The 72,089-nt window shown below is 42.1% G+C and overlaps 2 protein-coding genes across 3 annotated transcripts in view; both read left to right on the top strand.

Annotated features, from left to right (window-relative positions):
* Positions 1-1,711: 1,711 nt before the first annotated feature.
* On the top strand, positions 1,712-37,442 carry UGT3A1 (UDP glycosyltransferase family 3 member A1). Its single transcript, XM_043887824.1, is given in 8 exon segments — positions 1,712-2,909; positions 5,407-5,508; positions 20,790-20,904; positions 23,158-23,666; positions 23,669-23,688; positions 28,968-29,199; positions 35,820-36,039; positions 36,399-37,442. Coding segments are annotated over 8 exon segments (1,569 nt in total). The 5' UTR covers positions 1,712-2,815; the 3' UTR covers positions 36,676-37,442.
* A 7,185-nt stretch (positions 37,443-44,627) lies between these two features.
* Positions 44,628-72,089, top strand: part of CAPSL (calcyphosine like) — a 31,485-nt gene continuing 4,023 nt past the window's right edge. Inside the window, exons 1-5 of one of the 2 annotated variants that reach the window (XM_043887616.1) lie at positions 44,628-44,700; positions 57,655-57,791; positions 61,139-61,316; positions 61,601-61,810; positions 66,568-66,595. In XM_043887616.1, the coding sequence (XP_043743551.1) occupies positions 57,655-57,791; positions 61,139-61,316; positions 61,601-61,810; positions 66,568-66,591 (549 nt within the window). In that variant the 5' untranslated portion in view covers positions 44,628-44,700 and the 3' untranslated portion in view covers positions 66,592-66,595. Of the gene's footprint in view, positions 44,701-57,654; positions 57,792-61,138; positions 61,317-61,600; positions 61,811-66,567; positions 66,596-66,647; positions 66,921-72,089 lie in introns of those variants that run through there. The other variant, XM_043887615.1, reaches the window with a different exon arrangement.

Genomic DNA, 72,089 nt, shown 5'->3' on the forward strand with positions numbered 1-72,089 from the left:
TGAACACAATACTTTAAAAACTGTGTTGTCAGTACAAAAAAAAGAGAACTGCAAAAAATTGTGTGGTCTATTAAGTAGGTTTGTTGTTCACAGTTGGTGGATTAGTATATTGGTAACTTCTTTCAGTGCTCAGTATGACTGAGCAAAGCAGTAAATATCAACACACCAAAGAAGCTGAGAGTCAGATTTTTTTAACTTTAAAAAGGAAATTACAAATGTGAAAGTGGGGAAGATTAGAATCATCACTGGTTTGTATTGAAATTGAAGGTATCAGGGTGAATGCATGCTTTTTTAATAAACTAGATATAAACCTGACTATATAGAGAGATACAGGAATGTAATATTTATATCTATATCTATATATTTCATGGGTTTCCCCAGTGGCTCAGCGGTAAATAATCCACCTGCGATGCAGAAGCTGCAGGAGACATGGATTCGATCCCTGGGCTGGGAAGAGTTCCTGGAGAAGGGAATGGCAACCCACTCCAGTATTCTTGCCTACAGATTCCCGTGGACAGAGGAGCCTGGTGGGCTACAGTTCGTAGGGTTGCAAAGAGTTGGACATGACTGAAGTGACTGAGCACTATATATTTCATAACTGTCCATTTGAGGGATATAAACAGTGGTGCTTCAATAGCAGTGAGCACTTCTAGTGCCATATCCAGGTTTCTAAATACCAATTCCTACTAAAAGGGTTCCTAAAGAAATGGATGATTGTTAAACAGAGGAAGGGAAAGTACAAGATGAGTCTAGAAATCATGTGCAAGAAAGAAAGAAAAACCTCTAAAATAATGATGGTAAGAGATTATATCCCATTGAAGAAATGTGGATCCAGGAGTAAAGACTGATAATAAATGAATAGAGACAGATAGTTAGACAGATAGATAGGTAGAGAGATAATTAAATAGATGGGGCAGAAGGCAAAACTTTTGTTAGCCACAGTATTTGTTGTTTATACACTAAGTCGTGTCTGACTTTTGGCGACCCCCTGGATTGAAGCACATCAGGCTTCCCTGTTCTTCCCTGTCTCCCAGAGTTTGCTCAAACTCATGTCCATTCAACAGAATGCTGTATGATAAATGAAAAAGAGTGGAGTTAAAATAATAATTTGCCACAAAAGGAATAACTGTCAGGCAATAAATAGAAAAGATAATAAAATGAGTGAGTGAAATTTGATGAAGAACAGAATTTACACAGTTTCAAAAGGTCTCCCCACAACTTATTTCCTAATTTGAGCTAAAAAACAGTAGTTTTACAGTTGGGAATCTCACTGGACACCACCTTCAGCAAGTGATCAAAGTTATTATCACTAGCATTAGGACAGACTGACATCACACGCTTCCTGCCATGATTCATGAGATGGAATCTCAGCTTTTGTAGTATTCCTGCTAAAACTCTAACATGAAGTAGAATGAGAAAACATCAGATAAACCCACATTGAGAGCCATTTTAAAAAATAAATCTCAGACATGAAAGAAAAACAGAAAGGCTGAGAAATCAATCCTTACTAAAGGAGATGAAACAGACATGATAGCTAAATGCAGTGTGCGATCCCAGACTGATTCCTGCACCAGAAATTAATATTGCAACACAGGATATCTATTAAGACAGTTGATGAAATTTGAAAAAGTTTGTAGATAAGGTAATGTGATTACACTAATGTCAAATGGTACCTTCATATTGCAGATCAATTTTTATTTTCCCACTGAGAAGACATAATATCTGAAAAGATGACAGTTGTCAATGTGTATGCTCGTAATCCGGCTTCCCTGGTGGCTCAGCAGTAAAGAATCCACCTGTAATGCAAGAGACGTGGCTTCAATCCTTGGATGTGGAAGCTCTCCTGCAGAAAGAAATGGCAACCCACTCCAGTATTCTTTTCTGGGAAATCCTGGCGGGCTACAGTCCATGGGCTGCAAGAGTTGGACATGACTGAGAGACTCAACCACAACAACAATGCATATAATCACATAGCCTCAAACAGTATAGCCCAAACACAGAGGGAGAGACTTGGAAGGAAAAAAAGTGAAATAATTATTAGGAGAGTTTATCATTTTTTCTAAAGAAAAATTTCATACTTTTTAAAAAATAGAACATCTTGGTGCTCACCAATCCTATTTTATGATTCTCATTCAGAATTATAGTTTCAGCTTTTAGAGGTTCAGTCTTCTGAACCTGGACTTCCAGAGGTGTTTAAACCACTACACCAGCAACTTTCATGAATGAGGTATTCAGTACTTTCCAAAGAAATTCTGAGCAATAAAGGTAAGTCACTTTCCTTTGGTAATCAACTTCTGAGATCCTGAGCGTGGGACAACCAGCAGAGATTTTAAGGCGGTACCAGGGAGATGGGGCATTCCGAAGGCCTTGGGAGATCTTTAGAGCAGTTCGAAAGGAGATGGCGTCCCATAACTTCTGGATGGATCCCTAAAAGGGAGTCGGGTCGGCACCATTTGGAGGTATAGCTTTCTTCGATGCGATTTCCTAAGGTCCCTACCATTACTGGTTCAGAGTGTTTTTCTATCCGGAAGGTGTGGTGATTACCTGGACTTCAGAGGGTTAAGGATCAGCACACTAATCCCTCCTTCCCGGCGCCCAGATTTGGGGAGGGTGAGGACAGAATATCCATTTGTGTACTTTCCCGGGGAGGAGAGGCCAAAGGGCGAGACGGACGTACAGAGCGAAGACCCACAGGATCTCTGTCCCCAGCTCCCGGCCCGCGTCTTTCCTTCACTGCCTGCGGGCTGCGCGTGCGGAGGGCGCGCAGGTTCCGGGGCGCCGTGCGCTCAGCCTAGGGCTCGGCTCCGGAGCGACGATGGGGTCGTAGCGGGTGCTTCTTCTAGTCCGATATTTACTGCCTGCGCTCCTGCTCTCAGAGGCAGCCAAAATCCTGACTATATCCTCACTGGGTGAGTGCTTGGCCGGAGAATCCGGCCAGGCCTGTCTCAGGCTCCCGGCCAGGAGTCATGCCAATAGCCCCCTTAGTCAGAGGGGCTTTTCATATGGTTTTCCAGGCTGGGCTTGTGTCCTAGGCTGGAGGAGGGAGAGGCTGGCGAGGGCTGTGGGGCAGAGAGAGGTCTCTACCACCAAGGTGAAATTATTGATAGCCCTGGAGAAGAGGAGCAGTTTCCTATCCTCTCTTTTTATTTGCTCTGGATGCGCTTCCCGGTGGGCGCCGCGGGAGCCAGAAGTTTTGGTCTATTTCTGAGCTTGAGACCCCAGGCCGTCTCCTCCACGGTACCTGTGGGATTTTGAGAGCGTCACTCTGAACTTCTGAGGGGTGTGCAGCAGATGCCAGTAGAAAGTAGAAGGTGGAGTCCATATCAGGCACTGGGGACAGGTGCTCCTGGGACAGCAGCACGAACTGGGAATGTTTCCTAACTGGAAAACTGAGCGGGCGGGCAGATGGGAGGACCCCAGGGCAGTGGCGCATTTGGGAGCCCCTCTCTCACCCGTGCTGATGGAAGCTTTTGAAGGAGAGTGGAGCCGTTGATTCTGCGCGTGGTGGACCCAGTTTTATTTCCATTACTTTTGCCCCAGAGAGAACAGAAGACAAAAGGGGAAATTTTATCAGAATAAGGAGTCCTCAGAGGATGGAGTTTCTCCAAGAGTTTTATTTGACCCATCCTGGAAAGATGGTGGGCTCCCTAGCTTGCTTTTAGATCCCAGAGAACCTGGGGATCCTAGAGCTGGAAGAAATCACAGAATTCCTGTCACTGGGCCTCCCCTTTTATTTCCTGAGAGGAAGACGGAGGGTCAGGGAAATGAGGTGCCTTTTACAAGAGCACAACAGACCTCTCCCCTGGCACACACTGGGAATTCACTTAGGATTTCTTACCTCAAAACCATCCTCTTCCACAGATTCCACTCCTTTCCTTTTTTATAGTAGGGATTTCTAAAAAGCCTATTATAAACCTATTTTTAAATGAAAGAGGTAATGGAGAAAAAGTTTTCTCTCTTGAAAGTACACTGTCCTCCAGCCTCAACTCCAAGGACAGAGCTGGGGCAGTTAACCAAGTGCCGGAAGCCCCACCTTTGCCCCTTATGAAGAGCCCGGTGAACGGCTGTGTCTGTGCCACCCTCTTCTCCCTTGCAACCATTTCTTCCAACAGTTAATGTGAACAAGAGCAGGAAGTCTAAGCAGGGATACTATGTTTTATGTAATTTGTGTTACCTCAGGCAACATGAGTATGGATATAAAATACTAGAGTAGCTCCCACAGATACACACTATGTAGTTCTGTACCACTCTCTGGGTTTCCCAGGTGTCTCAGTGGTAAAGAATCCACCTGCCCATTCAGGAGACCAGGGTTTCCATCCCTGGATCAGGAAGATCCCCAGAGAAGGAAATGGCAATCCACACCAGTATTCTTGGCTGGGAAATTCCTTGGACAGAGAAGCCTGGTGGGCTATATAGTCTATGGGGTCACACAGAGTCGGACATGACTTATCAACTGAGCCCTGCACGTACTACTCACCACTGACCTGATGATTGTGGGACTTTCCTCTCTCTAACGATCCCCACTTTCCAACTTTGGCAAGTCTGTCCCTTCTCTGGAGATCTGGCTTTCTCTGCTGCTGAGACTCACAGATGCAAGAAAAATGCCCCATGATAGTACATAATTTTAGATAGGATATTGGTGTAATGGAGCTCACATCTCTCCCAAGGATTAAGCCTCTCTTTCTTAAAGATCCCAGGATTGTCCTAGGATGGATGTCCAGTTTCTCATGCATATAAGATACTGCAAGCCCATCCTATGGAGCCCCCAGTTTTCCTGCTTGTCTTAATGGATGTGAGACATTCAACTGAGAAACTTCCTGGGAAATATATGTGAATCTCAAGCATTTTGACTCTAAAAGATGTGGTGGCTCCACATCTTTTCTTCCAATGGTTGTTTCTTAGAACCAAACTCATGCTTCTATATTTCTGGCTCCTACTCTAGCATTCATGTCCAAAGAGAAGAATTTCAGAAATAGCTTGGATTTACTGTCTATTAGGAACGCTCCACACTCACACGCGTGGCACTGGGCCAGAATATCTACCAGTGCAGTTATTTTTTTAGGCTATGGCATCTCCATAAGCCCCCAGCTAAAATGCAGTGTGTGCCTTAGGATTAGGAACTCCAAAGACTGAAACAACAAAATTATATTACATTGTTGCAAAGACCGCAAGTCATAAGAGGGAATCTTTAGTGGAGGATTGTGCTAGGTCAAAGATCTGGGCAGGCAGAATATAGGTATCCAGTTTGGGGCTTAACCAGAGTGAGAAAGAGGAACTGGAGAAACTCATCTTTCTCTACTCACGGTCAGCTTTCAGTTATCTTACCCTGGTTTGATAACCACACCTCCACATCAATTTCATACCCTCGGTTCTCATCTTCACAAAAATGATATATATTGTTCCTAGGTGGAAGCCATGTTCTACTAATGCACCGAGTGTCTCAGATTCTTCAGGATCATGGTCATAACGTCACTTTGCTTTCTAATAGAGGAAGAAGTCTAGCCTCAGGTATCTTTTATCATAATTACTGAATTCTTCAATCCAAGCCAAAAAGAGGCAATGCCCTTTGTATAGTACTGCTTAGCACAAAACAACTTTTTTGAATCTAGTATTGAAATAATGGACAAAATGTGTAGTGTGTGTGTGTGTGTGTGTGTGTGTGTGTGTGTTTATGTTAAGTGCTGGATATCTTTTTTTTTTTTTTTAAGTGTTCCCTCTTCATTTTTTGGAAGCATTTTACTTTTAGACCTATTTATTTTTAATTGAAGGATACGTGCTTTACTGTATTGCATCTTGATTTCTAACAAACATCAACATAAATCAGCCATAGGTCTACCCATGTCCCCTCCCACTTGAATATCCCTCCCACCTTCCTCCCCATTCCACCCCTCTAGGTTGTTCTCGAGCCCAGTTTGAGTTCCCTGAGTCATACAAGTGCTGGATATCTCAATAAATTCTACATTTTATTTGTCTATAGTTTACCCCCTTATCTGGATGTCACTTTATTTCAGGCAATCCTCTATACATTATTATTGAAAAATCAATCACCTCATGAATTGTATATAGCAATGTCAGAAGTTCTTGAGTCACTGAATCTCGTGACTGGTTGAAAGAGTTTCAGCTAAAGTGAAGCTTATCAATCCGGTCAGCTCTTCTCTGTTGACAGATAAGGATACAGAGGCTCAGGGAACTTGAATGATTTGTTTGAGTTCACACAGCCAGTTAACAGAGTTGGGTGAATCTGGGACTTTAACCTCTGGGTTTCTCCATCAGAGTTGCTAAAACTTAAATTAAAAAAAAAATCCAAAATTAAGCAGCTTTGTTGGAAAAATAAGTCTGATCAGTTATAAAATTCTGAAGATGAATTTCCAGCTTTGCTCTTGTTTAGACTGTTCTAAGAGAGTGACTTACTTTATCTTTTTGGGCTCCAAAATCACTGCAGATGGTGATTGCAGCCATGAAATTAAAAGATGCTTACTCCTTGGAAGGAAAGTTATGACCAACTTAGACAGCATATTAAAAAGCAGAGACATTACTTGGCCAACAAAGGTCCATCTAGTCAAGGCTATGATTTTTCTAGTGGTCATGTATGGATGTGAGAGTTGAACTATAAAGAAAGCTGAGCACCGAAGAATTGATGCTTTTGAACTATGGTATTGGAGAAGACTCTTGAGAGTCCCTTGGACTGCAAGGAGATCCTACCAGTCCATCCTAAAGGAGATCAGTCCTGGGTGTTCATTGGAGGGTCTGATGTTGAAGCTGAAACTCCAATACTTTGGCCACCTGATAGGAAGAGCTGACTCATTTGAAAAGACCCTGATGCTGGGAAAGATTGAGGGCAGGAGGAGAAGGGGATGACAGAGGATGAGATGGTTGGATGGCATCACCGACTCAATGGACATGAGTTTGGGTAAACTCTGGGAGTTGGTGATGGACAGGGAGGCCTGGTGTGCTGCAGTTCATGGGGTCACAAAGAGTCAGACACGACTGAGTGACTGAACTGAACTGAACTGAAAACAGTGTTAATCACCTTCTAGATTGGGTTCCATATTGTTCATCAAATATCCCTTCTATCCATACCCCTTTGTATCCACCTTGACTGTCAGTTGTAATGATTTCATACATGAACATTTCATTTTGGTGGTTCCCATGGCTTTGAGAAACTGCCAAAAGACCCTCTATTTCTTTAAAAAATTTACACAACACTCCAAAATCTGCAAATAGTTTGGGGGTTCTTCTTAGTTTTACCTGAGTTTTAATCGAAGTCCAGAGTTTCTTTCAGTATTCACATATCAATGAAAATTTCTGAGGTTTTGAAATAAAATATTCATTTTTCTCTTCCCTTGGTGATGACAGACTAAAATGTTGTAATCTTTATTCTCAGGGCTAAGGTGAGCACCACTTGATATAGGGCAGAGCCCATGAGTCTAGTTTAAGTACCTGTTTAGATAATTTCCCTATAGTGATTTTTATTTACAACTTAAATAAAGGACTTCAAAAAATTAAAGTAGCAGATATTTCTGATATTAGATGCACTATTGTTCCCATCAATAACTGAAATCACAAGTTGCAGGTTCCACCCTAAAAAGAACTTAATTGTCTGAAGTTTTGACTCTTTTCCTTTCCCCAAGACAGCTTTTCTGTATCTCTGTCTACTAGCTGGATGTTCCCCAAGTGACAGGCCCTCTTTGTTTTGGGGGGAACTGTATATTTACATCACTGATTGGCTGGCTTATCCACACTCAAGCCAATATCTGCTTGGAGTAACTTTCTCTTGACTGGACAATTCTCACTCTTTTCAGCAAGTTCTATTTTCTTTGGGTGTGTTGGTATGAGAGTACATCAAAGAAAGTCCATGTTGGAATTCAGGCTTTTAACTGGGCTCGTGGGCTCTTCCCTTTATCAGATGGTGTCTCACCTGAGAACAAAATATACAATATCTTAGTCTACTGTTATCAAGAGAAAGCAATTTGAGGAGCTTATATAGCTTAATAAAATACAACTGTATTTCCCTCTGAATTTTAGAACCAACTGAGAGAAAGTTACGGGAGTTAGACAGATGAATATCAAAATGTTACCTTTGTCAAGTTGGTTCAGGGACTTGTCCATAGATATTCATTAAATATCAAAGTTAGGTAACAGAGTGGAAAGAGACCTGTATAATCTCTGAGTGTTATTCTGCCTCATCATTGATGGTAGCCATTCCTAGCTTTGGGTCAGTTTAGTTCAGTTCAGTAGCTCAGTCATGTCCGACCCTTTGCGACCCTATGGACTGCAACACACCAGGCTTTCCTGTCCCTCACCAACTCCCAGAGCTTACCCAAACTCACGTCCATCGAGTTGGTGATGCCATCCAACCATCTTGTCCTCTGTGGTCCCCTTCTCCTCCTGCCTTCAATCTTTCCCAGAATCAGGGTCTTTTCCAAGGAGTCAGTCAGTTCTTTGCCTCAGGTGGCCAAAGTACTGGAGCTTCAGCTTCAGCATCAGTCCTTCCAATGAATATTCAGGACTGATTTCCTTTATGATTGACTGGTTTGATCTCCTTGTGGTCCAAGGGATTATCAAGAGTCTTCTCGAACACCACAGTTCAAAAGCATTAATTCTTCGGCACTCAGCTTTCTTTATAGTCCAACACTCACATCCACACATGACTACTGGAAAAACCATAGCCTTGACTAGATGGACCTTTGTTGGCCAAGCAATGTCTCTGCTTTTTAATATGCTGTCTAGGTTGGTCATAGCTTTTCTTCCAAGGAGCAAGCATCTTTTAATTTCATGGCTGCAGTCACCATCTGCAGTGATTTTGGAGCCCCCCCAAAAATAAAGTTTCTCATTGTTTCCATTATTTCCCCATCTATTTACCATGAAATGATGGGAGTGGATGCCATGATCTTTGTTTTTTGACTGTTGAGTTTTAAGCCAACTTTTTCACTCTCCTCTTTCACTTTCATCAAGAGGCTCTTTAGTTCTTCTTTGCTTTCTGCCATAAGGGTGGTGTGAGGCTGGCTTCGGGTGGTTTCATCATGTGTATGCATTGCAACGTACTCAGGAAGACTCTAACTCCAGAGCTTTTCCTCTATGTGGTGCTCTTTTGGTTTTCTGGCATTCTGCGTTGTGAATTCTAGCTGCTGTGGGAGACAGCCAGGCCAGATCTGGGAACCTGTTCCATGAGCTGTACCCTGGAAATTTTCTTCAGCCAGCCGTCAATGCCCTGAACTGCTGGGTGTCCAATGTCTAAAAGCCGTTTTATTGTATATTGTTCTTTTTTTTAGTTGTTTAAGAAGTAAATATAATCTTGTTACTTCCTCTGGGCCACAGAAATTCCTTATCTTCATTATTATAAAACATTTTTGAAGTAATATTGCATAAACTGCACATATTTAAAGTATATATATATATATAGATATATATAGATATATATATATACACAAGTATATATATAATTGTGAAACCAACATAATTAAGATATCAAAATACATTTCTTACCCCCAAAGATTTCTCATGTCCTTTTGCAGTTTCCCCTTCTGGGCCTCTCTTCTCACTTTCCAATTCTCATTGCCAGTCAATTGCTAATATGTCACCATATGTTTGTTTGCATCTTCTAGATTTTACATAAATTTGATCATAATTACTCTTATATTTTATTTTATTCAGCATAATCATTTTGAGATTCATTTACATCATGTGTCTGAATAGTTCATTCCCTTTTATGCTGAGTAATGTGCTATTGCATAGATCATCACATCATGTTTATTGAATTGCCTGTTGATGGACATTAGAGTTGTTTCCAGTTTTGTGCTATTAAAAATAAATGTGCTATTGACACTTGTGACCAAGGCTTTGTATGAACATCTGCTGTCTTTTCTCTCAAGTAATTGCTAAGAATGCAGTGACAATTAGGTGTATGTAGCATTAGGTGTATGTTTAATTTTTTAAGAAATGGTCAAACTATTTTCTAAAATGGTTCTAACATTCTACTTTCTCACAAAAAGTGAGAATGCAAGTTCCATGTGTACCAAATCCTTGTCAATACTTGACTTGGTGTAGTTAGTCTTTTCAACTTTAGCCATTCTTGTGTAGGTGTTTAGTTTTATTTAGTTGTGGTGATTTTTGCTTGCATTTCCTTCATGACTGTCACCCATATGTCTTCACTGGTGATATATGGGTGATACATGATTTATCAGGGCTTCCCTGGTGGCTCAGATGGTAAAGTATCTACCTGTAATGAGGGAGACCTGGGTTCGATCTGTGGGTTGGGGAGATCCCCTGGTGAAGGGAATGGCAACCCACTCCAGTATTCTTGCCAGGAAAATTCCATGGACAGAGGAGCCTGGTAGGCTACAGTCCATGAGGTCACAAAGAGTCAGATACTACTGAGTGACTTCACTTTCACTTTTCATGGTTTGTTACATTTTTCCCATTTTCTTTTTTTTTGGCCACTCCACCCATCTTGCAGGATCATAGTTTCCCAGCCAGGGATTGAACTCATACTCTGACAATGAAAGCACTGAATCCTAATCCATGGACCACCAGGGAATTCCAAAATTTTCCCCTTTTTTAAAGGTGAGTAGCTTGTTTTCCTGTTATTGAATTTTCAGAATCCTTTAAATATATATTTTGAATATAAATGTTTCATCAGATATAAGCTTTGCAAATATTCTCTCCCAGTTTATGGCTTATCTTTTTCATAGCAGTGTCTTTTGAAGAGCACAATTTCTAATTTTGATGAGACTGAATCTCATGCTTTTGCTATATGTATTGGTATGAATATATAATTTTTTGTTTATTCTACTAACATGAATTTCACTGATTGATATTCAAATGTTAAACTAACCTCATTTCATGGGAATGTTGATTGACTTGGTCAAGATATATATTCCATTTTATATATTTTTAGATTCAGTTGCCTTAAATTTTGGTTTAAAATTTTATATCTGTATTCATGTGGGATATGTTCTGTGATTTCTTTGAGATGTGTTTTTCTGGCATTGATATCAGTACAATGCTTGCCTTATAGGATGAACTTGAGAGTGCTGTCTCCTTAGTTTTCCAGAAGAGCTTGCGTCTATGGGGGCTAGTCTGGTGCTGTGGTAGGCTGAAAGCCTGGGTTTTTGGAAGCTTGTTGGCAGTCCATATTTGCAGGGGTTGGCCTGATACTATGGGCTTCCCCAGTGACTCAGGGGTAAAGGATCCCTCTGCAGTGCAGAAGACACAGGAGATGTGGGTTGGTGCCTGGGTCGGGGTCGGGAAGACCCCTGGAGGAGGAAATGGCAACCTGCTTCAGTATTCTTGTCTGGAAAAATCCCATGTAGCCTGGTGGGCTACACTCCTTCGGGTCACAAAAGAGTCAGACATGACTGAGCAACTGAGCTACTGAGCACACAATCTTGCTATGTTTTTCTTGTTCGAAGTGAGTCCTGAGGTCCAGCCCACACTCAAGGGGAGATGAGTTACATGAGAGCTTGAACACCAGGAGGAAGGAATGTGAAGGAGGAGGGGCAGCCTCAGAGGCTGTCTACTACACCTGTTTTTCCCAGGTGGCACTAGTGGTAAAGAATCTACCTGCCAATGCAGGAGACGTGAGAGATTCAGGTTTGATCTCTGGGTAGGGAAGATCCCTTGGAGAAGGAAATGGCAACCCACTCCAGTATTCTTGCCTGGAGAATTTCATGGACAGAGAAGCCTGGTGAGCTGCAGTCCTTGGGTTTGAAAAGAGTCAGACATGACTGAAGTGACTTCACGGCACATGCATGGCCTGATAATTGGGGTAAACCTGAGTTGTGAGAGTCTTTAGGAGTCTGGGACCATGGTAGCTGGCAGGCAACAGGGTGGGCCAGGGACCTGGGTTTGTGGGAGTGCCTGGGAAGCCTGGTGCCATGGAAGGCATCTCTGACCGTGGAAGTCAGTTCTGTGCTGGGGTGGGCCAGTATCAGGGTACATGGTAAAGTTGGATCTTACTTCACTTTCTTTCTCCCGTGGGAAAGGTAGCTGTCCCTATGCTGGGCTGCCTGGGCTTGCTGGAGAGGTAAGGTGGGTAATATGAATCTAGCATTCCTACTCTCTTCAATACATCTTTTCTCATTTCTGTGCTTTGCCCAGGTGCTGTGATCCCCTGCCTGGAATCCTTAGCTCCTGTGAAGTTATTTTCATGCACGAATAGTTGTTCAGATTGGTGTTTCTGGGAGGGGATGGGGCTAGAAATTCTTACACCATCATTTTACTGGTGTTACTTAAGGAGTTTGCTGTTTCCATGCTCAAGTGGTTGTGAGTTTCTCAAATTCTTTGTTTCTGATTTCTAATTTCACTCCACTATGTTGGAGAAAATAACCATGTATTTTTTTTTCTTTTATTGTGTTTTAGTAATGGCTTAAACATGGTGTGTTCTGGAGAATGTTCTGTGTGCACTTGAAAAAAATACATTTTGCTGTTGTTGGGTGGAGTGCTTTATAGATCCCTGTTATCCATAATTGGTTTATAGTTGTGTTCAAACATTTGGCTTCCTTGTTGATATCCTAATTCTGCATCCATTTTAGTTCCTGTCTTCTCCCTTTTTTATCTTCTTTACATTAAGTGGATATTTTCTATTTTGTATTTTAAATTCTTTAATAATTTCTTCACTGTTTTAAAAGTTTTTTTTTTTTCCTTAGCAGTTGGTTTCCATTTCAGTTCAGTCACTCAGTCATGTCTGACTCTTTGTGACCCCATGGACTGCGGCTCACCAGGCCTCCCTGTCCATCACCAGCTCCCAGAGTTTACCCAAATTTATGTCCACTGAGTTGGTGATGCCATCCAACCATCTCATCCTCTGTTGTCCCCTTCTCCTCCTGCCTTCAATCTTTCCCAGCATCAGGTTCTTTTCCAATGAGTCATTTCTTCGCATCAGGTGGCCAGAGTATTTGAGTTTCAGCTTCATCATCAGTCCTTCCAATGAACACCCAGGACTGATCTCCTTTAGGATGGACTGGTTGAATCTCCTTGCAGTCCAAGAGACTCTCAAGAGTCTTCTCCAACACCACAGTTCAAAAGCATCAATTCTTCGGTGCTCAGCTTTCTTTTTAGTCCAACTCTCACATCCATACATGACTACTAGAAAAACCATAGCCTTGACTAGATGGACCTTTGTTGGCCAAGTAATGTCTCTGCTTTTTAATATGCTGTCTAAGTTGGTCATAACTTTCCTTCCAAGGAGTAAGTCTCTTTTAATTTCATGGCTGCAATCACCATCTACAGTGATTTTGGAGCCCCTCACCCCAAAATAAAGTCTGCCAGTGTTTCCACTGCTTCCCCATCTATTTGACATGAAGTGATGGGACCAGATGCCATGGTCTTAGTTTTCTGAATGTTGAACTTTAAGCCAACTTTTTTACTCTCCTCTTTCACTTTCATCAAGAGGCTCTTCAGTTCTTTGATTTCTTCCATAAGGGTGGTGTCATCTGCATATCTGAAGTTATTGAAATTTCTCCTGGCAATCTTGATTCCAGCTTGTGCTTCATCCAGCCCAGCGTTTCTCATGATGTACTCTGCATATAAGTTAAACAAGCAGGGTGACAATATGCAGCCTTGATGTACTATTTGGAACCAATCTGTTATTCCATGTCCAGTTCTAACTATTGCTTCCTGACTTGCATACAGATTTCTCAAGAGGCAGGTCAGGTAGTCTGATACTCCCATCTCTTGAAGAATTTTCCACAGTTTGTTGTGATCCACACAGTCAAAGGCTTTGGCATAGTCAATAAAGCAGAAATAGATGTTTTTCTGGAACTTTCTTGCTTTTTTGATGATCCAGTGGATGTTGGCAATTTGATCTCTGGTTCCTCTGCCTTTTCTAAAACCAGCTTGAACATCTGGAAGTTCATGGTTCATGTATTGTTTAAGCCTGGCTTGGAGAATTTTCACCATTACTAGCATGTGAGATGAGTGCAATTGTGTGGTAGTTTGAGCATTCTTTGGCATTGCCTTTCTTTGGGATTGGAATGAAAACTGGCTTTTTCCAGTCCTGTGGCCACTGCTGAGTTTTCCAAATTTGCTGACATATTGAGTGCAGCACTTTCACAGCATTAACTTTTAGGATTTTAAATAGCTCAGCTGGAATTCCATCACCTCCACTAGCTTTGATCGTAGTGATGTTTCCTAAGGCCCACTTGACTTCACATTCCAAAATGTCTGGCTCTAGGTGAGTGATCACACCATCATGATTATCTGGGTCATGAAGATCTTTTTTGTACAGTTTTTATGTGTATTCTTGCTACCTGTTCTTAATATCTTCTGCTTCTGTTAGGTCCATACCATTTCTGTCCTTTATTGAGCCCATCTTTGCATGAAATATTCCCTTGGTGTCTCAAATTTTCTTGAAGAGATCTCTAGTCTTTCCCATTCTATTGTTTTTCACTATTTCTTTGCACTGATCACTGAGGAAGGCTTTCTTATCTCTCGTTGCTATTCTTTAGAACTCTGCCTTCAAATGGGTATATATTTCCTTTTCTCCTTTGCTTTTTGCTTCTCTTCTTTTCACAGTTATTTGTAAGGCTTCCTCAGACAGCCATTTTGCTTTTTGCATTTCTTTTTCTTGGGGATGGTCTTGATCCCTGTCTCCAGTACAATGTCATGAACCTCTGTCCATAGTTCATTAGGCACTCTGTCTATCAGATCTAGTCTCTTAAATTTATTTCTCACTTCCACTATATAATCATAAGGGATTTGATTTAGGTCATATCTGAATGGTCTAGTTGTTTTCCCTACTTTCTTCAATTTAAGTCTGAATTTGGCAATAAGGAGTTCATGATCTGAGCCACAGTCAGCTCCTGGTCTTGTTTTGCTGACTGTATAGAGCTTCTCAATCTTTGGCTGCAAAGAATATAATCAATCTGATTTCAGTGTTGATGGTGATGTCCATGTCTAGTCTTCTCTTGTGTTGTTGAAAGAGAGTGTTTGCTATATCCAGTAGATTCTCTTGGCAAAATTCTATTAGCCTGTGCCCTGATTCATTCTGTACTCCAAGGCCAAATTTGCCTGTTACTCCAGGTGTTTCTTGACTTTCTACTTCTGCATTCCAGTCCCCTATAATGAAAAGGACATCTTTTTGGGGTGTAAGTTCTAGAAGGTCTTATAGGTCTTCATAGCAGTTGTTCTAGGACTTACTGTATACATCTTATCTCATTAGAATCACCTGCTTGGAACTGCCCTGGAGGTCCAGTGGTTAGGACTCTGTGCTTCCACTAGAGGGGGTGAGGGTTTGATCCCTGGTCAAGGAACTAAGATCCCACATGCTGCCCTGTGCAGCCAAGAGATATGTATACATACATACATATATACAAAGTGAGCTTCCCAAGTGGCTAAAGTGGTAAAGAATCTGCCTGCCGATGCAGGAGATGCAGGAGACACAGGTTCCATCCCTCGGTTGGGAAGATCCCCTGGAGTAGGAAATGGCAAAACCCACTCCAGTATTCTTGCCTGGAAAATGCCATGGACAGAGCCTGGTGGGCTAAAGTCCATGGGTCCGGAAAGAGTCAGACACCACTAAGCCACTGGACACATGTATGTATATGTGTGTGTGTGTGTGTATGTATGTGTATGTATATATATTTATATATATATATACACATATATATAGTCACTTGCTTAATTAAATTTCTATTAACTTAATTCCAGTGAGATATAGAGCTCTTACTCATTTATAGTTCTCCATTGTCCTCTTTTCAATGGCATTTTTGTTATACACATTACATCTGTAAATGTTACAGACTGAACAATGCTTTGTTATAGTTATTACTTAAATTATTTTTATATCTTTTATGAAGGAGGGAAAGTATATATGTAAAACTTTTGTTCTATCAAACTTAGTATTTTTAATTTGTGTTTCTCATAATTTTATGTGTTAGTACCATCTAGATTCTTTTTCTTGGCCCAGTTTGGCTTTCCTCAGCCCCACTGCTCTTTTTGTTGTTGATAATATATTACATTTCCATGTGTTATAGACCCAATAATATATTATATAACATACTATATAATATATACATATTATTTTGTAGGATTTCTTTTAAAATCAGTTATGATAACTTTGAAGATAAGCAAGTAGATCTCTTTCATGGAAAGACTGAGGATTTGTTAGTCTGCTGCTCTCTGCTGGGTCCAGGAGGGTTAGCCATAGCGGATCCTCATGAGCAGGTGGAAACCTGTTACTTAGTTTGCTATATCCTTGTGTTTCTTGTGGAGGTGAATGCCATCTGCTCTGAAATCTAGAGGACTGGGGGGCTTGTCCGTCAAGTAGAGATTTTAAATGTTGGAGCTCCAGATGTGGGGGTTCAAATCCTTTGCTTCTCAGGAAGAAGCTGGGAGTTATGAGTTCCTTCCCAACTGTGGGTTGTTGTGTCCAGGCTGGGGTTTATGGTAAGATTGTGTCTCAGCCTCTCCTACCCATTTTGATGTGCTGTTTTCTTTTTTTGCTCAATAGATGCATAGTCACTCAGTTAGCTCCTGGATTTCTTACAGAGGGCATTGATCTGTATGCTACAAATATGATGGGTTCATGAAGCCATCAAATAGAAGTTCAAGAGCCTCCTACATCACCATCTTTTTTAAAAAACCTTTTTATTTTGTATTGGAGTATAGCCAGTTAACCATGTTGTGATAGCTTCAGGTGGACAGTGAAGGGACTCAGCCATACATATACATGTGTTCGTTCTCCCCCAAACTCCCCTCCCATCCAGGCTGCTGCTGCAGAGTTCCATGTGCTATACAGTAGGTCCTTGTTGGTTATTCATTTTGAATATAGCAGTGTGTACATGTCCATCCCGAACTTCCCAACTATCCCTTCCTTCCATTCTTCTCCCCCGCCCCTGGGGCAACCCTAAGTTCATTCTTTAAGTCTGTGAGTCTCTTTCTGTTTTGTAAATAAGTTCATTTGGATCGTTTCTTTTTCGATTCCACATATAAGGGATGCCATATGGTATTTCTCCTTCTGTGTCTGATTTACTTCATTCAACATGTATGTTACCATCTTGAATTGGAACTGACGATTTTATTCTTTTGTGTGTGGAGATCAAGTTTTCCCAGTATCACTTGTTGAAAAGACTTTGCTTTCTCATTGAATGGTCATGGTCCCTTGTTAAAAATGTTTTTGGGAGCTCTTTTTCTATTGGTCTGCATGTCTGTTTTATTCCAGTTCCATACTGTATTAATTATTGTAGCTTTCCAGTGAATTTTGAAATCAGGAAGTGTGATTCCTCCAGCTTTGTTCTTTTTCATGATTGCTTTGGCTGTGGGTGGTACAGTGGTAAAGAACCTGCCTACCAATGCAGGAGATGCAAGAGACTCAGGTTCAATCACTGGGTCGGGAAGATCCCCTGGAGTATTAAATGGCAACCCACTCCAGTATTCTTGCCTGGAAAATTCCATACAGAGGAGCCTGGTGGGCTATAGTCTATAGGGTCTCAAAGAGTGGGACATGCCTGAGCATGGGTGCTTGTGGCATTGGCTATTTGAGATATTAGAGATTTCAAAGGAGTTTTAAGATGGGTTTTTCCCCCCATTACTGCAAAAGACATCATTGGGATTTTGATAGGGATTGTGTTGAATCTATAGATCATTTTGGGTGGTATCGACATCTTAACAACTGAGTCTTCCAATTCATGAACATGGAATGTATTTACATTTATTTGTCTTCTCTAATTTCCTTCAACATTGCTTTGCAGTTTTCACTTCACGAATCTTTCAACTCTTTGGCTAAGCTAAATCCTAAGTATTTTATTCTTTTTGATGCTATTGTATTTGGAATTCTTTTTGAAAATATTTTAGAGTATTCATTTATAGTATAGAAATGCAACTAATTTTTATGTATGAACTTTTTATCTTGTTACTTTGATGAATTCATTTTTTAGTTCTAACATTTTTTTGTGGAATCTTTAGGGTTTTTAACATGTAAGATTACATCATCTGAGAACAGATATTCTTTTACTTCTTCCTTTCCAATTTGGATGCCCTTTTTTCCTTCCTTGCTTCCTTTGCCTGACTACTCTGGCTACATCTTCCAATACTATATTGAATGGAAATAGTTAAGAAGTCTCCTTGCCTTGTTACTGACCTTAGTGGAAAGTTTTCAGTCTTTCTTCACTGAGTATGATGTTTGCTATTGGTTTTTCATATATGGTTTTTACTATGTTGAGGTTCAGTTCAGTTCAGTTCAGTTGCTCAGTTGTGTCTGACTCTTTGCAACCCCATGAACCGCAGGACGCCAGGCCTCCCTGTCCATCACCAACTCCTGGAGTCTACCCAAACTCATGTCCATATAGTCGGTGATGCCATCCAACCATCTCTTCCTCTGTCATCCCCTTCCCCTCCTGCCTTTAATCTTTCCCAGCATCAGGGTCTTTTCAAATGAGTCAGCCCTTCGCATCAGGTGGCCAAAGTATTGGAGTTTCAGCTTCAACATCAGTCCTTCCAATGAACACCCAGGACTCATCTCCTTTAGGATGGACTGGTTGGATCTCCTTGCAGTCCAAGGGACTCTGAAGAGTTGAGGTAGTTTCCTTCTATTCCTAGTTTGTTGAGTGTTTTTCTTTAAATTACAAATGGATGTTGAATTTTATCAAATGCTTTTTCTGCAGCAGTTGAATTGGTCATGTTATTTTTGTCCTTAATTCTGTAAATCTAGTATCTTTTATCAACTGGTTTTTGTTTACTGAGCTATCTTTGCCTTCGAGGAATAAATCATTGTGTATAATCCTCTTCATATTCTGTTGAATTTGATTTGCTGCTTTTTTGTTGAAGGCTTTTGTATCAATGTTCATAAAGGACACTAGTCTGTAGGTTTCCTTTTTTTGTAGTGCCCTTGTCTGGCTTTCCCAAATTGGGAAAGGAGTACATCAAGCCTGTATATTGTCACCCTGCTTGTTTAACTTTTATGCAGAGTACATCATGTGAAATGCTAGGCTGGATGAAGCACAAGCTGGAATCAAGATTGCCGGGAGAAACATCATTAACCTCAGATATGCAGATGATACCACCCTTATGGCAGAAAGCAAAGAGGAACTAAAGAGCCTCTTGATAAAGGTGAAAGAGGAGAATGAAAAAGCTGGCTTAAAACTCAGTGTTCAAAAACAAAGATCTTGGCATCTGGTCCCATTACTTCATGGCAAACAGATGGGGAAACAATGCAAACAGAGATAGATTTTATTTCCTTGAGCTCCAAAATCATTGCAGATGGTGACTGCAGCCATGAAATTAAAAGATGCTTGCTCCTTGGAAGAAAAGCTATGACGAACCTAGATAGCATATTAAAAGCAGAGATGTTACTTTGCCAACAAAGGTCTGTCTTGTCAAGGCTATGGTTTTTCCAGTGGTCATGTATGGATGTGAGAATTGGACTATAAAGAAAGATGAGCGCCGAAGAATTGATGCTTTTGAACTGTGGTGTTGGAGAAGACTCTTGAGAGCCCCTTGGACTGTAAGGAGATCAAACCAGTCAATCGTGAAGGAAATCAGTCCTGAATATTCATTGGAAGGACTGATGCTGAAGCCGAAACTCAAATACTTTGGCCACCTGAGGTGAAGAACTGACTCCTTAGAAAAGACCCTGCTGCTGGGAAAGATTGAAGGCAGGAGGAGAAGGGGACGACAGAGGATGAGATGGTTGGATGGCATCTCCAACTTGATGGACATGAGTTTGAGCAAGCTCCAGGAGTTGGTGATGGACAGGGAAGCCTGGTGTGCTGCAGTCCATAGGGTCGCAAATAGTTGGACACGAGTGTGTGACTGAACTGTACTGAACTGTCTGGCTTTGGTATCAGGGATATACTGGCTTCATAAAATGAGTTTGGAAGTGTTTCCATCTGTTCAGCTCTTTGGAACAATTTGGGAAGGAGTAGTATTATTTCTTCTTTAAATGCTTGGTAGGATTTACTAGTGAAACCATTGAATCCAGACGTGATTTTATTGAGAGATTTTGACTGCTGATTTAATTTCCTTATGACTTATAAATCTATTCAAATTTTCTATTTCTACGTGATTTACTATTAATTGGTTTTATGTCTCTAGGAATTTTAAAATTTCATCTAGATTATCCAATTTGTTGGTGTACAGTTTTTCAGAGTATTTCTTATAATACTAATTTCTGTATAATTAGAGCAATGACACCATTTTCATTTTGTATTTTAGTAATTTGAGTATTCTCTCTCTCTTTTTTTCTGAGTATTTCTAGCTAAATATTTGTCAACGTTATTGATATTTTCACCCTGGAAGTTGCAAGCCCTCCATGGACTTCAAGTTCCAAAATAATTATTTTAGGAGATTATGCCAGTGCATTTGTTGTTTAGGTGGAGAGACAGATTTCTGGTGCTTCCTACTCTATCATCTTCCCAGAATCCTCCCCACTGTATGTTGACCTTTCTTTTTTTTTATAGCGTATATTTGTGCACAAGTATATGTATATATATTATATACACATTTATATATAACTTTAATACAAAGTATACTACTTACCACATGTGCATCCTTGACAGTTTGTTTGGCACCCCATTCATCTTTGTTTTCTCACCAGTAAAATGAGGAATACCTTTAACCAAAGGCTTTAAATGGAAACTCTAACACTTTAAAGGAATAATAGTGACTGAATATTTGTGAAGTTCTTAATAAGTATTGTCATAGGATTAAAGGAATGAGAGGGCAAGAAAAGATTCAAGAAGAAAACATCTAAATATATATAAAATTATTGCAATAAGTAGACTATGATATCATGCTAATACTGATCTGAGTTATGTGACATATTAAATATTTCCCTGTTGGTGTTTTCTTAGATTTAGAAAAGGAGGAACACTCATTCCAAGTTATCAGTTGGCATTCACCTGGAGATCTTGAAAATGAAATAAGGAAATGTCTGGATTTGTTTGTGACAGAAGCTTTGCACAGCAGGTAATTTATTCTCTCAGTGAAAAACCTATTATTTTAGTGATTCAAATAAATGGATGGGTATATGGATACTGGGAATACATTTAAGAGCAATAGATGAGTTGATGGATAAATGGATGGAGAGAAGGATGAATGATATGGGGTGGTGGGTGGATGGATGGAGCAGATGGTCTTCATACTATCTAGACTGTATACTGTCCTTTTTCCGTGAAAATCATGAATTTCTGCTTTTAGTTGTGGCGGATAGTTGTGAGGGATTGTTGCTCCTGGATCTTGTTGGCGATACATCACTTATAGACTTTGTGTATACTCTCCCCAACACAGGAGAGATAGACAACTTAACTTCTCATTGTTGATAAAACAAACCCTACCCACCATTTTATACTTATTTTTTCTCCATTCTCCTTATATAAATTCAAGAATGGAAAAACACTCATCATGAACATTGATTTTTTTTCATACCTTTAAATGCTGTTCTTTTAAATACATTAAAAATACCTCAAATACCTTTAAGAAGCACAGTGAGAGATGAGCCTGAGAGTTTTTGTCATCACCTAGGATGTATAGAAAGTTCTTTATCTTTGACATATAAGAAGAAAGATAAAATCCATGGCTCAGTTGGCTAATTGCAGTGGCTTAACCCACCCCCTTTCTTTAAAAATTCTACTCACTATCAAGGTTGTGTTCAAATCTGACTTTTTCTTAAAACTTTCTTACTCTCTAAAACTAGAAGATCAGATTCTCTCCACTTTAAAAGATCTGGTCTAAAGTACTCATTTGAAACTTTCTGTTGCCTTGTGTTGTTAGGCCTGTGTTTTTAAAGTCTATGTCTTGTTTCTTCTCTTGCAACTTGATTTCTTTGAAGACTGGTTCTATACACACACACGTGTGGTGGAATATACTGAGCATAAGGCTTCCCTGATGGCTCAGACTGTAAAGAATCCGCCTGCAATGCAGGAGACTTGGGTTCAATCCCTGAGTCAGGAAGATCCTCTGGAGAAGGGAATGGCTGCCCTCTCCAGTTTTCTTGCCTGGAGAATTCCGTGGAAAGAGGAGCCTGGTGGGCTATAGTTCATGGGGACACCACACCGTGTCGTCTTGTAATCTTTTTCAATGAATCCAACTTAATTTCAGATAGGATTAATGTTCTACTTTTGAGGACTTTGTACTTCCTATTTTGAATTTCTCCCTGATATTTGGCAATCATTCTTTATGTAGAATCTTTAAAAAATATAATAGAGGATAATTTCAGCTAATCACCATCACTCAATGTTTATTCTAAAGAGCAGGTAGAGATCTTCATATTGCTAATGAATTATCAACCTTGTTGGCTTTCTTTAAGTGGGCTGACATGGTGTAGTGTTGTACAGGTTATGAGTTTGCTGAGCCATTGATTCTTTCAGTCCTTTGCTAGACGAGGAGGCCCATGGGTCTTCAAAACACCTGGCCACAAACATTCTTGTCTATTTCTCCCTGTGCTATACAAAAAGGATCATTTTCTTTGCAGGCAGTGATGGAAAAACCATGATGGAGAATAGTTCCTGGAATAGGGTAATAAATGAGTCTTAATTTCCTGTCAGTAAAAATTGAGCATTAACTTCTATAAATACCCCGGTGAGCATAAAGTGGAAAGGCTGTTAACAAGTTTCAAACAAAGTTTCATTTTTGTTTGTTCTAAATCATTTAACTTTACATTAGAAGGATATAAATCTCATATTCAGTTTAGAATTTGTATTCTAATATTAGTATCAGGAAGTTCCTTGTGTGAGACAAGCTATCAGATGCAGGATATATAATGTGGTTTTATAAAAGCAAAATCATCATCAGTATTGATGGACTCTGTCATGAAGTTACTTTCACAGCTTGGCTGGAAAACAAGACAGTTGCTCGTAAGTCATTATACAGATGAAAATAAAACAGAACATCACAGAATATTTCAAATAGACATGGAACCACGAGATTTGCTACAGTAGGTGATGACTCCCAAAGCAGAGGGACCTTGAATTGGCATGATGGTGGGTGAATTTGGTTTGGTCAAAGAAAGGAGAAGGGAAGAAGTGAGTATATTTTAGGAAGTAGAAACACCTGGACCAGAGTGATAGAATAGAGGATATTTCTTGGACAGCAGTAAAATTGGTGGGTAAAAATAGGCTGTCTTTCTTAACTGGGATGTTTTCTTTGAGCTGAAGATTATCCTAAAAATTGTGAAATTAAGACCTCCAGTGAGTATTTGTTATTAATTTTTTTTTCTTACAGAAAAGAATCTGAACACTTTGTAAATTTAATGGAAATACTTGGGACTCAATGCAGTTATTTGCTAAGGAGATGTGATATCATGGATTCCTTAAAGAATGAGAACTTCAACCTGATAGTTGTTGATGCCTTTGACTTGTGTTCATTTCTAATTGCTGAGAAACTTGAGAAGCTGTTTGTGTCCATTCTTCCCACATCGGTTAGCAGACTGGACATTGGCCTGCCAAGCCCCTTGTCTTATGTTCCAGTATTCCAGTCTTTCCTAACTGACCATATGGACTTCTGGGGTAGAGTGAAGAATTTTCTGATGTCATTTGTTTTCTCTGTGGAGCAGTGGCAAATACACTCTACCTTTGACAACACCATCAAGGAACATTTCCAGGAAGGTTCTAGGCCAGTTTTATCTCATCTTCTAAAGAAAGCAGAGCTGTGGTTTGTTAATTCTGACTTTGCCTTTGAATTTGCTCGGCCTCTGCTTCCCAACACTGTGAATGTTGGAGGCTTAATGGTCAAACTGTTAGACCAGTACCACAGGTAAATAAAAACCTGAGAGTGTGAATTTCATGCAGAGGTCTTCAGTGCAGAATTGGTATCTGCTCCTGCCACTAGGATCCTGGGATTTAAGTAGAGTGAGATAGGAAAAACACCTAGTATAAATCTTTTCATTTAATTTTTTAATTTTGTATTTTATTTTTCTGTTGTAAGACACTTAATACGAGATTTACCCTTTTAACAAGTATTTAACAGTGCAACACATTATTATTGACTATAGGTGCCATGCTATATAGCAGATTTCTAGATCCTATTCTTTCTGCTTCACCGAAACCCTGCCTCCATTGAAAAGTAGCTACCCATTTCCCCTTCCTCCAGTCCCTGGAAACCAGCTTCCACTCTTTGAGTCTATGAATTTGGTTATTTTAGATACTTTATATAAGTGAAATCCTGCAGTATTTGCCCTTTTGTGACTGACATTTCATTTAGCATAATGTCCTCAAGTTTCATTCATGTTTACACATATTGAAAAATTTCCTTGTTTATGAAGCTTTCACAAGCTAATTGTATGTTTATACTGTTGTTGTTCAGTCACCAGGTCATGCCCAACTCTTTGTGACCCCATGGACTGAAGGCAGATAGAAAGCAGAAGGAGAAGGGGGCTTACACTACAGAGGATGTTTATACTACATATTATTTAACCATTTGTCTTTTGATGGACATTTCAGGTTGTTTCCACATCTTGGCTATTGTGTATAGTGCTTCAGTGAACATGGGAATATAGATATCTCTTTCAGATCTTAATTCCCATTTGTTTATGTATATACACAAAACTAGGATTGCTGGATTATTTTATTAGTTCTATTTTTAATTTTTTGATGATTCTCTGTATTATTTTACATAGTGACTGCACAATTTTGCATTCCTGACAATGTAAGTGTTGCAACTTTCCCACATCCTCAACATATGTTGGTTAATATATGCTTTATGTATTTAGGTGGAAGATCCCCCATGGAGAAGGAAATGGCAACTCACTCCAGTATTCTAGTCTGGGAAATCCCATGGACAGAGAATCCTGGCAGGCTACAGTCCATGGGGTTGCAAAGAGTCGTACACGACTTAGTGACTAAACAACCAAACAACAACATCATGTTGGGTGCATATATATTTATAATTGTTGTATCTTCTTTTTGGATTTATTCCTTGATCATTATGTGATGTCCTTCTTTTTCTCTTATTATAGTCTTTGTTTTAAAGTCTATTTTGTCTGATGTAAGTATTGCTACCCTGGTTTTCTTTTGATTTCCATTTGCATGGGATACCTATTTCCATTCCCTCACTTTCAGTCTGTCTGTGTTTTTAGATCTGAAGTAAGTCTCTTATAGGAAGAATATATATGGGTCTTGTTTTTGTATCCATTCAGCCACTCTATGTCTTTTATTTGGAGTATCTCATTCATTTACATTTAAAGTAATTATTGATAGGTATGTACTTATTGCTATTTTGGTAATTGTTTTAGGGTTGTTTTTGTAGTTTTTTGTTCCTTTCTTCTTCTTTTGTTCTCTTCTGTTATAATTTGATGACTATCTTTAGTGTTATGTGTAAATTTCTTACTCTTTATGTGTGTATCTATTATAGATTTTTGATTTGTGATTACCATGAGGTTTGTATGTAGCAATCCATTTATATATGTGATTATTTTAAGTTGCTAGTCTTAATTTCAAATGCATTTTATCAAGTCTGCTTTTTACTCCCTCTCCCCTCATAACTGCTTTTTTGCAATATATTTTACTTCTTTTTTGGTTTTATGTATATCTTAACTGCTTGTTGTGGAAATAGACAATTTGACTACTTTTGTTCTTTAGTATTCATACTAGCTTTGCATGTGGTTGATTTACTACCTTTACTGTATATTTACTTTCACCAATGTGTTTTTCCTTTTGTAATTTACATGTTTCTAATTGTGGCCTATTCCTTTCTGTTTAGAGAGGCCCCTTTAACATTTCTTGTAACATTGGGTTGGTGGTGCTAAACTCTCTTAGTTTTTTGCTTGTCTGTAAAACTTTTGATTTCTCCATCAAATCTAAATGAAAGTATTCTTGTTTGTAGGTTTTTCCCTTTCATCACTTTAACTATGTTGTGCCACTCCCTTCAGGCTTGCAGAGTTTCTGCTGAAAATCAGCTGATACTGTTATGGGAGTTCCTTTGTACGTAACTTGTTGCTTTTCTCTTGATGCATTTATTATTCTCTCTTTAACTTTTGCCATTTTAATTACAGTGTGCATTGGTATGGTCCTCTTTGGGTTTATCCTGTTTGGGACTCTGTGATTCCTGTACCTGGATGTCTATTTCATTTCCCAGGTTAAGGAAGTTTTCAGCTATTATGTCCTCATAAATATTCTCTGCCCCTTTCCCTCTCTCTTTTCCTTCTGGACCCTTATAAAGTGTTAGTATGTTTGATATTGTCCCCAAGGTCTCTCAAACTGTCTTCATTTCTTTTGATTCTTTCTTCTTTCCTGTTCAGCTTCAGTGATGTCCATTACTCTGTCTTCCAGTTCACTGATCCATCCCTCTGTATCATCTACTCTGTCAGTTCCTTCTAGTGCATTTTCCACTTCAGTTAGTGTATTTTTCACTTCTATTTGGTACTTCTTCATATTTTCTAACTTTTTGTTAAAAACTTCTAACTTCTCAGTTTGTTTATCCCCTCTTCTCCTGAATACTTTGATCATCTCTATGATCATCATCTTGAATTCTTTTCTTTATTTTGGTAGATTGCTATCTTTATTTCACTTAAGTATCTTATTTATTAATACTTGCTTGGATCATATTCTTCTGTAACTTCATTTTGCCTAATTTGCTATTTCAATTTCTATGTACTTGTTAGGTTGGTTACTCTTCCTGACCTTGGAGAAGGGATCTTTTGTAGGAATCATCCTATATGTCACAGCGGTGCACACCCCCCACCCTGCTTACCAGAGCTATATTTTTTAGGACTATCCTTTGTTTGGGCTGCATGGATTCTTATGTTGTGGCAGGTTGACTACTGTGGATGCTCTGGTAGGTGTGAGTTGACTCTGGTCCAGTTGGTTGCCAGGCCTTGCTTTGTGGGGCAGTTGGCAAGCTGCTGGTTGGCAAGGTTGGGTCATGATGCCACTGACTGCAGAACCCCAGGGGATCCTGGAGCTAGTTCTGGCTGACTGGCCACAACCACCTCTTTTTAACTTCTAGTGAAAGTCCCAGTTAAAGCAGTAAGACCAAAAAAGAAAAAAAAAGGAACAAAAATCAAATATATTAGGAAGGAAGAAATGAAACTGTTTTTATTCACAGATGACAGGATGGTCCATGTAAAAATCCAGAAAAGTCAAGAAAAAACTCCTGGAACTAATTAGTAATTATAGCAATGTCACAGAATATATGGGTTTTTTGTTTGTTTTTTTTTTTTAGAATATATGTTTAATGTACAAAACCAATCCCTTTCCTATACACTAGCAATGAACAGAGAGAATGTGAAATTTAAAACATAATATTATATATTGCATGCTTGCTCAGTTATGTCCGACTCTTTGAAACCCCATAAACTGTAGCCCACCAGGCCGCTCTGTCCATGGGATTATTCAGGCAAGAATAATCGTTTTCCTTCTCTAGGGAATCTTTGTGACCCAAGGATTGAACTTGCATCTCCTATATCATCAGGCGGATTCTTTACCACTGCACCACCTATATTAGCATTCTGCAAAATGAAATACTTAAAAATAAATCTAATAAAATATATATAAAATTTATATGAGAAGACATGCAAAACTCTGATAAAAAAAATCAAAGAACTAAATAAATGGAGAGATATTCCATGTTAATGGATAGGAAGACTCAATGTTGTCAAGATGTCAGTTCTCTTCAGATTGATCTAAAGATTCACTGTAAACCACAATCAAAACCTCAGTAAGTTATTTTGTGAATATTGACAAACTGATCCTCAAGTTTGTATGGAGAGGCAAAAAGCTTGAAGAGCTAGTGCAATATTGAAGACAGAACAAAGTTGACGAACTGACATTACTCACCTTTGCCACTTACTGTGAAGGACAGTAATTAAGACAGTGTGGTCTTAGAAAAAGAATAGACAAATAAGATGCACATGAATTTAGTCAACTGATCTTTGACAGTGGATTAAAGGCAATACCACGGAGAAAAGATACTTTCAACAAAAAGTGCTGGAGCAACTGGACATTCACATGCAAAAAAATTGAATCTAGACCCAGACCTTCCCTGCTTAACAAAAATTAACTAAAAAATGGATCAATATACCTAAATATAAAATGGAAAAGTATAAAATGCCTAGAAGATAACATAGGAAAAAATCTAAATGAAATAGAGTCTGGTGATTACTGTTTAGACATAAAACCTAGGATATATTCTAAGAAATAAAGAGTTAATAAGTACTTTAAAAGAGTTGATAAGTATGTTAAATTGAAATTTATCTGTCCTGAGAAAGACCTTGTCAAGAGAATCAGGAGAGAAACCACAGATTGGAAATAAATATTTGCTGAAAACCTACCTGGTAAAGACTGATGTTAAGAATATACAAAGAATACTTAGAACTCAACAACACAGAAAAAATCAATTAAAAAATGATCCACAAACCTGAACAGATACCTCAACAAAGAAGCTATACAGGTTTCTAAAAAGATTATGAAGGAGACTTACAGCAGAATATTCTCCCAGCATGTCTACCTCAGTCCCCAGAAGGCCCACCAGGCCCAAATGGGCCAGGACAGCAGGCTACACTCCCCCAGGCTCTAGCTCCTCTGATCTGACATTGGAATACTCCTGAATGACTGTATCTGCCTGGACATAGAAGGAGAGTTGAGGATGACTCTGGTACTGGGATCATGTTTTCAATGAAGAAAGAGATTCCCACCACTTCAACTTTCCTCTTCCATAAAACATTGTTATACGTGGACGCTCTGGGTCTAGACGTTGGTGCTGCAGTCTTTAAGTACCTCTGTGCAATGTGCACCATCATGGCGGCTGGTTACCTAAAGCTCTCTTCACATCCATTTGTGAGTATTTAAAGTATTTATATGGGAAAATGTGTCCCAAGGTTTCATAAAAATTTCTTCAAGGCCATCTATCCAGAGGATCTGAGCATGGTGCAGAGGGCACTGAGCTGTCTTAGAGGCTATGAAGAACAGTTTCAAGGCAGTAAACTCTAACTGTTAACAGGAGAGTATGTTCAGTAAATAGATGATTTTCATTTTTTGGCCGTCTAGGCTTTCATTGACAACATTATTCACCTCCTTTCCTTTCCTACCTCTCTGCAGGAACTTGAGAATTTCATTGCCAAATTTGGAGACTCTGGTTTTGTCCTTGTGGCCTTGGGCTCCATCGTGAGCAGATATCAGTCCCAGGAGATTCTCAAGGAAATGAGTGCTGCCTTTGCTCATCTCCCTCAAGGGGTGGTATGGAAGTGTAAGCCTTCTCATTGGCCCAAAGATGTCAAATTGGCAGCAAACGTAAAAATCACGGACTGGCTTCCTCAGAATGACCTCTTGGGTAAGGACTTTCCAAGTCTACTTCTCTCGTCCTTATGTATCTTTGGGGTTCATTAGGGCTCTGACCTCTAGTTAGGCAATCCTGTTAGCATGAAAAGAAGTGGCTGATAAATGAAGGTAAGTATTCCAAGGAATGGAACAGCCAACTGGAGTTGTTGAGAAATCAGGCTATACCTCGAAAATACCCCAAACAGCATTTCCTCTTCTTTTCCATTTCTGATACCTGCAGTCAGAAGTGCTATCACTTTCAGTTTATTTTGACCATACTTTATCTGGCACTAAAGAGGGTTGCTCAAACACAATCCAAGATGATTTTCAACAGTTTGTCTGAGAACTCATATAAGGCGGCACATTGTCACTGTTTCCCATGGTCTCTTGAGCCCTTGTTCAGCCAGAGTTTTTTGTTGTTGCTCAGTTGCTACATCATGTCCAACTGTTTGCAATCCCAAAGACTGAAGCATGCCGGGTTCCTCTGTCCTCTACTATCTCCCAGAGTTTTCTCAAATTCATGTCCATTGACTTGGTGATGCTATTGATCTACCCTCTGCCTCCCCATTCTCCTTATCAGCCATGTGCCATTATACAAACATATATCCATACATATTGATACATTCTTCTTAGTACCACAGGTGTGAGCAACTCATACCTTTACAAAGTTGATGCTGGTGGTGTCTGAAGGGTGTACCATAATATCTACATGCCAAACAGTAATCTCATAGCTGGTTATTTGGTTCATTAAATCCTTTGGTGGTAGAGAGCTCATTACATCCAAAAAGGTTTTCTTTGTCTCTTTATTGTTTTTTTGGATACTCCTCACTGTTACACTGACTGAATCAGAGCATCATAGCCAAGATTGTGGTTCAAAAACATATTGGGGAATTTAAGATAGAGAGTTCTGAACATTGAATTAAGAAGGCATGGGGTAGGGAAAAGAAGTCCCCCTTCCAAAGAAACCAACTGGATTCTGATTCACATCCCTATTGAGACGCAGAGTTTGAAATGAACTCTTCATTAACACTTGTTTTAGTTTTCTCTCAATGAGGGTGCAGGCTCAAAAATGACAGAATGATCTCAGTTTGTTTCCAATACAAACCATTCAATATCACAGTAATCCAAGTTTATGCCCCAACCACTAATGCCAAAGAAGCTAAAGTTGAACAATTCTATGATAACCTACAAGAATTTCTAAAATTAACACCAAATGAAGATGTCCTTTTCATCTTAGGTGATTGGAATGCAAAAGTAGGAAGTCAAGAGATACCTGGAGTAACAGGCAAGTTTGATCTTGAAGTACAAAATGAAGCAGGGCAAAGGATAACAGAATTTTGTTAAAAGAACGCACTGGTCATAGCAAACACCCTCTTCCAGCAACACAAAAGACAACTTTACACATGGACATCAGCAGATGGTCAATACTGAAATCAGATTGATTATATTCTTTGCAGCTGAAGATGGAGAAGATCTATACAGTCAGCAAAAACAAGACTGGAACCCGACTGTGGCTCAGATCAGAAACTCCTTATTGCCAAATTCAGTCTTAAATTAAAGAAAGTAGGGAAAACCACTAAGCCATTCAGGTATCAGTTCAGTTCAGTCACTCAGTCGTGTCTGACTCTTTGCGACCCCATGAATCGCAGCACACCAGGCCTCCCTGTCCATCACCAATTCCCGGAGTCTACTCAAACTCATACCCATTGAGTCGGTGATGCCATCCAGCCATCTCATCCTCTGTCATCCCCTTCACCTCCTGCCCCCAATCCCTCCCAAAATCAATCAAATCTCTTATGATTATACTGTGGAAGTGACAAATAGATTAAAGGGACTAGATCTAATAGAATGCCTGAAGAACTATAGATGGAGGTTCATGACATTGTACAGGAAACGGTGATCAAAAGCATCCCCAAGAAAAAGAAATGCAAAAAGGCAAAATGGTTATATGAGGAGGACTTACAAATAGCTGAAAGGCAAAGGAGAAAAGGAAAGCTATATCCAACTGAATGCAGAATTGCAAAGAAAAGCAAGGAGAGATAAGAAAGCCTTCCTCAGTGATCAGTGCAAAGAAATAGAAGAAAACAATAGAAAAGGAAAGACTAGAGAGCTCTTCAAGAAAATTTGAGATACCAAGGGAACATTTCATGCAAAGATGGGCACAATAAAGGACAGAAATAGTATGGACCTAAGAGAAGCAGAAGATATTAAGAAGAGGTGGCAAGAATACACAGAAGAACTATACAAAAAAGATGTTTGACTCAGATAACCACGATGATGTGATCTCTCACCTAGACCCAGATATCCTGGAATGTGAAGTCAAGTGGGCCTTAGGAAGGATCACTAGGAACAAAGCCAGTGGAGGTGATGGAATTCCAGTTGAACTATTTCAAATCCTAAAAGATGATGCTGTGAAAGTGCTGCACTCAATATGTCAGCAAGTTTGGAAAACTCAGCAGTGGCCACAGGACTGGAAAAGGTCAGTTTTCATTCCAATCCCAAAGAAGGACAATGCCCAAGAATGTTCAAACTACCACACAATTGCACTTATTTCACATTCTAGCAAAGTAATGCTCAGAATCCTTCAAGCTAGGCTTCAATAGTACATGAACCAAGAACTTCCAGATGTTTCAGTTGTATTTGGAAAAGGCAGAGGAACCAGAGATCAAATTGCCAACATCTGTTGGATCATAGAAAAAGCCAAAAAATTCCAGAAAAATATCTACTTCTGCTTCATTGATTATGCTAAAGCTTTTGACTGTGTGGATCACAGCAAACTGCGGAAAATTCTTAAGGAGATGGGAATATCAGACCACCTTACCTGCCCCCCTGAGAAACCTGTATGCAGGTCAAGAAGCAACAGTTAGAACCAGACATGGGACAACAGTCTGTCAGTCAGTTCAATTGCTCAGTCATGTCCGACTCTTTGCGACCCCATGAATCACAGCACGCCAGGCCTCCCTGTCCATCACAAACTCCCGGAGTTTACTCAAACTCATGCCCATCGAGTCGGTGATGCCATCCAGCCATCTCATCCTCTGTCATCCCCTTCTCCTCTCACCCCCAATCCCTCCCAGCATCAGGGTCTTTTCCAATGAGTCAACTCTTCGCATGAGGTGGCCAAAGTCTTGGAGTTTCAGCTTCAGCATCCGTCCTTCCAATGAACACCCAGGACTTATCTCCTTCAGGATGGACTGGTTGGATCTCCTTGCAGTCCAAGGGACTCTCAAGAGTCTTCTCCATCACCACAGTTCAAAAGCATCAATTTTTCGGCACTCAGCTTTCTTCACAGTCCAACTCTCACATCCATACATGACCACTGGAAAAACCATAGCCTTGACCAGACGGACCTTTGTTGGCAAAGTAATGTCTCTGCCTTTTAATATGTTATCTAGGTTGGTCATAAATATCCTTCCAAGGAGTAAGTGTCTTTTAATTTCATGACTGCAATCACCATCTGCAGTGATTTTGGAGCCCCAAAAAATAAAGTCTGACACTGTTTCCACTGTCTCCCCATCTATTTCCCATGAGGTGATGGGACCAGATGCCATGATCTTAGTTTTCTGAATGTTGAGCTTTAAGCCAACTTTTTCACTCTCCTCTTTCACTTTCATCAAGAGGCTTTTTAGTTCCTCTTCACTTTCTGCCATAAGGGTGGTGTCATCTGCATATCTGAGGTTATTGATATTTCTCCCGGCAGTCTTGATTCCAGCTTGTGCTCCATCAGCCCAGCGTTTCTCATGATGTACTCTGCATATAAGTTAAATAAGCAGGGTGACAGTATACAGCCTTGATGTACTCCTTTTCCTATTTGGAACCAGTCTGTCGTTCCATGTCCAGTTCTAACTGTTGCTTCCTGACCTGCATACAGGTTTCTCAAGAGGCAGGTCAGGTGGTCTGGTATCCCCATCTCCTTCAGAATTTTCCACAGTTTATTGTGATCCACACAGTCGAAGGCTTTGGCATAGTCAATAAAGCAGAAATAGATGTTTTTCTGGAACTCTCTTGCTTTTTTGATGATCCAGCGGATATTGGCAATTTGATCTCTGGTTCCTCTGCCTTTTCTAAAACCAGCTTGAACATCTGGAAGTTCTCGGTTCATGTATTGCTGAAGCCTGGCTTGGAGAATTTTGAGCATTAATTTGCTAGTGTGTGAGATGAGTGCAATTGTGTGGTAGTTTGAGCATTCTTTGGCATTGCCTTTCTTTGGGATTGGAATGAAAACGGACCTTTTCTAGTCCTGTGGCCACTGCTGAGTTTTCCAAATTTGCTGGCATATTGAGTGCAGCATTTTCACAGCATCATCTTTCAGGATTTGAAATAGCTCAACTGGAATTCCATCACATCCACTAGCTTTGTTCATAGTGATGCTTTCTAAGGCCCACTTGACTTCACATTCCAGCATGTCTGGCTCTAGATGAGTGATCACACCATTGTGGTTATGTGGGTCATGAAGATCTTTTTTGTATAGTTCTGTGTATTCTTGCCACCTCTTCTTAATATCTTCTGTTTCTGTTAGGTCCATACTGTTTCTGTCCTTTATTGAGCCCATTTTTGTATGAAATGTTCCCTTGGTATCTCTAATTTTCTTGAAGAGATCGCTAGTCTTTCCCATTCTGTTGTTTTCCTCTATTTCTTTGCACTGATCGCTGAGGAAGGCTTTCTTATCTCTCCTGGCTATTCTTTGGAACTCTGCATTCAAATGGGAATATCTTTCCTTTTCTCCTTTGCTTTTTGCTTCTCTTCTTTCCACAGCTATTTGTAAGGCCTCCTCAGACAACCATTTTGCCTTTTTGCATTGCTTTTCCATAGGGATGGTCTTGATCCCTCTCTCCTGTACAATGTCACAAACCTCCGTGCATAGTTCATCAGGCTCTCTGTCTATCAGATCTAGTCCCTTAACTCTATTTCTCACTTCCACTGTATATTCATAAGGGATTTGATTTATGGCTCAAAGGAGGAAAGAAGTAGGTCAAGGCTGTATATTGTCACCCTGCTTATTTAACTTATATGCAGAGTACATCATGTGAAATTCCAGGATGGATGCAGCAGAAGCTGGAAACAAGATTGCTGGAAGAAATATCAATAACCTCAGATATGCAGATGATACCACTCTTATGGGAGAAAGTAGAGGGGAACTAAAGAGCCTCTTGATGAAGGTGAAAGAGGAGAGTGAAAAAGCTTGCTTAAAACTCAGCATTCAAAAAACCTAAGATGATGGCATCCGATCCCATCATGTCATGGCAAACAGATGGGAAACATTGACAGACTTATTTTCTTGGGCTCCACAATCACTGCAGATGGTGACTGCAGCCATGAAATTAAAAGACGCTTGCTCCTTGGAAGAAAAACTATGACAGACCTTGGCAGTGTATTAAAAAGCAGAGACATCACTTTGCCTACAAATGTCCATATATGGTTTTTCCAGTAGTCATGTATGGATGTGAGAATTGTACTGTAAAGAAGGTTGAGCACTGAATAAATGATACTTTTGAACTGTGGTGTTGGAGAAGACTCTTGAGAGCCCCTTGGACTGCAAGCATATCAGTCAATCCTAAAGGAAATCAATCCTAAATATTCATTGAAAGGACTGATGCTAAAGCTGAGGCTCTGATTCTTTGTCTACCTGATGCAAAGAGCTGACTTATTAGAAAAGACACTGATGCTGGGAAGGATTGAAGGCAGGAGGAAATGGGGCAACAGAGGACACGATGATTGGATTGTATCACCAACTTGATGGATATAAGTTTGAGCAAGCTGTGGGAGATGGTGAAGGACAGGGAAGCCTGGCATGCTGCAGTCCATGGCATCGTAAAGAATTGCACACCACTGAGTGACTGAACAATAACAAAAGTAAGGGTGGGGTAGGCATACAGGAACTGGAAATGATGAAATGTATGGCCCATTATTCCCTACCTTAGAGATTTCTCATAAAATTGAGGAGAAAATACTTGTAGTGGTAAGTTTTATAAATGCCACATGAGTTGTTATGTCAATGATAGTGTTAAAAATTCAGATAAATGAGATATGAATAAGCAGTGGAGAAGAGAGGGAGAGACCTAGAGAGCAAAAGATCAAGTGACCTAAAGACAAAGAGACAGAAAGAGAGAGAGAGAGAAACAGAGATGTAGAGAATGATTGTGGGAGAGAGTAATAGAGAGAGAACAGAGATGAGAAGCAAAGAGACACGGTAGAGATGGATGGATGGATGGATGGATGAATAGGTGGGGGGAGGAATATGCCTTGCTTATCACTCTTCTCTGCAGCTTTCCCTGGGTTCTGAGTCTTAGATGGATTAGGGCTGAGGTGAGAAGTTTCTGTACAGAGACAAGAACAAAATCTGTGTCTTAGAATATTCAGGATGGGGAACACATGTAAATCCATGGCTGATTCATGTCAATGTATGGCAAAAACCACTACAATACTGTAAAGTAATTAACCTCCAACTAATAAAAATAAATGGAAAAAAAAGAATATTCACCCTTGAATGTGTCCTGAGATAAGTCAGTAAATTCATTTTTTTTCACAGCATGTTGAGATCCCTTTTTACATTCTTTTTACCCTTGTTGCTTTGCTTGTTGTCCTGAAACTTTTCATCCTGAGGTGTCCTGCTCTCTTTCTAATTTGCAACAGCGCACCCTCGCATCCGCCTTTTTGTCACCCAAGGTGGGATGAACAGTGTCATGGAGGCCATCCAGCATGGTGTGCCCATGGTGGGGATTCCTGTCTTTGCAGACCAGCATGAAAATGTGCTCCGAGTAGAAACCAAAAAGTTCAGTGTCTCTATCCAGTTAGAACAGATGAAGGCCGAGACATTGGCTCTGAAGATGAAGCAAGTCATGGAAGACAAGAGGTGTGCAGCTCTCGGGGCTTGTGGTTCGTTAATGCTTGACGGAGGTGTAAGCCATGATGGACACCACGTGGGTCTTAGTGTAGTAAAAGCTGAAACTTCCAGGACACAGAATAATATTGGTGTACTTTTACATGTTAGCACTTTCAACACTAAGCATGGGTCTTTGCATGCAAGAATCAATTTGAACTTTTCAAGCAGACTCAGTTGGACAGTGGCAAGACCAGGCCAACAATTTTCCTTGAAAGGAAGTCTTTTGTGCCTATGGTAGAAAGTGTGTATGTGCCTGTGTGTGTGATACAAGGTGTCTAAGAATTCTGAGACCACTTGAGTTAACACCTCCCCTCTGTCTCTGTCGATAGGTACAAATCTGCCGCAGAGGCCGCCATCATCATCAGACGCTCGCAGCCCCTGACCCCCGCCCAGCGGCTGGTGGGCTGGATCGACCACATCCTCCAGACAGGGGGTGCAGCCCACCTCGAGCCCCATGCCTTCCAGCAGCCGTGGTATGAGCAGTACCTACTGGACGTCCTCTTGTTCCTGCTGGTGGTCACCCTGGGCACCACATGGCTCTGTGGGAAGCTGCTGGGCCTGGTGGCCAGGTGGCTGTGTGGGGCCAGGAAGCTGAAGAAGGCCTGAGGCTAAGTGGAGCCTTCTCAGGCTCTTTCCCTGTTTCTCTTTCTTTCACTTTTCATAAAGCTCACTCAAGCTGTTTGGTCGGTTCTTCCTTGTCAGCCTTCCTCCTGCATTTCCTTTTCGTCTCACCTCACAGCTCAGGAAGCCTGACCTCTGTCCTGCAGGTTGGCGGGGACACCCCTGTGAGGACTTGGTCCCCTCCTGCGCAGAGCACCTCCTTCACTGTCAGGCCTGGAGCCTGCCTTTGGTCCACAGCTGAGGCCACCTGCTGCCCATGTTTCAATGTTCCGTCCTCAAGATTCCCAACTTGAATAATTAGGGTCACGAAAACCTAAGTGGAGAAATGGAACCTCCATGCAAGGCTTGGGGGCCTTAGGTCCAGGAGCCGTGGCTGGCCCAAACCTTTTGATTTAGGAAACATTTCATCCTCCATCCCACTTAGCAAAGAACATCTCTACATGTGGTAAACCCTTGGGGATGACATTCAGTTCCTAGTAACAGAAGCTAGAAAAAGAGTGGCTTAAACACTCTGGAGTTTTAAAGTGTTTTTTTGTTTCCTGGACACAGCCTGGAGACAGGTGGTGGAGGGCTGGTATGGTGACTCATCCTGCTGTCTGTAGCTTTAAAAAAAATTTTTTTTGAACACCTGTCCTGTACTGTTCTACCAAGTTGCCTCTCTGGTTTGTTGCTCTCATGAAATATTTTACCTTCAGGGATCCTGTCTTCCTGTTTGCTTTTGCATTCTGAAATGGAATTAAATTCCTCCTTAAAAGCTTCATTGTGTGGTATCCAGTGGATTAAAACATGATGAAGAAAATGTTAGAAACAAGAGATGGCTCTGGCAACAACAGTTTTGGGTTGCTTAATTCTGGGTTGTTAATCACATCTTGAAATAGTTCAAAGGAAAACATGAAGCAGTTACTACAAATGCTCCCTGCAGAGATAGGAAAAGACCCATACCTGCCAATGTTGGGATGGGGTCTGCCTGGTTGTATGGAGAACTGGGTGCCCGGTGTCTGCCCAGGTCTGTGAGGGAGTCCCACACAGTCAGGAGCATGTCAGATGCAGAAGTGAGTGTGTCTGTGTGTGTGAGAGATAAGGTTTTATTTCTACAATTCTTAACGAGATCTCGTAAACTGGTCTCTGGCATAAATTCCTTGAGGGACAGACATGCAGCCCTCTCTGGAATGAATGACCAGAGTTTTATTCCCCACATAGGCAACACAGGGACCTCAGGATGAGGCTCCCTGGCTGGTAACTCCCTCTTTCCTGCTCTCACCACAAAATCCTCCCTGACGATCAGGTAACTCAGTGAAGCCAACACTTTCTGCTGCTTTCTAGGCTCTGTCCCACTCCAGGAAATCTGATCAATAGTGGCCAGTGAGCCAGAATGAGGCCTCCAGCTTGTTCCCTTCAAGTATCCTCTGCAGGGCTGGCTGCCAGCTTGGCCTTGATAGCATGGAAATCTGATCTCATCACTCTCTGGTCACAGTCCTTTGTTGGCTCCCATTGCAGGGAATGCAAGGTCTCTGTGATCTCTTTCTGGCAACTGCAGCAGGCACATCTTGAAAATCCTGAAATAGACCCACTGAATATGTTCTGTTGATTTTTGACAGAAGTGTGAAGACAGTTCAATGGAAAAAGAAAAATCTTTTCAGCAAAGTGTACTAGAACAATTATATATCTGAATGGGGTTTGGCCTTAATTTAATATACACAAAGGATATTTTTTATAAATGTATTTCATTGAAGCATAGTTGATTTACAGTGTTGTGTTAATTTCTGCTGGACATCAAAGTGGTTCAGTTATTTATTTATGTATATATATATATATATGTATATATATATATATATTCTTTTTCATAGTCTTTTCCATAATGGTTTATCATAGGATATTGAATATAGTTCCCTGTGCTAGGCAGTAGGACCTTGTTGTTTATCCTTTCTATATATGTAATAGTTTGCATCTGCCAATTCCAAACTCCTGATTCCTCTCTTCCCCAACCCTGCATACCCCTACCCTCTTTGAAAACTATGTCTTCCTCTATGTCTGTGAGTCGGTTTCTGTGACAGGTTTATTTGTGTTGTATTTCAGATTTTGCATGTAAGTGGGATCATATGGCATTTTTTTCTTTGTCTTTCTGACTTACTTCACTTAGTATGATAATCTCTAGTTTCATCCATGTTGCTACCAATAGCATTATTTCATTCTTTTTTATGGCTGAGCAGTATCCCATTGTATATCTGTACCGCATCTACTTATCCATTCATCTGTCAAGAGACATTTTGGTGGTTTCCTGTGCTAGCTATTATGCATAGTGCTGCTATGAACAAAAGGGTGCATGTATCTCACAAAAGGATTTTGACTGGACTTCGTACCACACAAAATGAACTCAAAGTGTATCAAAAAGGCCTAAACATAAATGCTGAGAGTATGAAAGTTCCAAAAGAAAGTCTTTGTAGTGTAGGTAGTTATTGAATTACGACTCTTATTCAAAATGCTGACAATACCAATAGTTGGCAAGGAGATAGGACTACTGGAATCCATATGTTTCTGGAACCTAACGTGATGCAGTCACTTAGGAAAATTGTTCTATAGATTCCCAAACAGTTAAGCATCCACTTACCATTTGACTGAGCCATTCCAATTCCAGGTATTTATTTAAGTTAAATAAAAACATGTGTCCACCAGAAAACTTGAACATAAATGTTCACAGTGGCTTTATTTGTAACAGCTTCAGCTTAAGAAAATTGGTGAATGGATTAACACATTGTGGAACATCCATAAAAGAACTATGGCTCAGCAATAGAAAGGAACATGTTACTCATGTACCCAACTGTATACATGAATCTCAAAATGATCTTGCTGAGCAAAAGAAGCCAGACTTCAAAGAAATATATATCCACGTGATTCACTTATATGAATTCAAGAAAATGTAAACCAACTTCTGTTGACAAAAGTTAGACTAATGGTTGCATGGGGCTATAGGCTGTGGGAGGGGGGACTATAAATGGGATGATGGAAATGTTTTGTATCTTGAATTCAGTGGTGGCTTTGTAGCTGTGTACATCCATCAAAAGTGGATGCCATTTTTTATACACAGATTAGACTTTAAAATTGATTTGAAAATCTCTATGGGTAATACATGTTTTTAAGTGTTTTTCTATTTGGGTACCTCAAATTTTAGTATTTGGGAGTTATTGTTGCATTCAAATATAACTGAAAATGCAAATACATTATAATTTCCAAATTTTGAAAAAGGAGGAGATATGTGTGTGCAAGAAGTAGGGCCATTTTCTGGAGAATCAGAGGACTAATTGTAAAAGCCTTGGTCAGACTAGGGGTCAAGTTCACATACTCAGACCTAATCCATGTCTATTTTATGAGTGGATCCTGGGGTCTTCCATAATTATGACATAGAATTACACATTTGAGAAATTATAAGCACAGGAAAATATTTAATTTTTAGCTTTAATGGACATTAAACATGATATAAACTAAGAATTTATGCATTAAATACCTATTTTTGGAGGTTCATTTTAAGATTCTGAGATGAAGTTCAAGATTTCATGTACATTTCCTTTCATTGTTGTTCTGCTTACCTGTTTTTGCATCACCACCAGCTGTGATCTCATATTGATACTTTTGTGTGTTGATGTATACCAATGCTCTGTAGATGTGATTTTCCCTTATGTCAACCTCTCTTTTATAAAAAATTAATTAATTTATTTTAATTGGAGGCTAATTACTTTACAATATTGTAGTGTTTTTTTGCAATACATTGACATGAATCAGCCATGTACATGTACATGTGTCTCCCATCCTGAACCCCTGTCCCACCTCCCTCCCCATTCCATCCTTTAGGGTCATCCCAGGGTACCAGCCCTGATCTTCCTGTCTCATGCATCGAACCTGGACTGGCAATCTATTTCACATATGGTAATATACGTGTTTCAATGTTCTCTCAAATCATCCCACCCTTGCCTTCTCCCACAGAGTTCAAATGTCTGTTCTTTACATCTGTGTTTCTTTTGCTGTCTCGCATATAGGGTCATCGTTACCATCTTTCTAAATTCCATTTATATGTGTTAATATGCCATATTGGTATTTTTCTTTCTGACTTACTTCACTCTGTATAATAGGCTCCAGTTTCATCCACCTCGTTAGAACTGATTCAAATGAATTCTTTTTAATAGCTGAGTAATATTCCATTGTGTATATGTACCACAGCTTTCTTATCCATTCATCTGCTGATGGAAATCTAGGTTGCTTCCATGTCCTGGCTATTATAAACAGTGCTGCGATGAACATTGGGGTACATGTGTCTCTTTCAATTCTGGTTTCCTCAGTGTGTATGCCCAGCAGTATGATTGCTGGATCATATGGCAGTTCTATTTCCAGTTTTTTAAGGAATCTCCACACTGTTTTCCATAGTGGCTGTACTAGTTTGCATTCCCACCAACAGTGTAAGAGGGTTCCCTTTACTCCGCACCCTCTCCAGCATTTATTGCTTGTAGACTTTTGGATAGCAGCCGTTCTGACTGGTGTGAGATGGTACCTCATTGTGGTTTTGATTTGCATTTCTCTGATAATGAGTGATGTTGAGCATCTTTTCATGTGTTTGTTAGTCATCTGTATGTCTTCTTTGGAGAAATATCTGTTTAGTTCTTTGGCCTATTTTTTGATTGGGTCATTTATTTTTCTGGAATTGAGCTGCAGGAGCTGCTTGTATATTTTTTAGATTAATCCTTTGTCTGTTGCTTTGTTTGCTATTATTTTCTCCCATTCTGAGGGCTGTCTTTTCACATTGCTTATAGTTTCCTTCATTGTGCAAAAGCTTTTAATTTTAACTAAGTTCCATTTGTTTACTTTTGCTTTTATTTCCATTACTCTGGGAGGTGGGTCATAGAGGATCCTGCTGTGATTTATGTCAGAGAGTGTTTTGCCTATGTTTTCCTCGGAGTTTTATAGTTTCTGGTCTCACATTTAGATCTTTAATCCATTTTAAGTTTATTTTTGTGTATGGTGTTAGGAAATATTCTAGTTTCATTTTGTTTTACAAGTGGTTGACCAGTTTCCCCAGCACCACTTGTTAAAGAGGTTGTCTTTTCTCCATTGTATATTCTTGCCTCTTTTGTCAAAGATAAGGTGTCCATAGGTGTGTGGATTTATCTCTGGGCTTTCTATTCTGTTCCATTGATCTATATTTCTGTCTTTGTGCCAGTACCATGCTGTCTTTTTTAATATAAATTTATTTATTTTAATTGGAGGCTAATTACTTTATAATATTGTATTGGTTTTGCCATATATTGACATGAATCCACCATGGGTGTACATGTGTTCCCCATCCTGAACCCCCCTCCCACCGCCCTCCCCATCCCATCCCTCTGGGTCATCCCAGTGCCCCAGCCCCAAGCACCCTGTATCATGCATTGAACCTGGACTGGTGATCTGTTTCACATATGATAATATACATGTTTCAATGCCATTCTCCCAAATCATCCCACCCTCCCTCTCCCACAGAGTCCAAAAGACTGTTCTATATATCTGTGTCTCTTTTGCTGTCTCGCATACAGGGTTATCGTTACCATCTTTCTAAATTCCATGTATATGCCTTAGTATACTGTCTTGAGAGTCCCTTGGACTGCAAGGAGATCCAACCAGTCCATCCTGAAGGAGATAAATCCTGGGTGTTCATTGGAAGGACTGATGCTGAAGCTGAAACTCCAGTACTTTGGCTACCTCATGCGAAGAGTTGACTCATTGGAAAAGACCCTGATGCTGGGAGGGATCGGGGGAAGGAGGAGAAGGGGACGACAGAGGATGAGATGGTTGGATGGCATCATCAACTCGATGGACATGGGTTGGAGTAGACTCCGGGAGTTTGTGATGGACAGGGAGGCCTGGCGTGCTGCAATTCATGGGGTCTCACAGAGTCAGACACGACTGAGTGATTGAACTGAATTGAACTGATACTGTATTGGTGTTTTTCTTTCTGGCTTACTTCACTCTGTATAATAGGCTTGTCTTTGTGCCAGTACTATACTGTCTTAATGTATGTCAGCCTTTCTTTGTTATGTTTATCACACCCTAATTGCAAGTTATTGCAAGGTGGTTACATTATTTATTTAAATGTTAACAGCCAGTTATTCAAGTGAAAGGAAGTAAATGAAATGTATGTGGTCTTACATAAACTTCTACTTAGTATAGGAATTAACTTTTTCTGAAAAGCAGATTTTGTATTTTAAATGGTCTTCATATAAATGCATTTAATCCAGGTCAACAATTTGATTCAACCAACACTGACTGATTTCATCTCTGTACAGTGTACTGTGCTAAGCACCTTGGAATGTGCAAAGATGACCCAGACTTTCCTGGCCCTCTAATGGCTCTCAGTCAGTTTCCCATTATCTTACTGGTTAATTAAAAGGCAGATGTATCTATCATTGGTGGTGCATCTTATCTAACTGATTGCTCCCTGATAGTTTATTAGTTTGGCTTAGTAATTTGGCACTAATTTCACTTTGTTGTGTTAGTCACTCAGTTGTGTCCGACTCTGCAACCCCATGGACTGTAGCCTGCCATGCCCCTATGTTCATGGAATTCTCCAGGCAAGGATACTGGAATGGGTTGTTATGCCCTCCTCCAGGGGGAGCTTCCCAACCTAGGGATTGAACCTGGGTCTCCTGCATTGCAGGCAGATTCTTTACCATTTGGGCCACCAGGGAAGCCCAATTTCACTTAGTGAAAGTCAAATGGACAGCTTGATGCCATGAGGTCACCTGCTGCAAGAAGAGGTATTTCTTGATGAAATGGATAGTGGTGTGCGGAGAAGACACTCAGAACTACCCTACAGTGGAGGTGGAGAGCGCATCTAACCCCTGTCAGTGTCAGCACCAGCTTAGGGCTTGATCAGAGTCATGAACCATAGGCAGGGGTCCTCAGCATCTAACCCCAAAGACAGAAAAGGACTTATTTTCAAATAAGTGGCTTTTTTTTTTTTGGCCCCTCAATTTATACCCTGCTGGAAATCCCCTCAACCAAGACAAACCTTCATTAAAATCCAGAGAGAACACACCCCCTTGACCTCCAGGGTAATTTTGAGAAATTTGACAAGGTAGATTTAGTCTACTCTAGAGATTGTAGAAATCAATGGCCACAGTTGCCTGAGAATACATATAATGTAAGATAAGAACAGATCTTCGTGGTTCTAGTCTTCCATTCTTTGTGTCACTTTTACGGAAGCAAGAAAAGTGGCGGAGATGATGAAGGTAGGAGAGATGCCATAGGTACAATGAGAGAGAACATAACTTAGGAGTTTTCTTTTCTAAACAGGGCCACTTCTCCTCTGGAAAACTTACTGTTAGGGAACAAGTATAAAAAGAGATGAGAAGTAAAAAAAAGAGGAGAAAGAAAAAAAACAAAACAAAACACCAGGGATGGAAACAGTGGGAAATGACATCTTCTCTGTGTGTCTGTGAGAAGGTGGGGGAACTTTGAATCACCTGTAATTATACCTGCCTGCTCCCTTGTGTTGTAATTTTAAGTCTCACTTGATAATTAGACACTCTAGCAGCAAGTCATCTGGAGACAACAGAAGGGCAGGAAAGATTTGCCTAAAGAAGGAAGAGAATTTGCTTAACATTATCTTATAAAACCTAGGAGGCAAGTTTTATGCCCTTCTAGAAACCAAATAATTGCCAGTCAACTTCCGGCTGGCTTCTCTCCTAGGGTAAACAGCTCAGGCTTTGACAGTCACTGCATTTCCTAGGCAACAGAAGTGTAAACTCAAGAAAAGGCAGGGCCAGGATCACGATTGACAATGAGCTGAGCCAATGAGACTGTAAGTTTGCAGCAGTGATTCCAAGATATCCAATTGGCAGGAAGAGGGAGGATCAAGAGGGGTGAGGATGGAAGATGAGAGGGAGGGGCCAAGGGGTATGGGAGGGGACCAGTCTTCCCAGTTGCAAGAGAGAGCGTCCACAGTTTCAGTTCAAAGCAACTGGTGGCAACAGGTTAGCTTTTAAGGTAAATCAAAGTTTTTTTTTCCATTAATACTATATTGATCACTTTTGTTTCACTTTAGCTAAAAAGGAAAGAAGACAGTAGATGTTACTTTCTAAAAGGAAAATCAGAATGTTTATGAGCATTCTTGGCTGTCTGTCTAGCATGGAAATGGCTTGGTACTGGGAGAGGTTTTTGTCATCTTTGTGTAGAGGTGCTCAGATAAACATGTAGAAAATCAATTTCCTTCAGTAAAGGAGAAGGGAACAACCATCACGGAGCAGTCACTAGGTCCTGGGTGCTTGAGTGTGAAGTGTTTGGGTAAATTGCTGTAAGGAGCCTGTATGACCAATGATAAAACTGAGCTTCAGGAAGGTTAAATATCTCCAAGTTAAAAACAATGAAAAGACTGAGCTTTGGTTTAGACTTTGGTTTGTCTAAAATTCTAAGTTGTGTTACTTCTGTGACACCTTGCCTGCAGAACTGACCACTTAGAATCAGATAAGAATCAGAATTCTTATTAAACTGACACAGCATGTTAAAAATTATATTAGCGAGTTGATTGGATTGGTCATGAAGTTGGAAAGAACCTTAGTAAATGGTAATGCCATTTATCCAGGTGTCCAATCCCTTGGCCTCCAGTCTGGGGCATAGTTAAACCATAATAAGTAGATGGAATTCTCTCTTGTTTTTAAAGCTCTTATTTTTTTCCTCAAAACCTTACAGCTGCAAAAATCTTTTTAATTTTGTCATTGTGTATTTTAAGTAGTGAGATTTAAATTGTGAATATTCATTTGTATTTCGATTCAAATAGTAATTATCTAATGATAGTAATGATGAATTCCAGCAGTAGTCTGTAGTATTCTGGTAAGTGTTGATAATAGGATGACAGGTCTGTGCCTTTAAGGACCTAGTAGGAGAGGCAGTCCTGAAAGAGAAGAATTACGTCGTAGTGCAATATGGATGTCTATGGGCTTTGCACAGATTATACCAAGGAAGATGCAGGCTGTTTTACTCTGAAGAGAGTGGTTATATGAGGCTTCACCATAGTGGTTCTACAAGGAAAAGTAGGATTTCCCTGGACCAACAAGGGAGGGAGGGTGTTCTTGAAAGTGGGAGTCCATGTACTAAGGCCCAGAGGTCCAGAACACCATGATGTGTTTGTGGAGTATGAGTGAGTGTGGATGTAGAATAGATTGTGAAGGGATGGAGATTAGTAGAAAAAAGACTGGAGAGATAGGCAGGGCCAATGTACACATCAGATGCTAAGATGTTTACTCTTTGCCTGCACACAGTGGGGAGCAACCAAAGGATCTTAGACTTGAGTATGCAATTAGGATTTCCATGTTATGAAGATCACTTGGCCAGTCATCTGAATGATAGATTGGAAGGACAAGATTGAAAGTTGGGAACTGGTTGAGGGGAAATTTCCATAATGGAAATAGGAGAGGACCAGGTCCTGGGCTAAATTGGTATCCATGGCAATGGAGGCAGGGGAAGGAACAGATTCAGGAGGTGTCAAAATGGTGATATTTTACAGGAATTGGCTGCTAATTCAAGGCAGAGGGTGAAAAGGAGTCTAGGATGATGTTCAGTTAATGACCTGGAAAATGGTGTTGCCATTTCCTGAGGCAAGGAATAAAAAGGAGGCAAAGATAATGAGTTTGGTTCTGGTACATTAAACTCGAAATGTTTGTAGGTTATTAAAGTGCACGTTGTGTGTGGAAATTTGAGATCTGGCTCTGGAGCTGAGGAGAATGAACAAGTTGGAATAAAGATATGGGATGAGTTGTAATAAACAGTGGATGAGGCTGAGATTGCTGCAGGGTATATCAGAGTGAGAAGAGGATAAATCATTGAATCCTGGAAAATAGCAGCATTTAAAAAGGCAGGCAGAAGACAAGGGAGACACCAAAGAGATCAGACCTGAGAGGAAGGAGATAGGAAGTTAGATTCATAGACATTGACAGAAAAGAGTTTCAAGAAGGATTGAAAAATGTCTTGCTGGGCGGAGTGAAATAAGGTGACTGTTGAAGTTGGCAGTCAGGCTGGTAATGACTTCCTGAGTGTGTGTTCTCTGGAGTGACGGAGTGAAGGCCAGACTGCAGTGGACCGAAGTAGGGACGGGGCATGAGAAAGTTAAAAACAGAGTCTCTTCCAAGTAGTTTGGCTTTGAAGGGTGAGAGCTGGAGGGAGTCTAGGGCTGAGGGACCACTGCAGATTCATGAATGAAAGGGAGGAGTTGGTTACAGATATTGAGAGGGAGGGGGAATATGAGGATGGGGGAGTGAGAGATATAAACTGTTGGGTGTAAGGTAGGCCGCATGTGTTCAGTTGTGTCCAACTCTTTTGCGACCCCATGGACTGTAGCCCACCAATCTCCTCTGTCTACGGGATTCTCCAGGCAAGAATACTGGAGTGGGATGCCACTTCCTTCTCCAGGGAATCTTCCCTGACCCAGGGATCCAACCTGCATCTCCTGAATTGACAGGCAGATTCTTTACCACTGCACCCACCACCTGGGAAGCCCTTCAAGGGCTAGGGAGAGCTTTAAATCAATGTAAATGAAAAACAAGAAAGCTGGAAAACGAGCTAAATATTCAACCCAGAAAGGCAAGGAGTAGGAGGAGAGGGCATAGCTGATCGCTGAGGGTCCAGGAGAGGCTGGGATCCATGCTGTAGGTGGAGAGATTCTCCTTTGATGGGAGGTAATTCAGCACACCCTCTGGGGGAGTGAGGATGAAGAGGAGATAGTCAATGTGAAGAGGAGAAGACAAATATCTTCACAGACTCAGAGAAGAGTCGTGTGAGTGAGTTCATATCTGGTGGCTCCGTTTTTACTATGAATTTCAAGACAAGGTGTGAAGGTGAGTGGCAAAGATTTAAATCAGCCTCTGGAAAGATTGGAAGAAGACCCCACCAGTGTCATCTAAGAGTAGAGTTGCGTGTTTCAGAAGGTACCTGTTCACCCTGGTATACGGGTTTGTTCAGGTGCAGTTTGCATCCGGCCTTTAAAGAGAGGACATAGAGACACAATGAGCCAAGTTAGGCAGGCATTCATGAGGGGCTGTGGGAGACTGACAAGTGAGGGCTGAGAAAAAAGTCTCCAAAGAAATAAAATGGTCTGAATGATGAACTAGGATGTCTAGAATGGAGAGGGAAAGAATGGGTCCAGAAAAGAAAACAAGGTAGGTAGTAATGGCTGCGGTGAAAATGCAGTGTTAGGAGCCTATAGAGTGTTGTGGCAGCCTGAGTGTGGGCTGGAAAAGAATTTCTAGACATGAGACAAAATGAGAGAATAGAGTTTACTAGAGTGGGAGACACTTCTAGAACAACAGGCTGGCTCAAGGGAGAGCCAACACTTCTGTGGGCTTGCAGCCAATTTTTATACCTTCAGGACAAAGAAAATTCCTTTGGGGATGGTGGTGTTAGGCCATTGGTCAGGGGTCTTTTTGTCCCCACCTTGCCTAATATGGTGATGCCAAGTGTTAGGGATAGGATGGCTCATAACATACAGGATGGTTCATGACAGTGGTTGCTCTGGTGCTTGGTTCATTCTGGATTTGTTGCCCTATGACCTTGGTATATGGCTCCACATAAAGGCCTTGTAAGGTCACAAGCACCTAGGGTTGGAAGAATGAAGCTGAAAGGTGGAAAGTGAATGTTGAATTTTTTACTTCAAGATGAGACTAGTCTTGACATAACAGAATGCAAGAGAGAATCTTGGAAAGCCATGTATAAAGAGTGAGCAGATGAAGTCAGTAGAAACCAGGGATCTACAGGATCCTCATGACTGCATGTTGGGTGGGTTGTCTCCATAAGCTCTGAGGTTTTGCCGATGGACAGGGGCACTTGGGGTGGAGAGGGGCTCTCTGAGGCAGGATCTGGAGTCTCAGTGATTTAGGAAAGGACAGAGTTGAAGAGAGACCAAGGGGGGAAGTCCAGCTGAGCTGTGCTTCAGAGATGGATGTGAAGATGGATCACGGTGTGGAGGTGGCGGGGTGCATCTTGTGGCTGTTGTGCAGTATCTCAGTCACGTCTGACTCTTTGTGACCCCATGGACTGTAGCACACCCTGTCCCTCACCATCTCCCAGAGTTTGCCTAAGTTCATGTCCATTGCATCAGCGGTGCCATCCAACCATCTCATCCTCTGACACCCTCTTCTTCTGCCTTCAATCTTTCCTAGCATCAGGGACTTTTCCAATGAGTCAGCTCTTGGCATCAGGTGACCAAAATACTGGAGCTTCAGCTTCAGCATCAGTCCTTCCTATTTTTGTAGCCACGCATTCCAGGAAACAAACTCCCTCAGAAGGACAATGCAGATAGTGGAGTGCAGTTTATTACACCGGCGGGCCCAAGGCAGAGTCTTTTCTTAGCCAAGGACCCCGACCAGTTTTTGTGAAAACCTTATATACCTTAAGTGTACGTGTCCAAACCCACCTCCCCAAATTCCCTGAAACTAGTCTGAACAAAGGAAAAGAAAGACACAATCAAAGTTAACCCATGATTCATATGCCTTAGGCCTAGGTAGTTAACAGTGGACAATTATCAACAGGTCTGTGGTCATACCCCAATAAATACTATAGAATTTATTATTCTATTTGGTTACACAATTAGGGTATTCTTTTAGGCTACCGAGAGTCTAGGTATCAGCCCTGGGGCTCTTCCATCGGGAGGACTGGTTTTCCAGTTGGTATGTCGTTTCCATAGATACTGGGCATATAGCTCAAAGTTCACAGTCCGGCCCAGGATGGAGTCCTGCTTTCAGGATGGAGCCTGTTCTGTTTCCTCCTTCACTATGAGTATTCAGGGTTGATTTCCTTTAAGATTGACTGGTTTGATCTCCTTGCTGACCAAGGGACTCTTAGGACTCTTCTTTAGCATCACAGTTTGAAGGCATCAATTCTTCAGTGCTCTGCCTTATTTATGGGGTGCATCTTAGAGTCTGTGAGATTCCTTAGTATTTAACTTTTGGGGTGAGAAGTATCTTCATCTGAGAAGACTGCTGGAGCAGAGGTTCTTATACAAATTATGGTACCAGTCAGCCTCTCGGCAGGAAATAGATGGCCCTTTAAAAAAACTTTAATAAAGAACAATTTAAATACAAAGATGTGGATGGGGCTCCATGAAGTAGATAAGGGATGAGGAAACGCCCTGAGGCTGCCAGTGAGGAAGGCAAATTATCCTTGAACCCAGCAGTCACCTGATCTCAATGAGTGTTGCTGGAAGGGAGAGCTGCCTCTGGCGGCAGACGGCAGTCACTGACGACTGTGGTTTGGCAGAGAGGAAACTGGGGACAAAAGAAACTCCACTCTTTCTCCTCTTGGGGCTTTTCTGGTGGCTCAGACGGTAAAGAATCTGCCTGCAATGCAGCAGACCCAGCTTAGATCCCTGGGTTGGGAAGATCCCCTGGGAAAGGGAATGGCAATTCACTTCAGTATTCTTGCCTGGTGAATCCCTTGCTCAGAGGAGCCTGGTGGGCTACAGTCCATGGGGTCGAAAAGAGTGGGACATGACTGAGCCACTAACACTTTCTCCGCTTGCCCTCTGATCTCCTGCTGGTGTCTCCCATGAGCTGAATTCACCTGAAGCCCAAAAGCAAAGAAATCTGGTTAATGCAGTTCATAGAAGTCAACCTCCTGTAGCACAGATGTGGAAGGAGAATGGGGCAGGGGCGGAGCTGGGCAAACAGAATATTGAGCTCAGCGTCCTTGGTGACTCAGATGGTAAAGAATCTGCCTGCAGTGCAGGAGACCCAGGTTCGATCCCTGGGTTTGGAAGATCCTCTGGAAGAGGGCATGTTAACCCATTCCAATATTCTTGCCTGGAGATTCCCATGGACAGAGAGACCTGGCGGGTTACAGTCCTTGGGGTCGCAGAGTCAGACACAACTGAGTAACTAACACTTTCACTTTCAGTGAAAGATAAGCCAGATAATCCAGAGGCTGAGGAGATTTAGGATATTGATATTGGAATAAGAGATTGAGGAAAATCTGATGTCTCTGCATGGAGGAGCTCTTGGTCCCAAGGGACTTGCCTCGCCTGGTAACTCGGGGTTGTGATGGGTGCGCAGGTGCAAAGATCAGAGTGTTTAGTTTCTGGTATCAGCTTTTGCTTTCATCTCTTTAATTAATACATTCAACAGACTTTACCCTACTGAATTTTCCTTACAAATTTTTGCTCTTTATTCTGGTCTCAGTTTTGTATATTAAAAAAAAAAAATCAAGGTGCGTAGAAGCAGTTTTCTATGTTCCAGAAACAAACAAACTGGCATTTGAAAGACAGTATTACAGGAATGATCACTGTGGGTACAGAAAGGCCACGGCTGCCTCCACAGGACACTAATGTCCGTGAACGTTCCCACCATTCACGATGTTCTTGTACACTTCCAGCCATGATTCCATTGCCACCCAGGATCCTGTTTTCCCTCCAGTGCTCCTACATATTTTCAAAACCTGAAGTCAAATAGAATTAAGATTTCCCCAATACTTCGAAGTGTACAGTGTCATTTGTGTGAGCAGGGCAGTACTTATGGCTGATTCATGTGGCTATAAGGCAGAAACCAACACAGAATTGTAAAGCACTTGTGTGTGTGTGTGTGTTAGTTGCTCAGTCGTGTCCAACTCTTTGCGAACCCGTAGACCGTAGCCCACCAGGCTCCTCTGTCCATGGACTTCTCCAGGCAAGAATACTTGAGTGGGTTGCCATTTCCTTCTCCAGAGGATCTTTCCCATCCAGGAATCGAACCTGGGTCTCCCACATTGCAGGCAGATTCTTTACTGACTGAGCTACCAGGAAAGCTCCTGTAAAGCCATTGTCCTCCAACTAAAACTAAATTTTACAGAATGCTCTTACTTCCTTTGGAAGCTCTGTTTTGTGTGTATCACCTCTGCGGTTGTCCTTGACCTCAACAAGAGCTTGTCACACAGAAAAAGGGACAGGCGAAAGGGCTCCAGGAACTTCCAAGGTCAATTGTCCTCACTAGGTGTGCTTTGGCTGCAATATTGCTAATAAACTCTTCTCAAGTTTCATATATGAATGATTTATGATGACTACAGTGGTTCCTTGTTTAAAAAAGGAATATTTTCTGAAATGTTGTGGGTAATTTACAAAAGCCCCCTGGGGAAGTGGCAGGTGTAGACAACCCCATTCAGAACTTTGGTTCTGCTACTTACGTCTGAACTGACTCAATCTCTTTGTACCTATCTCTTTATTTTGTGAACCAGAAATGTGCATGCATGCTACGTCGCTTCAGTTGTGTCTGATTCTTTGTGACCTTATGGACTGTAGCCTGCCTAGCTTCTCCATCCCTAAGATTCTCTAGGCAAGAATACTGGAGTGGGTTATCATGCCCTTCTCCAGGGGATCTTCCCAACCCAGGGTTCAAACCCACGTTTTCTGCATTGGAGGTGGATTCTTTATTGTCTGAGCCATCAGGGAAGCCACTCCGAAAGGAAGAGACTAAGAAAAATTGTTCATCTTGACCAGAAGGAAATTACATGGAACCTTTAGTATCAATACCCTAGCACTGAAAACTCCAGGAAGGACCCCATGGTGAGAAAGAGGGGTCCTCTTTAGGACCCATGAGTGTCCTCCTTTGCTCTGCACTGCCATTTGCTGTCCTCCTCTACCGGGAAATCCTTCCAGTTCTCCAAGGAATCTTTTCCGAAGCCTTGCCTCTCACTCATCGCATTTCCTGATCTTTCTCTGAATTCCCAAAGCAATTTCTCAGCACCTTGCCCTAACTGTTTGTTGTACATAGCGGCCGTGGCAGACCTGACTCTGCCTCTGTCTCGTGGCACATGCTCAGGTGGGGACCTCTATTCACTAGGGTCCTCCAGGGGAGGCAGCGTGCTGATGTGTGCAGTTTTGAGCAAGGGCTTGGTCCCTGGCCTGATTATAATGGTCAGTATACCTGTCCTTGCTTCATGCATCTTCCACTGTGCTATGTTACAACCTTGCCCCCAGGCTTTCCCCTCAAGGTCTTGCTCCTGCCACTAAAGAGTGACCTGGTCTCAAATAGCTGAGCTTCTCAAACTTAGGTATGTGTTAGTAAAGACCACCTGGAAACATGAAATGCAGATTCCCAGCACTCACGCCTAGAGATGCTGTGTTTGGGGTGGAGGGTGGGCATGTCTAGTTTTCAGGGGTGGTCTCAGCACCCCTGCTGGTCCCAGGTCTTTCTCTACAGCGGGGCTTCTCCACCTGAGCATGATTGACATTTGTACTGGAGAATTCTTCGTTGTCAAGGGCTCTCCTCACACGCTGAGCAGCATCTCTGGCCTCTACTCACCAGATGCCAGTACCATCCCTCACCCCTGTTGTGACAACCGATGATGTCTCCAAACATCGTCAGATGTCCCCTGGGAGGCAGGATCATGTTTCTTTGGAACCACAGCTCTATAACATCACCTGCAGAATTAGCATAGTCCCTCGCATAGCTAGAGATGTTAAAGGTCTCTTTAGTTGAATAAAGCTCAGATGGATTAGACAAGGGAACCCTCACAATGTCAATAACACAGATACACACCTGTCATTGTACCTTTTCTGGGGTTTCCCAGTCTTTTCTGCAGAAACCACGACACTTTTCAAATTTTAAGTCTTTCAGTCTCAGAACAGCGACATGCTAGCCCCCTGCTAGGCTACTTTGCACACGGGGATCTGATATTTATTCCAAAGAAATAGTTTCTATGGGGAAACGTCCTGAGGAACCACTGTTTTTTTTTTTTTTTTTTTTCCTTCCATCTCCCACGTAGTAATGACCAGTTAATTGAATAGATTGTGGAGTCAGTAGAGATGGTTCAATTTCCCCCAATTATTGCCTTCCAACATTGTTGTAACTAGATCCACCTGTGTTGTTGGTTGTTAGCTGTACACTCAACCCTCCATGAGATGGGGAGGCGAAAGAAAGAGGGAGGGGAAGAGAAAGAGAGAAAGAGCGGGCACAGGGAGGGAGGTTACAATGCCACTAGATGGCACCAAAGACAACCCAATAAAGAGCAACCCGGGACTTGAGCGTTTCTCTCTTCCCCGAAGATTCTGTTCAAGTTTTTCTCTGAATTCAGCAAGAGAGATTCCATGAACCTCGCTGAGAATTATGAAGAGACAGACCTCCATGCACGTTCAGCTTTCCGTAACCCATTCCACAACGGTTTCCGGAATGCAGGCAGAGAGCTTACTTAGCTAGCGGCAGGCAGCTGCATCTGAGGACGGTGGGATGACGAGCCTTTAACCCGGTCCGATGTCAGGAGATATGGTGACCATGGCCAGTCCCCTTGGGCTTTGCTGCTGGTGCTTCCACTCATTCTGTGCCCCAAAGATCCAGGCCCGCCCCCATGGGGCTTGGGATGCGAAGCTACAAGACAGAGCTCTGGGTGGGGCCTGGGAGCCTCTCCCTCCGCAGCCGGTGGGCCCCTCTTCTCCATCTCGGATGGATCTCTATCTTCTCTGCTCCCACCGCCAACGTCGCCTTCCTGGCAGCATGAGCTGTCATCTGGCTGTTGCCAGCCTGGCTTCACCTCCCGCAGTCAGCCTGTCCCACCTTCCTGTCCGTTCCCCACACTTTATCCAGAAGGGCCTTCCATACAGACGGCCGCTCCCTCGCTTGAAACCCTTTGTGGCCTCCTGTCGCTCTCAGGACAGACTCCAGACGCACTACCACGGTGTCCGAGGCTCTAGGGGATCTGATGCCTGCCCACCTGCCCAGTTCTATCTTTCTCCCAATTTCCCCTTCCCAAATCCCCGCCCAATTTCCATGGCTCTCTCTCACTCCCGCCGCTACACACACCTAGTCTTCAATCAGACTTAAATACTTTTGTTTCTCTAGTTATAATCGTTTCTTTCTTTTCTTTCTTCTTCTTTTTTTTTTTTTTACTCACTCTGGCCTTGGCACTTGGGAAGTAGACAACCCTCACCTCCTCTGAAAAATCCTGAGAAAGCCCCACTCCAAGGCTGCTTGGCCGCATTTCCTGAGTTTCCTTGGCTCAGCTGTCTTCCCCCTTCCTCCCCGACTGCTAGCTCAGTGCCCAGCGCTTACTAGATGTTTGTTGAGGGAATGGACCGAACTGGCGTCTCACCCGGCAACCTGCGCAGACGCGGTGCCAACACAAGGTGGCGCTGCAGCCACGCACTTCGGAGAGCAGCCTCTTGCTTGGCGCAGGCCTGGCTGGCCCAGCAGGCCCGGCTGTTGTCCCCACGTGGGCTCCTCCAGGCTGAGAGAGGGTCGTCTGGAGTCAGGGACGCCTGTTCAGTTCTGTGATGCCGGTGACATACGTTTGGGAACAGATTCCTGCCCTGGTACCTTCATGCAAACTTCAGAAGCTTGAGTGTGGCCTTCACCCAAACTCGACTCATCCTGCCTTCTTCCAAAGCCCTCAGTTCTTAGCAAATTTTGTTTCCTGCCTTGCTAACTAGAGGAGTTCAGTACTCAAAAGTTCATGATTCTCAGCTATTCAGTCAAGGGCTTGCTTCTTGGAGTAATTTGCTCCAATGGTGCCTCCCTGGTGGTTCAGAGAGTGAAGAATCTGCCTGCAATGCAGGCGATCTGGGTTTGATCCCTGGGTGGGGAAGATCCTTTGGAGAAGGAAATGGCAACCCACTTCAATATTCTTGCCTGGAGAATCCCATGGACAGAGTAGCCTGGTGAGCTCCAGTCCACGGGTTCACAAAGAGTTGGATCGATTCAGCAACTAACACTTCCACTTTTTGAAACTATCACAGGATAAATATTAGCTACTTGTTGATGAACTGGTTCATTAAATTGTTAAAAACAGTAGTTAACATGGGCATTTCAAGTACCATGGTAGGCTGGATGGCAGGAGAGAATGTCATTTTTTTTCCCTGGCTATATCAGCTTAGATTCTGGAGGTAACTGCTTGTGGGGTCACTGAGTAGGGACATCTGCAAAGACAGATCAGGTAGGGTGTTTTCCCAGACTCTACCTTGCTCTCCTCTGCCTGGGGGCCATCAAATTGTACTTTGAAATGCTTTTGTAGTATTCACAAAGGTGGTGGATCCCTGCTTGGTCTGAAGCCCCCAGTTTCACTGTTGGCCAGGATTTGGGGGCAGCTTCCTTAACCAACAAGCTCCAGTTTCCAAGTTGCCAGAGGAAGGGGTGGCCCTGGATGACCTTTCGGGGTTCTGCAGTCCTGATGGTGTGTGAATTTCCGTGAGCCACGATAATGGTGGGAGCTGGGCAAGTCGCCTGATTTTTGTGCTCATCAATTTCTTTATCTGTGAAACATGAATCATAGGAGTAATTAGCTCATAGGGTTTTAAAACAATTAGGCGAAATCGACACCTGATAAAATCAGGCATTTAAAAATGTACGGTTGAGTCTCCCTGTTGTGTAGCCATCACCTGCATCACATGCCAGCACTGCCAAAGGAAAGCCTGTCCCATGAAATAGTCACTCCCACGGCCCCCTCCCAGGCCCTGGCAGCAACCCATCTGTGTTCTGTTCATGAATCTGCCTCTACTGGATATTTCATATGCAGCGTGTCCCCTACATACAAACCTTCAGGTTGAGAACTTTGTGGGGAGACCTTCTGGGTTGTATTGGAGGGAGCAGCCTTGGAGGGCAAGAGGGTCATCATTGCTGATGAAAGGAGGAAGTGCCAGAACCTGGGGGCCTGGGGGCAGAGGGGAGCCTTTGAGTCAAGGGCAGTACCCTTGTAACACCAGTATTTTCTGCACTGTGAGTGTTATTTATTTATTTATTTTTTGCATATCCATCAAGCTCTCTTGTTCCTTTTATTCACAGCTCACCCTGAAAAAGAAATTTCTAGAATCTCCCCAATTAACTGGGTCAGTGGGCTCACAGGAAGATTCGTGTTTCTTGGAGCAGAGCTGGCATTTAAAGATTCTTTAATCTCATCTTTTCACATAACAGAGGAGGAAGAATCAGGGGCCCTGAGGTTTGCTCAGGCCTCACCAGGATTGGGTTGCAGTCAGGCCTAGAACCTGGGTCTCCGGGCTCCCAGCTCCATGGCTTTTCCGTGATTGTGTGGATCTCAGTGCCTGACTGCAGTGTCAGCACAGTTTGTACGTTGCTCGTGGACCTTGAAAAGTGGAGGGCTTCCCTGCAGCCGCCCTCTCTCCTGTTTAAATGTTTAAAATGTTTAAAACACAAAAGGCAAACTGTAGAAAAAAAATATAGCTCTTCTTCAGGAGAGAGAGTCTATTTATCTTTCTCTGTCCTGACAACCTACTTAGGTGTTAATGGACATTAACTGGTCAATCCAGGCATTCATGTGTACTTAATCATTCAGTCATGTCTGAATCTTTGTGACCCCATGGACTGTAGCCCAAGAGGCTCCTCTGTTGAGGGAATTTCCCAGGTTAAAATACTGGAGTGGGTTGTCATTCCCTTCTCCAGGGGTTCTTCCCTATCCAGGGATTGAACCCATGTCTCCTGCATTGGCAGGCAGGTTCTTTACCACTGATCCACCAGGGAAGCCCAGTCAACCCAGGAAAACATACTCATTACTCGTAGGAATCATCAAAGCCCAATACTGAGAATCTCCATGAAGACAGAAGCATCAAAAATTAATCTTTAGGCCAAAAAGGAGAATATTAAATCTGCAGTCAAAGGGAATATGGAAACTTCTAGATAAAAGAATAAAGCAGGTAAGACTGGCTCAAAAATTGTTTGGAGAAATGACTTATTTTTGTGTGATGGGAAGAGAGCTTCTGAGAGATGAAAGTATATCATCAACAGGGATGGCTGTATATTTAAAACTGTTGTCCAGGCTGCAGAGATCTGATGTTCTCAGGACTAGGTAAGCCAGTAATAAATGTGCCAGGACATGGTTGTTGCAGCTGAAATCTGGAAATTCTGGGAGGTTTGAGATGGTTCTCAGGAAGTGGGTGAGCGAGTGTGCTGTGAGTGTCCTTCTCAGCGAGGCTGTGGTCACCCTGCTGAGCCAGAGGCACACGGGGAGGCATGACCCCACTGACCAGTGTGTATTCCTTCTCAGATGGCAGGAACCGCACGCCACGACCGAGAGATGGCGATCCAGGCCAAGAAGAAGCTCACCGTGACCACTGACCCCATCGAGAGGCTCCGCTTGCAGTGCCTGGCCAGGGGCTCAGCGGGCATCAAAGGGCTTGGCAGGTAGGACCCGGTCTGTAGGCTGCAGGGAGATGAAGGAGAAAGGCAGAGTGCGGCCAAGTGAGGCTGAGACCAGCCATGGGCCCTTGGGCAAGTCACTTCCTCCTGGGTCTCAGCTCCGCCTTTGTAAAATGCAGAGTTTGGAAGCACTGATCTCTGAGGTCCCTTGTGACAATTTTTGGTTCTTAAGTGCAGCTACTGGGACAAATCAAAGTGAAGGGAGAAGCACATCCAGGTATTGGAGACACCAGAAGGGGGTGACAGAGGATGAGATGGTTGGATGGCATCATTGACTCAATGGACATGAGTCTGAGCAAACTCTGGGAGACAGTGAAGGACAAGGGAGCCTGGCATGCTCTAGTCCACGGGGTTGCAAAGAGTCAGACATGGCTGAGCGACTGAACAACAAGCAGCGTAATGAGAGAGACAGCCCCTAAAGCTGTGACAATAAGGGCTGAATTATCCCAGGAGACTTGCATATAGTTCCCTTTGGTCTACAGTAGGACCTTGTTGTTTAGCCATGCTAAATGTAACAGTTTGCCTCTGCTGACCTCAAGCTCTCTGTAGGGTTCAGGAGAGGCTGAGAAATGACTCTCTATGTCCAGAGAAAGCAATGGATGTGCTATTAAAGTATTCACTGAGCTTAGGATCAGATGTTTGGCATGAGTAAAATTTGAAAGTTCCCTCAACGGGGGGGGGTAGTGAATTAGAATAGGGAGGGAGTAATAGGGATTTAGAGGCAGTTACAGATTTTGTGTCTCCATCACTTCCAGGGACACAGGAATCTCCTGCCACCCAGGGATTCCCTCAGTTTCACAGGAGAACAGCTCCTGTTCCTGGCCCTCTGATCGTGGGATTAGTCCTCAGGCCTGGGAAACCTGAGTGGAAAGAGATTGTAAGCCTCCTAAGGGTGGGTCCTGAGTATTACCTATTTCCAAAGACCAAACCCGCTGCCTGCCATGGGTGGAGCATCGTGCTATCTCAGGGCTTTCATGGGCAAGCAAGGCTTCTCCAGGGTTCATGGAGAACTCAGGACACCAAGAGTCACAAGGACGGGAATCCTCCTGGTGTGAGAAGTTGTGTGTTAGAGACAGACAGAGTGCCAGCACTGGGGAACTCCAACCTCCCATCTGGTGGCTGAGAGGTTTCCTTTCCCACAGGTTACTGAGCACTGGAATGTCACTTTCAACAGTCCCCCACTCTCGGACCAAGCCCAGCTCTGTCAGATGCTCCGGATGTGGGCAAATGGATCCTGGTGGCCAGGCCGTCACGGTCCAATGGGAAGACCAGCCCACTTCCCTTCAACATTGTATTAATCCACCCTCCACCTTTGTGCTGGGGTCACATTCTTGTTCTCAGTGTAGACCCCTCATGACTACTACTGTCTCATCTACTCCTGGCCCATTCAGTTGAATCTCTGCTGCCGTCTATGCCACCTCCACTCCACGCCCCTATCAGCCCTTCCACTGTGAACCAGTCTACTGTGAACAGACATTGTCTCCTCCTTGGCTTTCTGCATGAATGTGCCCTCTGCCTCCTCCCCTTTACTGGTTTTGCCCTTCCCGACATTTCTCCTCAAGGGTTGGCTGCCCCTTTCCCCATTTTTTTTTTTTCTTATAGTTAGAGTGGGATTATGTTTCTTTGGGGTCCACAGAAGAAAAGTGACATTCTCATCATATCAAATCAAGGATGCATGCATACTATCAACATGAGGGTGATGGTGGTTTAGTCACTCAGTTGTGTCTGACTCTTTGTGACCCCATGGAATGTAGCCCTCCAGGCTCCTCTGTCCATGAGATTTCCCAGCCAAGAGTACTGGAGTGGGTTGCCATTTCCTTCTCCAACTATCAGAATGGCTTATCACCATTGGCGTTGATCTTGGTCTCCTGGCTGAGACAGTGCCTGGTTTCTCCTCTGTAAACTTGCTTTCCCCTCTGCCTCTCCATATTGGACTCTTCAAAGGGAAGTGTCTATGCAGAGCCCCACTTAGGGCCTGGGGAGCATGGTTTCCTCCTTCAGGAGAGAGTATGAGCATAATTTATTTGAAATTCGGCAAGAGAAATTTATCTCTTCTCCCGCATTTATCTACTTATCCAATCATTTATTTAAGCCATTATTAACTCATGGATATGCATTTTATACTTTGGGTTATAACCCAACACTTTTTTATTGTTCAAATTGTTTCAGTTTTGGCTTTGGGAGCTCTTTTGGTTGGCTTCTGTTTCCATTTGATGTATCTCCATCAATGTAGAGTTTCTTTGAGCACTTCTTTACTTTTTGGTATAAGATACTCCAAGCTTATCTTGCAAATTTTCCTGCCCCAGTTCTAGAATCAGACATTTCTCCAAGAAGCTTATTTCCTTTTATTGGAGAATTGTATTATAAACCAAGATCTAGACTCTACATGTTCTTGTTCTTACGGAGGTATTACTTCTAGATTCTCTTGGCTGACAGAACAAGGAGATACAGATGTACAGGCTAACCCCTCTCTATATATACATATCTGTAAATATTTTATATGTATTCATCTATGTTTATATTAAGATAAATGTGAGTTCCTACTGATGTCTCCAACTCAATCCTTATTGATCAGATCATTCTAGCCTCCTGTCCTAGCTTATCTATAAATCCCGACTCCAACAGTGAGAAGCTTAGCTCCCATCGTCCCTTTAATTGTTCGGATCCAGGGCACCCATATAGCAACAAGGAAATTGTCAACTTGTATCTCCATGAGAAATATCTTTACCAACTGGAGTACAGAGGTTATGTGCAGCTCATTTTGTCTTTAGTCTTATGAACTCTACTCATTTCCAGAGTTACTTAAGTCAGCACTTTCATCTTTCCATCCCCCTTCAGTGAGATGGTCTCAAACTTTTATAAAACAGTTGAATTCTCGCAGCACAATCTGTATTCCTTCCTGGGATTCCCTGATGTGCTAAACAATTTTTTTAAATGTACACATTAAGGCTCACTCTTTGTGCTGTGAGGTTCTATGGGCTTTAGCAAATGCACGTCGTGTATCTTCCACTCTAGTGTCATGCAGAGAAATATCACTGCCCAGAATCTCTGGGCTTCCCCAATCTCTCCCCCCTTCCCTGCATCTTTTTTTTTTTTTTAACCACCTTTACAGTTCTGGCATTTTCAGAATGTCATATAATTAGAGCACACAGTATATTTTTAAATGTTTATTTTCTTTTCTGAGGGGCTGGGAAGAAGCTCACCAGAGAAGAACCTAAGACTTTTGTCTTTACTTCAAAAAACCTTGAGAGTGGCTTGCTCTTTGAATTTTTATTCTTATATCTTGTTCATTGTGTTTTTTCTTCCATTTTGTATGTGTATATTGTCTTCAGAGTGTTTCGAATTATGGATGACAATAACAACCGGACCCTTGATTTCAAAGAATTTGTAAAAGGGTTAAATGATTATGCTGTGGTCATGGAAAAGGAGGAAGCAGAAGAGCTTTTCCGGAGGTTCGATAAAGATGGAAATGGAACAATAGACTTCAATGAATTTCTTCTCACATTAAGAGTAAGTGGTCCCACGAATCACTGTATTCACTGGGTTTGGCCTAACGTGGTTTGGACTGGCTGTTGTGAGACTTGGTTTTCGGAAGCTGATAGCACACCATGGAGGAGATGGGCAGGAGACAATACAGGCTTAGGGATTTTCTGGAGCAGTCATAATGCACATCATTTAAAGGCACACATACAATTGCAATTGCCCATCATTGAGAGGAATCAGATATTTCATTGCAGATGATACAAGGAAAGCTCATCGACTTATATTTGTGGCTTTTTCCCCTATGTTTCTAGCCTCCAATGTCCAGGGCCAGAAAAGAGGTGATAATGCAAGCTTTTAGAAAGCTAGACAAGACTGGAGATGGTGTGATAACAATTGAAGACCTTCGAGAGGTGTACAATGCAAAACACCATCCAAAGTATCAGAATGGTGAATGGACGGAGGAGCAAGTGTTCCAGAAATTTCTGGATAACTTTGACTCACCGTATGACAAAGATGGAGTGGTGAGTGAAAGAACTTAATCTAGTGAAATTTCTTTCTGTAATTATAAATAGGAAATGGGTCCCAAGTCTTAAAAATATTATTTTATAAATAGAAGTAAAATGTTTCCTTGGTGACTATCTAGAAAGCTTAGAACAAAAGTAATAAAAGTGTGTGTGTGTGTTTGTGTGTGTATGCACATATATTTGTAGGGGAGCCACATACAGCTAAATACCCATCATCTGAAGACTGTGGCATTCTGGTTAAATGTTCTGTTTCTTGGTTGCCATATTTACCATACACAGATAGCCTAGTTTCAACGAACTTGATGATAATACATATTTAACTTTGAAACGAGACCATAATTCAATTTTGGGGAACATGGTTCACAGGGCATCTCGGGATGCTGCCTGCCTTTTCACACATCCTCCTGAGCATCGTTTGTCATCACACTTCGCTACATGAAAATGTCATTTCAGGGAAACATTCATTAAGGGAATGCCAGATAACAATTCACTCTGATTTAATCTTTGGTGGGCTTTGAGATGAACATCCATTTCTAAACTCCAGTCAACTTAAAGACAAAAGCAACCACCCATTTCCAATAACTCGTGTCTTCAAGTGACAAAATGTGTTGCTTGATAGGATAAGGAATACTGTTTCCATAACTGTATTTAAACTGAGATGGAACTGTTAGGTAGCTAGAATAGGAAAAAGGAGTCCAGAATGGCAGTGGCTAAAAGACAAGAAAGGGAAAAGCCCACGAAAATAGAACAAAGGAAGACCAGAGGACTGGAGTGAGGACCTCAGGTAGAATAAACAGCACTCCTGGCTAACCCAATTTACATAGGGCAGGCCCAAGGGGAGGAAAAAAACATATAGAAAGAGGAGCCAAAGGGCCGGGGGTCTCTCTCTCCTGTGCGCACGCATGCGTGTGTGCTCTCTCTCTCTCTCTCTCTTCTCTTCGCATCTTTTGGGTTGGCATGCCCTCACACCTCGAGGATATATTTTTCTTTATTTTCTAAATAAAACTGAGCTGTAACACGGAGCTGTAACACTGTCCAAGAGCTGTGATGCACCGAGGGCTTTAACATCCATTGCTTCAAATTTTTGTTATGACGAGACAGAACCGAGGAAATTACACACTCCCCTGACAGAATGAAAGAAAAGTGAAAGTGGTAGTCACCCATCATGTCTGACTCTTTGCGAATCCATGGACTGTAACCCACTAGGCTCCTTTGTCCTTTGGATTCTCCAGGCAAGAATATTGGAGTCAGTGCCATTCACTTCTCCAGGGGATCTTCCCAACCCAGGAATGGAATCCAGATTTCCTGCGTTACAGGCATAGTCTTTGCTATCTGCTGGAGTAGGGAATGGCAACCCACTCCAATATTCTTTTTTTTTTTTTCATTTATTTTTATTAGTTGAAGGCTAATTACTTTACAATATTGTAGTGGGTTTTGTCATACATTGACATGAATCAGCCATGGATTTACATGTATTCCCCATCCCGATCCCCCCTCCCACCTCCCTCTCTACCTGATCCCTCTGGGTCTTCCCAGTGCACCAGACCCGAGCACTTGTCTCATGCATCTAACCTGGGCTGGTGATCTGTTTCACCCTAGATAATATACATGTTTTGATGCTGTTCTCTCGAAACATCCCACCCTCGCCTTCTCCCACAGAGTCCAAAAGTCTGTTCTTGCCTGAAGAATCCCATGGAAAGAGGAGCCTTGCAGGCTACAGTCCATGGGGTCGCAAACAGTTGGACATGATTAAGTGACTAATCTTTCTTTCTTTCTTTACCATCTGAGCCACCAGGGAAGTCCAAGATAGAATGTCGTCTGTCTTTTATCAACATCCAGAAAAGGGATTTTTGACCCGGGATCAGTTCTGCTCTGAGATGCCCTGAAGGTTTAAGGTGATGGGGAAGGGAGTTCCCTGTGTGGCTGGGGCAGCAGGACCCTGGGGACAGTGACTCCTGACCTCTGCCACACAGGAAGGCTTAGTGTGGCATTAGGCTGGAAGCAGAGATGCTGGAGATAGGGAGAGGAAACAAGCCTTCCTGTCCTAAAGGGAATTTCTCCCCCTCCCTCCCCCCCACCCCCGCATTTTTTTTCTGTGAAACTTCATGGTGAGCCCTATGACCAAGGGGAGGAAGATCTTTCTGTAGTTTCTGCTGACATTTTCCTGCCGGGGCAGAGAAATACCCTCCATTTTAACCTGAAGTGATTGCAGAAGTAGATTTAAAAAAGGAGCCTAGATTCTGTTGGGCAGTCAAATGCGTGGGGACAGAAACAGCAGAACCGTGTTTTCTTCCCCTGAGGCTGGCCTTTGATCTCTGAGATGGCAGTGGAAAAATAGTCAACTGTCATTTCCCCAAATTAGCCCATCTTGACGTGGGGTCCCAGGCTGTATCTACCCCCCCTCTGCAGGTGGTTCCTCCCCTTTGCCAGGGGAAACCTCAGCTGCCCTTTTCTCTAACCCAAGTCAGAATAGCCAGTTGTTGTGATTCAGCTGATTTCAAGTTCCCACCCCGTTTCTTCTGACATTTATCTTCACAAGCCACAGTAGGTCCTCAAATACTCAAAGTAAGGGTTATTGGGGTTTTTAGCGGTTATAGCATTTGATGTCACCTGAATTTCACAAACTCTGCATAAACCCCCAGCTCTCTGGGTGCTCATCATCCAGGGAATGGATTATTCATTCAGGTTGCTAGCGGCCCTGGCCCTGAAGAACTGCGAAATCTGATTGTTTTTAAAGAGGGGCGGGGCGGGAGGTGGAGTACAAGGATTTACAGTTTTAACAAGTGTCCCAAATGACTCTTATTCACATTGGTATTCGAGATCTTTGCCTCTCAAAGATTCAGAAGTACCTGATTTAATGACTAAATCTACTATGCATACCCTGGAGGAGGAAACGGCAGCCCACTCACTCCAGTATTCTTGCCTGGAGAATCCCATGGAGAGAGGAGCCTGGCGAGCTACAGTCATAGAGTCACAGAATTGGACAGGATTGAAGTGACTTAGCATGCACACATGCACATATTATGCACAGAAACTTCACTTAGCATAATTATAAATCTGAATAGTATTTATTGAGCACTTATTATTGCCCAGACGTTGTGCCAAGGACTTTCCAGGGATATTCCATTTAATAGGAGTAATGAAAATGTTTCTTAAACCTGATGAATGATTCAGACTTTTCTATATTGAGTCACATTTTAAATGAACAAAGAGCTGTTGTTATAAAGGAACTCCAGATGGAGCTGGAAGCTGGAGAACTGGGGAATGCAAAGCAGGCCAGAAATAAAGAAACTCAAGAAAGAAGCACATTAATGGTACTCTATAATTATTAACAAAAGCTGTTGTACGTGTATTCTTTATTTCTACTTCCAGGCATTGACAGGCACAGCTCAGTTACTAGCTCCATTCAACGTCTTTCTTCCTACTGCTTTTTACTCTTTTATGGGGTGGGGTGAGAGCAGAGAGGCAGGAGGAAGAGAGAGAAGGTGAGAAGAGAAGGAGACAAGGATGGATCCTATGACTTTTTTCTCTGTTCCCTTATAATTTCAGCACAAAATGCAAGTGGGTCAGTCAACTCATGATTCTTGGAAGAGATAAGAATGTTCCCCAAGACTTGGTAAGAAAGGAGTTTGCTGTTAGGGACTAGAAAGGGGTTTTGAATTATTTATGGATTTTACTTTTTGTGTTCTTTTCAATCCCTCATGACACTGAAATTTGAGGGCTAGCTGGAAAAGCAATAACTTTCCCAGACAACCATCATTACTGTGTCTGTCCTCCCATATGAGCTGGTCTGTAAAGAAAGAAAGAAAGTAAGAGAAGTCACTCGGTCGTGTCTGACTCTTTGTGACCCCATGGACTGTAACCTACCAGGCTCCTCAGTCCATGGGATTTTCCAGGCAAGAATACTGGAGTAGGTTGCCATTTCCTTCTCCAGGGGATCTTCCCGACCCAGGGATTGAACCCGGGTCTCCTGCATTGTAGGCAGACACTTTACCGTCTGAGCTAAGCTGGTCTGTACTTGGGGCTAAATTCACTGGTCACAGAGATCAAACCAAAGAACAATTATTTCCCTGAGTCAACTAATTGTGTCTGCTAATACAGTTGAATTAGAGTGCACTTGTCACATGCACCTATTTAAAAATACATTGGTAACTGCATTTCTTCTCTCGAAAAGGAAAGCAAAGTAAAATCTTAGCATAAGTAAACATATTAGTTGAAACAGGCATGGAAAGAGAGAGAACCCAAGTGGGGATGGAGTGGGGGGATCTTTTAGAACTTTCTCTGTGCCTGGAATGAATCATATATATCTTAAAAAAGCATGAAGCCAAGGCGTGTTTAACAAGAAATCTCTTTCCTTATCTGTAGGACGGAGCTCCATTTTTATTTTTATTTTTTTTCTGTTCCATTTTTAAAGGTAAAAAACATGTCTTGTCTTGACACAAGAACATGAGGGTGGTATTTCTGACATGTCACCAAAAGAGGGTATTCACTGCAGTTAATGAACCCATGTCTCTTATTCTGAGTTTCAGTCTCACTTACCTGGACAGATGGGCTTCTGCTCTTATAGGAAGATGAGACCTGCATCTCACTTTCCATTTAGGTTGGTTTGGAAATTTTCGAGACTTTCTTCCTTTATTCCCCTTGGCCACTCCCTCATGGCCATCCTCAACCTCATCTTTTCTCTTTTTCTAGATCTGTTCCTCAGTGGTGTCACTAAAAAGTCCCCTTGACTGAAATTTCCCTCCCATTTACAGGTCCTGGAGATGTCCCTCAACTGAAATGGTGAGAAGCAAAGCTTTGTGTTTTTTTTTTTTTCCTAACTTTTACACTACAGGTGACTCCTGAGGAGTTCATGAACTACTACGCCGGGGTGAGCGCGTCCATTGACACTGATGTGTATTTCATCGTCATGATGCGAACCGCCTGGAAGCTCTGAATGTATGACCTGGGAACAGGGGACCTTAAGGGCTGCCATGTGGCTCCAAATGATTAAACATCAGCTCAAAACCAGGATCAGCGCTGAGTTCATATTCATTCCAGGGTTTCTTACGTGTTTACATATACTGTATTTTCTAGGGCAGAAGAAATAAAGGCGTTAAGTATTTAACTGTCACTTCTCTGAGGCTGTTTCCTTAGTTCTAAAATATATATCAGTTAAAATAAGGTCCATAAGTCTCCTAGAACCAGGCTAAAAAAAATTAGATTTCTTCCTTGGCTATTAATAAAATTTCGAAAATTATAATCCCACACAGGCACCCAGAGTGTTTCTCCACCTCCAATTAGATGGTGCATTTCTAGGTTGAAGAATTTATCTATTTTTAAGACTGATGGTAAATCTTCATGAGTCTCAGTCCCAATCTGGGGATCAGAAGGAGACCCCACGTTAGCCTCTATTTTCAGAGAGTTTCAAGTTTCAAAGTTTCAAGTTTCAAAACTTGAGTTTCTCTGCTTGCGGTTTCAGTAAGCCTCGGTTTGGCCAATAGATTTAAAATGACATTTTGGGGTCATTTTAAAGGCTGATGTGAGACTAGACACCTTTTCCTTGAGCAGTAGAGTCAGGACAGTGTCTGTGGTTAAATTCTGAAACTGGGCTGTGCTCTCAGGATTTATGTGGGACATCTCACCCTGTGAGTGGGCACATCACATCGGGGGTCTGGTGGAAGGTTCCTCTCTCCCCTCCCTGCTGTGGGCCCATCACGCTGAAGTTCCCACCAGCACGAAGAGACAGAGTGAGGCATAGACGAGGACCATAGGCACACCCCAAAGCTGAGTTTCCATCCTGACATTTTGTGGCTCAAAGTCTCCTCCTCTCAGGTCTAAGCTCTGGCTTCATGTTGTTGACATGTGAGCATCTCCCCAGGAGAAGCTTCTAAGCAAAGGCAGCGCCTGCTGCTGGAGAGTAGATATTGAAACTACAGCGCTCTCTGCCTGTTTTCTGTTCCTGGGCCAGAGATCAAAACACAGAGACTAGTCCTCTGGCTATCGTGCTGGAGGTGATGACCTTGTTACTCAAAGACAGTCAGCCATTCTGATCCTGGCTGCACTCCTCCCCTGGTTTGGGGACATAGACTGGGGTATTGGTCCCCTTTAAGATCTTATGTATTCAAGTGGCTCTGGATTTAGGGTCAGAACAGACTTGCCATTTTTCTTATCAGTTCACTTGTTTACTTGGTGAATTTGGAATTTGAGATTAGGATATACATTGATTTAAAAATTGTGAAAACAAAAGTTTCCGGGTGAGAAGTATAGCAATTGTTAAAGAGGACACGTTGCTTTGTTTGTTGTTGAGTTACCCTGATGACAGGCTGGAAAAAGGACCTTTTTCTTTAGGGTGAGAGCAACTCCATGTCATGGGAAGCTAGCTTTTTTGCAAATTAATTGCAAAAGTCTGGTTTTCTATTGGACTTATTATCAATGCTTATGTAGACAGTGGTTGTCCAAAAGGCACCAAATATTATAAAGAAATATAAGTAGAAAACCAGAGGAAGTTATGAAGAAATGGACAGAAAAATATTCATGTTTTCTGCAGCCTGGGCCTTGCATATTGTGACTAAAGAAGGGGTCTCCAGTTACCTGGGCACACTGGTTTCGAGCCTGCTGCTCTAGATAATTTGTGTCTTTGATTCCGGGGATGACTCATGCCTCTGCTTAACTGGGGCCATAGAATAAGCATGTGATTCTAGAAGGACTCAGTTGCAGCTACCAGCTTTGTCTTGCCCAGTAGTACTTTGCTTCCTGTCTAATTGGGGTGCAGGGCACCGCTATCAGATTTCTGATCATTCATGCCTCACAGGGCAGCTGGTCACATTCAGTTACCTCCCTTCTAACAGGTTTGGTTCTGGCCGGCAGTGAGGAATCTACCCACATTCCTCTCTACCCTGCCACCCTCCAGAAACCAGATCTAATAGCCCGTTGGTCAGTGTCACTCCATTCCTGCTCTCAGCCTTAACCTGTGACTAGGCCAGAAATCACTTATTATTTAAATCTATTCCTTCTGGTAGCAGTGGGAAGAACAGAGAAGAGTCATTAAAAATCATTTGCTAATATTTTTCAGTATATATTTTCTTTTTAGTTAACTTATACAGTTAAAACGTTACTCCCTTTGCAATTAAAAGCAAAGATAAACTGACCACTTGGGTCAGAAGATAAAAGAAAAAAAGTGTGTCCAAAAGAACACTTCAGAGCACTTCACCTGGACCTGGACAGGTTGGGCCTAGACCCTAGATATGATATTAGAAAAGCAAGCCTAAGAGAAGAGGATGAAATTGGCAGCTTTTCATGAAGCAGGAACAATGTATGGAAACATTCTGCAAATCAGGATTGGTGAGAACAGGCCGCCAGTATCTGCACTGAATCTGGGCCTCTAACCCCTCCCAAGGCAAACAAACCCAGGCCAGGCCAGAGAAGACCTTGACTCAGCCGCTGTCAAGAGCTGCAGGGCATCCTGACTGAATTCCAGTTAGAGGGCAAATGAGAAACCTGCGATGCATGAGTAGAATTATGGACTGAGGCAGATCTCCTCCAGCCAGTCAATGGGGCTGATCTTCAAAGTCATGTCAACCTTGATAGGATTTCTTCCCAGGCCCAGATGGTGCTCTAGGGGACAATGTATGGTTCTTTGTGGTTTGGTGGCCAAGCACAGAGTCACATTTCATACTGTAATAGCAGCTTTTAAGGCAGAGCTGGGCCCCCTCCAAGTAGGCCACATGCATCATGGTTTTAGGGTAAAGAGATACCCCATCAAAAAATATTTTTTGAGCCACTGCCGCGTGCCATGTTCTTTTCTAGGCTGTGGGGATAAGCAATTTTTGTTGTTGTTGTTCAGTCACTAAGTCGTGTCTGACTCTTTGTGATCCCATGGACTGCAGCATGCCAGGCTCCCTTGTCCTTCACTGTCTCCCAGAGTTTGCTCAGATTCATGTCCATTGAGTCAGTGATACCATCCAACCATCTCATCCTTTGCTACCCTCTTCTCCTTTTGCTTTCAATCTTTCCCAGCATCAGGGTCTTTTCCAATGACTCTGCTGTTTGCATCAGGTGGCCAAAGTATTGGAGCTTTTTTAAGGGCTGGTATAAGATCAGTCCTGGGTGTTCATTGGAAGGACTGATGTTGAAGTTGAAACTCCAATCCTTTGGCCACCTGATGCGAAGAGCTGACTTATTTGAAAAGACACTGATGCTGGGAAAGATAGATGGCAGGAGGAGAAGGGGATGACAGAAGATGAGATGGTTGGGTGGCATCACTGACTCAATGGACATGGGTTTGGGTGGACGCCAGCATTTGGTGATGGACAGGGAGGCCTGGTGCGCTGCAGTTCATGGGGTTGCAAAGAGTCGGACACGACTGAGTGACTGAACTGGAACTGGAAGCAATGTGCCAGAATAAATGCAAATAAAACTACTGGCTCTCAGACCAGTCTAACTGCACACAGTCTTTAAGAAATCGGAGAGGAAGGGAAAGGTGGGCACTGAAATTCGCCTCTCTGTCTTGTCTAGCTTCTGAAGCAGGGCAGTTGGGACCCTTCACACAGTGGTATATGGGAGATTCCATTGTAAATCTGATGGATGTAGACAATCAAGGAAAATACCCCTCTATTCTTGGAGGCAGGTCACTGGCCCTTCACTTCACTTAGCGGGTATGGATTGCCTCATTGAACCAGGAGAGTACCAGCAGGTGATGGATGCTTCCACCTACATCAGGCTTCTTACAGATGCAATTTTTTCAGCTGATGTTTAATCAAGTGGAGATTAAATTAACCAAATGTGTTCTTGGATGGTGTGTGGGTGTCTTTCTACTCTTTCTTCATGTAATTCTACTAACATGCTCTAAGGACTATCCCTTGTTGGATTTATGGGTATCTCTTGGGGGCATAGAATAAACAACTTCACAGCTTCCAGTTTTTCAGATTAGTCAGCAAACTTGCTTTCCTGGAAATTATAGCCTGTTCTCTTAAATGAAGAGCTTGGTGGAAAGACATAGACAAGTTTGAAATTTTAGAAATGCTTATGACTGAAGGGAAAACAAACATGCTGAGGATTTGATAGACTGTCATATAATGTTATTTATATGTAATTGATCCTTTGAGAGCTGTATTTCTAAGCACAGTTTACTTCTCCAAGTTGCTTATATGAAAACTACATAAACCTTGATAGAGATAGCTAGTTATTTGTTATAATAAAAACACAATAGATGAATCTCTTAAAATTATGTGTTCCAAAGCAGATGATGGTTGAAATCTGTTGACAGACACATGAACACATGATTGCCGGGGGTTTTGAGAACAGAGCTGTGTGAGAAGGGGCCTTTTTGTTGTCTCAGTTGGTGCGGTGAGGGGTTGTGGTGAAACAGCTCTTCCTCTCTGAGAATAGCACCATCTTCTTGTTTCATTCTCACACCTGCTTCGCCAGAGCCAGTATTTTCCTTCATAAAACAGAGTGGAAGGTGCTCCTCAGGAGAGAACCCCTCCCTGAAAAACATGAACAATCAACCAGCAGCTGAGGTTGGACCTCACCTCCACCAGAAAAGTATACGGAACCAGGGAGAGGACATCTCCAAACATAATGGCCTATCTTCTTTTGTTCTGGATTCTTCTCCCTCTTCTTCATGAATGGAATTCATTCATTATTGCTCTAGAGTATCATAAAGGTCCTAGTAGCCATTGAACTCTGTAGATGAATTTTCTGTTTCACCCAGGGTCCCATGAGCACCATGGGTCTCCGGCTCTGTGTTGGTTCCTGACAGTGGACCGGAGGTAAGCAGCTCAGATGCAGAAAGGGTCGCACCCAGCTTTATGTTATGCTGGCGAGGTAACCACTGTTCATCTCCAGTTTCACTCTGCTCATAGTAAATTTACAAGCGCCGAAGAATTGATGCTTTTGAACTGTGGTGTTGGAGAAGACTCTCGAGAGTCCCTTGGACTGCAGGGAGATCCAACTTGTCCATCCTAAAGGAAATCAGTCCTGAATATTCATTGGAAGGACTGATGCTAAAGCTGAATTCTCCAATACTTGGCCACCTGATGTGAAGGACTGACTCATCGGAAAAGATCCTGATGCTGGGAAAGATTGAAGGTGGGAGGAGAAGGGGACGACAGAGGATGAGATGGTTGGATGGCATCACTGACTCAATGGACATGAGTTTGAGTAAACTCTGGGAGTTGTTGATGGACAGGGAGGCCTGGTGTGCTGCAGTCCATGGGGTCACAAAGAGATGGACACGACTGAGCGACTGAACTGAACTGTGACTTAGAGCTCAAGCACCTGAAATTTGAATCAA

Source organism: Cervus elaphus, chromosome 25, assembly GCF_910594005.1.
Source record: "Cervus elaphus chromosome 25, mCerEla1.1, whole genome shotgun sequence".
Taxonomy (NCBI): Eukaryota; Metazoa; Chordata; class Mammalia; order Artiodactyla; family Cervidae; genus Cervus; species Cervus elaphus.